This window comes from Rattus rattus, chromosome 18 (genome assembly GCF_011064425.1).
Source record: "Rattus rattus isolate New Zealand chromosome 18, Rrattus_CSIRO_v1, whole genome shotgun sequence".
NCBI lineage: Eukaryota > Metazoa > Chordata > Mammalia > Rodentia > Muridae > Rattus > Rattus rattus.
In genome coordinates this window covers 35,130,450-35,202,538 of record NC_046171.1, presented here as the reverse complement: position 1 = coordinate 35,202,538, position 72,089 = coordinate 35,130,450, and positions in this window count along the sequence as shown.

The following is a 72,089-nucleotide window of genomic DNA, read 5'->3' as shown; positions in this document are numbered from 1 at the left end:
AAGCAATATACAACAAATTCTCTGAAAATAATAAAATGAATAAGGTGAAGTAAGGTTAAGATGCATATACAAAACATAAGCATATAATATGTAAATGGTAATTATTGATCAAGGAAATGTAACTATTAATATAACTTGACATATTAAATTAAGTTACATGAAGAGAAGTATTGTACATGAGAAGAGATAAATCTATTAGAAAGAAAGTGTATCTGTTATGGTGTCTGTTGTGTAGCTGTTTCCTCTAAGATTAAAACATTCCACCTGGAACTCCTTAAGAGAGAAAGTGAACAAATCAACATAGTTTCAGGAAATCCCTGAAACTGATAAGATTCATTTGGTCCCTTCCTGAGAGTAAACAGTAAAGTCTTTTAAGTTACTCTCCTTCTCCTGTCCCCTTTCCTACCCAGGTGCTTCCTCTCCTTTGCCCCTCCCCCCTTTGTTTTCTTCTCCCTTTTAACTGGGATTGAAGCACCCTAACTTGGGCCCCTCTGCTTGTGAACTTTCTCATTTATGGGGTACGGGTAGACAGAAAAGAGGCACTGAGGGCCAGCAGAATAAATAGAAATATGCAACCTCACGGGTGTGGGAGGTTGAGGAACCCTCTAGAATGTACAAGAGACCTGGGAATGGATAGACTCTCAGTAAATGCCCAATAGTGGGGAGAGGGAACTGCTAGAGTCCACCTACAATAGAAAGACAGGGCATCAAGTTGAGGGATAGGGTTGCCATTCCTCAGTCAAAACCCAGAATTATTCTTGTGTTAAAGAACTGCAGGGACAAAAATGGAGAAGAGACCCTAGCCTGGCTATTATTCTCCAAGAGGCCCAATAAGTAGCTGAGACAGATGCAGATAATTACACCCAACCATTGGACTGAAGTTAGGGGCCCTGTGGTTGAATTAGGGAAAGGCTAGAAGAAGCTGAGGAGGATGGTGACCACTATAGGAAGACCAGCAGTCTCAACTAACCTAGACCCCTAAGATTTCTAAGATATTGAGCCACCAACCAGTCACCATACAAGAGCTGGTCAGAGGTCCCCAACTCATATTTGTCAGAGGACTGCCTGGTCTTGCCTCAGTGACTAACCAGCCTTGAAGGAAGGAATCCTTCTAAAGACAGTGGGGAGGAGGAATGGGATGAGGAATTATTGGAGGGCAGACAGAAATGGACATTGTAAAAGAAATAAAAGAAATTTTAAAAAATAGTCTTTGACAAGCCCAGCTACAGAGATTCTTAGGGAAGAGCAGTGCTGAAAATGTAGAAACAAGGCAAGCTGTCTATAGGAGGCTTAGATCAGCAAAGAGACTGCCAAAGACACTCTCCAGTCTGCTGAGCTGCCTGTAGGCTGTGATATGTACTGCAGGAGTCCAACTTTTGTGAGCTCTCACTGCAGGGTGGAGTTTGGTGTTGCTGCTATCTTTGAGTCATTTCTACTCCCATAAGTAGCCCCTTCCCCATACTCCTGTTAGTAATTTTAGTAAAACTCAATGAGTTACCAAAATGGACTTTGGTAGTATCCATACTTTGGTCTGTCATGGGCTCCTTTCCAGAGAGAGTAGACATGTGTGTTTAATCCCACAGGAAAACTGGGCCACACAACACTGGCATTACCTTTAACTTCAGCATTTGGAAGGAAGATGTCTGTGAGCTCTAAGGCAGCTTGGTCGAAATTGCAAGGTCTAGAACAGCCAGGACTATATAGACAGAATCTGTCTCCAAAAAAGAAAAGAAAGCAGAAAGAAAGTAATGACAGCCTTAAAAATGTATTCATGAAAAACAAGAAAGGGAAAAGGGATACACAATAAAAGCAAGGTGACAGGTCTTCCAGTTAAAATTTAAAAAGGATTAAATAAATTATATTTTCTTTTATTATATACAAAGTTGCAATGAAATCAACCAAGATGATGGAGGTATATTGAGGAAACCTATAGTTACAACTGCAGACAAATGTAACTCATGTTTTAATAATTTATAAAATGACCAGCCAGGGCATTGGAAAGAACACAGAACTCACCATCATCAATAAAAGAGGTAATCAATATTAATAGAATACTCTACTAAAAACCTCCACAAAGCACATTTTTTTCAAATGCTCCTGGAAGAATTACCAGTATATCTCATAGAGCCAAGAGCAATCATCAATAACTTTGGCAGAATTGCTAAATTTCTTTGCTACAGTGGAACCACACTAAATTTCAGCTACTTGATTGGCAGAAAACTCAGAAGATTTATAGACTAAAAATACATAGCTCTAAATTTGCGAATGATGGAGGAAATCATGACAAAACAGAAAATCAAATGGTTATATAAATGAATAAATAAAATCTCAGTGCTCATCAATAGAAAATGGAATAGACTATGGAGACATTTAATACCAGGGATTAAAACAGGAAGTGACAAATAAATCACACACATGAAAAGGTAAAACGTAGAAGCAATCCAAAAAGACAGACATGGGAATTCTGAATACAAATGAGATACGAAGGGAGAGGAGAAGAGAGTGTTGGGGAGATGGATATGCATTCAAGTGACTAGTTTGTTGGTTCTGTGGGCATATATGATTCCATTCTCATGTTAGCATTATATTTAAGAGAACCGTGCTTCAGTGACGATTAAACAGACAAAAAGAACAAAGTACTTTAACTCTCAATTCCTTATTGATCTTCTTTATTTTGCAGTGCAGAGGATAGGACTTGAGTCTTAGGTATGGTGAGAAACAACCCAACAGTGAATTCCATCCAAGTTCTCCACCATTATAACCCATTCCATTCACGGATGCTGTTTATGTAGCCTCTGAAAAAAACCCCAACAACTACATAGTCCACATCGATTTGATGTCTTCATATTACATTCATTTTATATTCATATTATTCATTCAAATTCTTCTGTGCGTAGTATTGTTAATGTCAAACCAATTTCCCAAAGTTTCTAAGCAATTAAGAACAGAAATAAAGGTCTCATAGACAAAATTCCAGCTCCTTAATATATAAGGAGCACCTACCTTCCCATGATATCTTACTAAATCACTTAGCACAGCTAATAAATTCCTGAACTGGGGTTTCTGTGTATTTCCTGTATTTTGTTTTCACTTTGCCTTGTTTAGTGCATGAAGCTGCTTTTCCAACTTCTATTTCGTTGCTCATATCTTACTCTTGTCATAGGATATCACTGCTTTTTAGGGTTGTACTAGGTTGCTGTAATGGATGTGTTACAAGGTCAAGAGCAGGTCTTTTCCCACAACTTTTATATAACTGGAAGGAGGCATTCACTTCTGTTTGTTTACATTCTAACTGGCTGTTTGTCACTATACTAAAACATAAATTTTCGAAGGGGCATGGCATAGATGTTGATTTATAATGATTATATCTGGAGCTTAAGTTTTACAAACACTGAAAATATCTTAACACTTTCCCCACTGATTGATTTCTTTAAAAAAATTAGTTTAAAAGGTTCACATTAATTGAGAAAACTAGCTGTTTAAGAAAATTTAAAGATATTCACTAAATACTTTTTACCAATCATTTTATTCATTTACATTGCAATTGATATTCTCCTTCCCAGTTTCTGCTCCACAAAATCCCATCTCATCCTCCTCCTTCCCACTCTTCTTGGTCTCAATGAGGGTGCTCCTGTACCCATTCACCCAGTCCTGTGGTAGCTCCAGAATTCCCCTACTCTGAGGTATCGAGCCTCCACAGGACCAAAGGGCTCCCCTCCTATTGATACTAGATAAGGCCATCCTCAGCTACATATGTATCTGGAGCCATGCATCCCTTCATGTATACTCTTTGGTTGGTGATTTAGTCCCTGGGAACTCTGGTTAGTCCAGTTAGTTGATATTGCCATTCTTCCTATGGGATTGCACCCCTCTTCAACTCCTTCAGTCCTTCCTCTAGCCCTTTCATTGGGGTCCTCAGGTTCAGTCTGATAATTGGCTGCAAGGATCTGCATCTGCATCAGTTAGGTGCTAGTAGGACCTCTCCCTGAACAGTCATACCAGGCTCCTGTCAGCCAGGGCTTCTTGGCAATATTGTCTGAGTTTGATAGCTAAAGACGGGATAAATCTTTAGGTGGGGCAGTGTCCATTCCATTTTTGGCCCTGTCTTTCCACTGGACAGGAACAATTCTGGATTAAAAATTTTTGATGGATGGGTGGCCCTCAACTGGGAGTCATGCCTATCTACTGGAGATCTTTTCAGGTTCTATCTTCCTTTTGGGACTATTTCCAGTAAAATCGTGCCCATTGAGTCTTGGGAGCTTCTTATTTCACTGGTGTCTGGAACTTTTTAGTAGCTATGCCCAGTTCCCTATCCCCCACTGCTAAATATTTCTATTCAGTTTCCTAACACTCTACTTCTCTCCTGTCCCTTCCTATACCTGTTCCTGCTTCCCCTCCCCCGTTTTCCATTCATCTCCTCTCGCCCTCCAAAGTCCCTCCATACCTCTAACTCCTGTGATTATTTTGTTCCCCTTTCTATGTAAGATTGAAGCATCCATAACTTAGTCTTCCTTCTTCTTAAGCTTCAAATGGTTTGTGAGTTGTATCATGGTTATTCTGAGCTTTGGAGCTAATGTCCATTTATCATTGAGTACATACCATTTTTGTTATTTTGTGACTGGGTTACCTCACTCAAGATGATATTTTCTATTTACATCCACTTACCTAAACATTTCATGAAGTCATTGTTTTAATGGATGAGTAGTATTCCACTGTGTAAATGTACCACATTTTCTGCATTTATTCTTTTGTTCCGGGTTGTTTCCAGCTTCTGATTATGTATAAATAAGGTTGCTATAAACATAGTGGAACATGTGTTCTTGTTGCGTGTTGGAGAATCTTTTAGGTATATGCCCAGTAATGGTATAGTTGGGTCTTCATGCAGAACTATTTTCCAGTTTTCTGAGGAACCAACAGATTGATTTCCAAAGTGGTTTTACCAGCTTGCTGTCCCATCAACAATGAAGGAGTGTTCCTCTTTCTACACATCCTCCCCAGCATCTGCTTTCACCTGAGCTTTTGATCTTGGAAAGATCAGGAATTCAAGGCATAATAAAGGCAGTATTCAGCAAACCAATAGCCAACATCAAACTAAATAGGGAAAGATTGAAGCAATCCTACTAAAATCTGGGACAAGACACTCTCCCCCTATCTATACAATAAATTACTCAAGGTTCTAGCCAGAGCAATTAGACAACAAAAACAGGTCAAATGGATACAAATTGGAAAGGAGGAAATCAAAATATCACTATTTGCAGATGATATGATAGTATACATAAGCAACCCCAACAATTGCACAGAGAACTCCTCCATTGATAAAAGCTTTCAGCAAAGTGGCTGGCTATGAAAGTAACACTGAGAAATCATTACCTTCATCTACTGAAAGGATAAACAGTCTGAGAAAGAAATTATGGAAACTACATCCTTCTAATAAGTCACAAATAATATTAAATATCTTAGTGTGACTTTAAATAAGCAAGTAAACGATCTGTATGACAAGAACATCAATCATCTGAATAAAGAAATCAAAGAAGTCCTCAGAAGATGAAAAATCTTCCATGCTCATGGATTGGCAGAATGACCATGGGGAAAATGTCCAAAAGCAATCACCAGATTAAGTACAATCCCCAAAATTCCAGGTCAATTTTTTACAGAGATAAAAAGAGCAATTCTCAAATTTATCTGAAACAAACAAAAAAAAAACAAGGATAATTAAAATCATTCTCAATAATAAAAGTACCTCTGGGACAATCACCATCCCTGACCTCAAGCTGTATTACAGAGCAATATTGATAAAACAAAACAAAACAAACAAACAAAGGACTCACAGTATTCATACAGAGACAAACAGGTGGATCAAAGGAATAGTATTGAAGACCCAGAAATAAACTCACACACCTATGGTCTCTTGATCTTTAATGAAGAAACAACTATCCACTGTAGAAAAGACAGCATTTTCAGCAAATGGTGCTGGTTCAACTGGAGGTCAGAATGTAGAAGAATGCAAACTGATCCATCATTATCCCCCTGTACAAACTCAAGTCCAAGTGGACCAGGGACTGTCACATAAAACAAGATATGCTGAATCTAATAGTAGAGAAGAGGAAAAGAATCTTGAACATATCAGCCACAGGGGAGCATTTCCTGAACAGAACTCCAATTGTTCATGCTCTAAGATCAACTATTGACAATTCAGACCTCATAAATTTGGAAAGCTTCTGGAAGGCAAGGGACACTATCAACAGTACATAGCAGCAACCCACGGATTGGGAAAAGATCTTTACCAACCCTACATCCAATATAGGGATAATATCCAAAATATATAAAGAACTCAAGAAGTTAGACTGCAGAGAATCAAATAATCCTATTAAAAATGGGGTACACCACTAAACAGAAAATTCTCAACTAAGGAATCTTGAATGGCTGAGAAGCATCTACAGAAATGGTCAACATCCTTAGGCATCAGGGAAATTGAAATCAAAACTACCCTGAGTGTCTACCTCACTAAATACTTTATTAAATATTCCTCATACTTCATAATTTATTATCATTCCATCCTAAAATCGCTCCAAACTGTGGTGATTAAAGGGTCCTTAATCACAGCAACTGGTGTTGTAATCTCAAAACATTAAACACATATAAACAGTTCAAACTTCAGGTTATTTTTTTCATATCTCCAACATTAAATATCTGTGTTAAACATTACATCTGTGTTTTCACAACTAAGTTGTTGTTAAGTTAAGACTATTAACTTGGCCACATAGATATTTTAGTCAATTACAGATTTTAACATTTTCCTAAATTCTCTATCACTTAAGGTCACTGAAATGGAATTGTCATAACCCCAATAAACTACAATTCTCTTTCTATGGTTTAAAACAAAACAATGTCAAAGTTGAACTTCAATCTTTGCATAGGCTTGAACTTGAATGAACATTTGGTAGTTTATACTTGAAAAAAAACTGTTTTTCTTGATCTTAACAAATACATTTGTTCATACAAATCATACAGGAAACCTCACTAGAAGGTTTACACTTTGAATCTTTGAATTTCAAAGCTCCATGACTGAGGAAATTGGTCTTCATGAAAGGAAGCACATTGTCTCTTGTCAATATAAGCCAGGAAACAATTTAAGAATGAATTGAATAAAACTGAAAAGACATGGCCTCAGTTCAGGAATACCTTGGCTACTCCTTTGATTCCACTAACTTTGAGCCATACTATTTTAAGGGTCAAAATCTCAATTGTTAGTGTATAATTATAGTAGAGTTTGTGTTCTTTTCCTCATTATTCTTGAATAAAAGGACCATGGAATCAGTTAGAGTGTTTTAAGTTCCAGCTATCCTCTTGCTACTGCTCCTGTGGACTCAGGTTAGATAAACAACTCAAAAGTGTTTCCCCATTGCATAAAATGATAATAATAAAGTCAATATAATACAGCTTTCGGAGTGTCTCAGAGAAAACCCAGGATCTTCAAGATGCTAACATTCAACCATTAAACAATGTCCCCCCTTTAAATAAGGATGTTTTGAAAATGTAATAAAATCCTAGTTATTTAGTAGTAGTGCTATTAATTTCTCAAGAATAAAAAACTATAGGGTAACTGTCACATAGTAATACACATTGCATTGAACATTTTAGCAGAATGCCTAGTTTAGTCAGCCCCATAACATCTCCTAGCTCTTCTCTCCCCTAGAATAACATCATTTCCATTTTAAACTTTGTCCAAACACTGGAAATTAGATTTGAACCTTACAGTGATTATGTATAACCTCCCATTACAGGACACTTTGCTGGTTTATTTGTGTTTTACAAAGTTCTCCAGGGTTTTGAGCAAAACTAGCCTTTCACCAGTGTTTATAGTTTTGCTAATGTCAAAATTGAACCAAGTTCTCCAGGTGTAAATTTTGGAGAGAAGAATATTTTGCTTTTTCTCGACATTTCTTCTTAAATATTTTCTTTCTTTTAGGGTACTGAATTTTGAAAAACAAATGTATGTGTGGTGTATGTGTATTATTCACGTGCATATATATGTCTGGATATGTAACAACACACCACAGAGTGAACCTGGTAGTCAAAGGAGAGCTTCAAATGTCAACTTTCACCTTTCATCTTGTTTGAGACAGATGTCTATGACTTTTATAATGGTAAGCAGCAGAAATTCAAGCCCACACTGTTTTCAAAATTGTCTGATGACCCTCCTGTCTCTACCTCCCATCTCCCTGTTGGAAAATTGAGATCACAGATGCATGTCACGACACATGCCTTTACATGGGTTCTGGGAATGAGAGCACAAACTTAATGTTACTATTGTGTCTACTTTACTCATGGAATTACCGTGTCAGCTCATGTTTTGTTGACCCTGAGGGAATTTAGATTATTTTAATTATCTTAATTAATGTGACTTAAGCAAAAACCCCTGCAAAAGGGATGTTAAGAAACGAAAGATTTCACACACAATTGTGAGATTTCAGCTCACAATTTAAGGATATGCTATATTGTGGTGGACATTCTTGGACACAGAATGGTGGATGACAATTCTTAGATCACTTTATCCTTTTATACAGCCAAGATCCCAGACTAGAAAACTGTGTCACTCACTGCGTACAGTTTTTTCCAGCATTACCATCTTCCAATATTCCTCAAAAACAGGAGCTCTACTTCCAGAGTGCTAACTCCCAAATAGCAATCTTTTCCACATCCAGCCAAGGAACAGTTGGTCAGCTTTTTTACAGCAATGGTGCCAGATTTCAGTACTGGATTTTGTCTTAGTTACTTTTCTTGTTGCTATAATAAAACACTGGCCAATGCAACTTTAGCAAGAAAATGATTCTCTCTGCCTGATGGCCCTCATTCTGTTTAGCAAGCCTACTTCCAATGGCATTAGAACATACTTTGAGGTTGCAACCTATAGTAAAGAAAGACTGAAATATTCAGACCCAAGGATGAACACTACTGGACACTTGGACCATCCATTCACAGGTTGTTGAAAAAAACTGGACCACAATCCATCCTAAAAAAATCTCATATATATGATATTATATATGATATGATAGTATATATTAAAAGTTCTGTTACTCTAGAGAATCCCAATACAGCAAGTAAAGTTAAAATGTTGTGAAACTACATGAATTTTTCATAGTTGTAGAATTGGCTAAATATATACTTTATTCTACAGTATCTTATTTTCAGACATTTTTAGAATATCGCTGAAATACCATTTATAGCTTTAAGATACTGAGATCATATAAGAGTGTTGAGAGTTAAAATTTACATTGTGGTAGTTTGAATAAGAGTAGCTCGCATGGGATACTAAATTTAAATGTTTGGTCACTAAGAAGGGGTAATTTAGGGGATGTGGCATTGTTGGATTAGGTATGGCCTTGTGGGAGGAAATGTGACATTGAAGGTAGGCTTTGGGGTTTCTTTTTTTAAGTAATTTTTTATTGGATATTTTATTTATTTACATTTCAAATGTTAGCACCTTTCCTTGTTTCCCCTCTGCAAACACCCTATCCCATCCCCCCTACCCCTGCTTCTATGAAAGTGTTTCCCACACCCACCCACCCAGTCCCACCTTACTGCTCTGGCATTCCCTGCACTGCAGCATCAAGCCTTCACAGAATCAGGGGCCCTCCTTCCACCTATGCCAGATAAGGCATCATCTGCAACAGATGCAGAGGGAGCCATGGGTTTCAACTCTTTGGTTGATAGGTTAGTCCCTGGGAGCTCTGGGGGTGGGGTGGGAGCTTTCTGGTTGGTTGATATTGTTATTCTTCCTATGGAGTTGCAAACCCCATCAGCTCCTTTAATCCTTTCCCTAACTCCTCCATTGTGGTCTTTGTGCTCAGTCCAATTCAGTCCAATGATTGACTGTGAGCATCCACATCTGTATTTGTCAGACTCTGCAGAAACTCTCAGGAAATAGCTATCAAGCTCCTGTCAGCAAGCACCTTTTGGCATCTGCAGTAGTGTCTGGGTTTGGTGTCTGTATATGGGATGGTTCCCCAGGTTGGGCAGTCTCTGGATGGCCTTTGCTTCAGTCTCTGCTCCACACTTGGTCCCTGTATTTCCCCTCTGAGTATTTTGTTCCCTCTTCTAAGAAGGACTGAAGCATCCACACTTCGGTCTTCCTTCTTCTTGAGCTTCATATGGTCTGTGAGCTGTACCGTGGGTATTCTGAGCCCAAGTCAAGCTCAACGTCTCTCTTTCTGCTGACTGTGAAACCAGTTGTAGAACTCTTGGCTCCTTCATCACTATGTATGCTCATATGCCACCATGTTTTCTGCCCTCTTTGATAATGGAATAAACCGCTGAAATTGTAAGCAAGGTTCAGTTAAATGCTTTATTTTTAAAAAATAATATTTTTATTATTTATTTATTTATTTATTTAACACCCAAATTGCTGATCCCCTCTCTATCCTCCCTCAAAGAGTACATCCTACCATGCCACCTTCCCTTTTCTCTGTAATGGAGGGGCCTCGCCCCTGGCTATCCCTCTACCCAGCTCATCAATCTTTGCAGCTTTAGGCTCGTCCTCTCACACTGCTGCCAGGCAAAGAAGCTCTGTTAGTAAACTGATTCCACAGACAGGCAACAACTTTAGGGACAGGCCCCACTCCAGTGGTTGGGGAACCCACATGTAGACTGAGTTGCACATCTGTAACAGATGGGCCAGGTCCTTATTCTAGCCTGTGCTTGCTCTTTAATGGGTAGTTCAATGTCTGAGAGCTCTAAGGGTCAAAATTAGTTGACACTGTTGTTCTTCCTGTGACAGTCCTATCCTTTTAAGATCCCTGAATACTTCCCCCAACTCTTTTATAAGAGTCTCCAACCTTCATCCAATTTTGGGATGAGGGTACCTGCATCTGTTTCAGTGAGCAGCTGGGTAGAGCTTCTCAGAGGGAAGTTATGCTACATTCCTCCCTGAAATCATATCAATGATGTTAGGGATTAGTGCTTGCCCATGGGATGTGTCTCAATTTGGGCAGGTTAATCATTGGCCATTCCCCTGGGCTTTGCTCCATCTCTATCCCTGCATTTCTTTTAGACAGGACAAACTTTAGTCCAAAGTTTTGTGGATGAGTTGGGGTGCTTATTTCTACAGTGGGAGTCCTACCTGGATACAGGAGGTGGCCTTTTAAGGTTCTATTTCCCCAATGTTATCACCCATGTTGACTCCTGTAAGCTTCCCCAGTGTCAGGTGTCTGAATTCTAAAGATTCCCCCCAACTCTTACCCCTGGTAGCTGCAGATCTCCATTCTTTCTTCTGGCTCTCTGACCTTTCTTTTATCCCACCTCACATCTGATCTTGACCCCCCTCCCCCATTGCCCTGCCTAAACCCAGTTTCCTCCCTCTATTTTTCTTCTATGATTATTTTATTACCCCTTACAAGAGAGATTCAAGCGTCTTCCCTTGGGCCTTCCTTCTTATTTAGCTTCTTGGGGTCTATGAGGTGTATCTTAGGTATCCATGTGTATTCATGGCTAGCATTCACTTATCATGCATGTTCTTTTGGGTCAGGGTTACCTTACTCAGGATAATACTTTCTAGTTCTATCAATCTGCCTGAGAAATTCTTGATGCCTTGTTTTTAATAGCTGACCAGTACTCTAGTGTATAAATGGACCATATTGTCTGTATCCATTCTTTGGTTGAGGGACATCTGTGTTATGTCTAGATGTTATGAACAAAGTTGCTGTGAACATAGTAAGTCACATGTCATTGTAGTATGGTGGAGTATCTTTGGGTATGTGCCAAGAAGGGGTATAGCTGGGTCTTCAGGGTGAACTATTTCCAATTTTCTGAGAAACCAACAGATTCACTTGCAGAGTTGTTGTACAAGTTTGAAATCCCACTAACAATGGAAATGTGTTCCCCTTGCTCCACGTTCTCACCAGCATGTGCTGTCACTTGAGTTTTTGATCTTAGCCATTCTAATTAGTTTAAGTTGGAATCTCATGAAACCTTTCACAATGGCCATAAAATAATATAAAACAGTTTGGTGTAACTGTAACCAAGGAAATGAAAGTTGTAAGAAAAAAACTTCAAGTCACTAAAGAAACAAATTTAAAAAGATAATGGAAATGGCTATTTTACCAACAGCAATCTACATGTTCATTGCAATTCACTTCAAAATTCCAAGACAATGTTTTATGGAGATTGCTAGGAAAATTCTCAGCTTCATACAGAGGAAAAAACAAAACAGCATAGAGGAGTCACCATTACTGATTTCAAGCTCTATCAAAGAGAATAGTAATAAAAAACTGCATGGTATTGTTATAGAAACAGAAAGGTTAATCAATGCTTTTCTTTATAAGGATGCCATAGTTATAATGTCTCTTTACAGATATAAAACACTGAATAAGACATAAGTTGGTACCAGGGAATGGACTATTGCTTTAGTATACCAGACCATACTATCTTTTGTCAGAATGTGGAGTTTGGGACTTTGAATAAGGGAAGCAGTTGAACACTTTAAGCAGGACTTAGTAGGCTATACTGTCATGGATATGGAAGACAGTGGTACTGACAGCAATGTAGATTATGATGGTGAAGGGAAAACCTAATGGTTCTTTGGAAAGTGTTAGATGGTATTTCGCTGGGGCAAACAAGTAAAAGAGTACTTTTCTGAATCAGACAGAAAAGGATGTTTTGCTAAAGAAGACACATGAATTATGTTTCACCAAAGCAGACACAGGTGAAAGGATGTTTTGTTAAAGCAAGCATGCAAAAGGACACATGATAAAAAATTCTTCACTAAGGGCACATATGTATTGGTCTGCCTTACATAGCATAGTTGAACTCCATTTGTCAGGACTCCATACAGAGAAACAAACTAAAAAATTTCTGTGGTAGACTGCAGCTTCTTGCTGCTTCTGAGAAGTTAGGCTGATTGGCAGAATGATGTCAACTGAGACAAACTCACATGCTGAGGCAAAAGCCATAAAGGACACATGATGTTTGGAAGGAGTAGGATTCAATGAACAGTAAAAAGTCCTATACTCAATGAGATAAAAGGTTTAAAGAAAAACCTGATGCTAAATGGAATAAAGGGAGTGGTGACCTCAAAGCAAGACACCACCCAGATAAACAAACTTCCAACTTATAAAAAGGAATTAAGTAAAAGCTTAAGGCAGGGCAAGTTGGTGTATGTCTTTAATTTCAACACCCTGAATGGAGAAGCTGGAGTATCTCTGAGTTTGAAGTCAGACTGAACTATGGAGTGGGTTTCAGGATAGGCAAGTTTAGGTTATAAAGCAAATCATTAAAATAAAAAAGTTGTTGAAACTCTATTTGAACAAGGAACATTTGAACAACATTCCAATCTCAGCAAACATCAGACCTTAGGGGTTTCCATTATGTGGGTCTGGTTTAGAGATATGGACACAAGAAATGTGTTAAACAATCTCCTCAGTTAAGGAAAACTTCTGAGTCCAGATTTGTGTCATAGGGGTTCTTACATAGAGGTCCAGAGAAGCTATAGTGTGAAGCCAAGAAATTCAAGAAGATCTCAGAAGATGGAAAGACCTCCTATGTGTAAGCGAAGGGTCCGGGCGTGGTACCTGGAAGAGAATGGGGGACAAGAGACATGAAGAAGGACGCCAAGACAAGAGTCTGATCAAGGTGACAATTTTATTTTTCCCCAAGGCTGAATTTATACCATAACATGGGTAACAGAGGGAGGGGGGAAGTAAGAAACATTTACACAGGCCAAGGACAAAATATTCGTGTGGTCAGGGAATCGGCTGATGTTGACAGGATGTCAGAAAGGTCACAGGTTTGTCATATCTATTAGTCAGCAGGATGTTGGTTTTTCAGAAAGGTTATAGGTCATCACATTGGGCGTCTTGATGTATCATATCATTATTCATTTTGACCACCAGATTTGTATTAGTCTTCTGCAGCTGGCTGGGGATTTTCCATGAGCCCAGTCATATTTAATTCTAACCATAATAATAACATCAACAATGAAGGGCTTCCAGGGCATCGCTCCCAACACTTATGCTCAATATAGGGAAAATGGACATTTTACCAAAAGCAATCTACAGATTCAATGCAGTTCCTATCAAAATTCCAACTCGATTATTCATAGAGATAGAAAGAGCAATTTGCAAATTCATTTGGAATAACAAAAAAAAGGATAGGGAAAAGTTTACTCAACAATAAAAGAATTTCTGGGGGAATCACCAACCCTGATGTCAAACAGTATTACAAAGCAATAGTGGTAAATTCTGTGTAGTCTTGGTACAGAGACAGGAAGATTGATCAGTGGAACCAAATTGAAGGCCCAGAAATGAGCCCACACACCTATGGTCACTTGATTATTGAAAAAGGAGCTAAAGCCATCCAATGGAAAAAAGACATTTGGACTTTTAAATAGTATTGAGACACTTATAGTTTTTGGCAAGTTTTCAGTTGAACTGAATGCATTTTTGCATTATGATATGGCTACAAGCTGATCAGATTTGCCTTGTTGGAGTAGTTCTAGCTTGCCTGAAAGAAGTGTGTCACTGGCGATGGACTTTGAGGGCTCACTGTGTCTCAGTTTGCTTTCTGCTACCTGGTAATCATATAACTCTCAGCTCCTTCTCAAGCACCATTTCTTCCTGTGTGTCACCATGCTTCCTGCCATGCTGATAATGGACTAAACCTCTGAAACTATAAACAGGTTCCAATTAATGTTTTCCTTTATAAGAATTACTGTGGACATAGTGTCTTTTCATAGTAATAGACTACTACTAAGACATCCAATAAAATAAAATATCCTTGTGCCTTTCAACAACTTTCAAATCCCTAAAATGTACCTTGTAGCATATTTAAAATCCAAATAAAAGGTTATCAGTGAAATCTGCTAGGCTGCTTTGTAATTTGAAGTTCTTAATGAGTCACAATACTCTGTCCAGGTTTTAATCTGAAATAAAAGCATGAAGTACAAAAATGAAGTATTTACCAAATGCCCCCACTGAATTCAAATTTTAATTTAAAACTTTTATTAGAAAGAGATATGTTATCCTTTTAACAAACAACAGGGGGGCATACATTAAAACACTTCATTATTCCCCTTTCTAATTTTAATCTTGAGCACCCTTGAATTGTTAATGTCAGCGGTCACTGTTACATATGCAGATTTACATGGCCACATCATTTTATAAGCATAGTTTATAAAATGATAACGGTTTTCAAGTAGAATAGCCTAGAGATATCTTAAAGGAGAGGAATTTAATACCTTCTTGCCATTCTAAAAAGGTAGATATTTCTTTGTGTGAAATGACAACAAATTCATTGTAAATTTACAAAGTAACAGCGTACAGTGTTCTCGAGTGTTACTAATATACTACTTAAACTGTTTTTCAATAGTATGTGGAACACAATACATGAGGATTTTATTTTTTCATGTTATCCATAAAAACATTATTGTATGAAATTCAAAGGAATATTAAACATCAGTGGTAGTATGAGGAGGAGGAGAACAGTACCAGCAATGGCTCTTCAGATCCTTCTGAAGATAACGCGCATGTACTTCTCGTGCTGAATTTAAAGAAGTTGTCTTGAAAACATTCCAAATCTTCTGTTTTCCTGTCTCTCTTATAGTAAAACATCCAAATAAACCGTTGGTCCATTTATTATGCTTTATTTTCCACGGTTTCAGGGAAGCTTGTCTCTTCCTCTAAATTAATTTGAATGTGCTGAGTGTTCACACTCTAGCCTTGAGGCTTAGTTATTCCACTGTTTCTTCCTGAAAATAATGTTTTTATATCATGAGGGTATATGTCTCTTCATCTTCCTCAACTGTGCTGGTAGACAAGTTATTCAGCATTGGGGGTACCTGGAGTCTTGCTATTAATGATCAAATTTCTCTTTCTTGAATGTACAATCATCTGAATATGGCAAATGGTGAGTTCCTGATACATCATTTAAACAGATTGCATAAAATGAGGTCAAGGAATCACTTAATTAAAATCACAATATGAGAGTCGGACATTTATTTTTCTTAAGAACGAAAATCTTCCTTTACACAATCATTCATGTTTAATATTATAGCATGTTGTTTAGCTTATAGTAAAAATGGTAGATTAGCCAAATCAAAAATCTGTATATCAACTCATATCATTACATTATTTTCTTCCTTTCATGAGTTTACAGGATACATGACTAGTAGCAAATTGTCATTATTCAATAAAGTATGATGGACTCTCTTGTGTCATATATTAACTCACAGGGACTTATTCTTTGTAGCTTACTACGGTTTATGTCTCCTGTATTGATCTTTCCATTGTTCCACCCCAACCCTGGTCCCTAGAAACTACATTCTCATTCCTACGTGTATTGTAGAGTATGCTTGCTTTGTACACAGCACATTTCATTTACTGTAATGGATGCCTTTTGCTTCCCCGCTGTTCCAAACAGCAGGTTATTTCTTAAGCTCATAAACAACTTTTAAGAAGTATAAGGGATGTAAAAATATCAAAAGGGTTTTTTTTATTAAAATTTGTAAAAGACATTATCAGTTCAATTTTAAAATATTTTACAAATTAAAGCACATATCATATGTGAACTACGTAAGACAAAGCACAGTTTTCCATTAATCACCTGTGATGGTTTGCATATGCTTGGCCAGGGAATGGCATTATTAGTAAGTGTGACCTTGTTGGAGGAAGTGTGTCACTGTGGGGGTAGGCTTGGAGACCCTCCTCCTAGCTGCCTGAGTCTGTTCCTGGTTTCTACATCTTCCTGAAGATGTAGAACTCAGCTCCTCCTGCCTCAGCTTCCTACAGCAAATCCTTCTGGCATGTACCACCACAACCGGCCTGGATCCTGCGATGCTGCCATGCTCCTGCCTTGATGATAATGGACTGAACCTCTGAACCTGTAAGCCAGCCCCTTTTTATGTTGTCCTTTATAATAATTATATTGGCTATGGTGTCTGTTCACAGCAATAAGACCCTAACTAAGACACCACCTTTCTGGGTTCTTTCTAAAATGTTTCATTTCAGAAGGTATATATATATATATATATATATATATATATATATATATATATATATATATATATATTTTATCTGGATGGAAATTTTGTCTGGAAATACTGGAGACGTATTTATATTCAAACTTTATTGTTAAAACCACAGTTTGAATAATATTTTAAATAAGGACACACTGTTAATAGTACTGACAATTTCATAGGTGTTGGACTGGTTAATAAAAGTTATTTTAAGAAAAAAAATTGTAAATTCCTTAACCTAACAAGTAAAGTTTTCATTTTGAGAACAAACAAACAAACACTGAGGTTCAACAACCAGTGAAAAAAAATAAATTGTATCTTAAAAGAAAATATTATTTGGCCTTAACTAAGAATGAAATAGTATATGTTACATGTTGAATAAACCTCAAACTCATTCTGCCAAACAAAAAGCAATAAGCTCTGTGTTTCCCTTTACATGAAAGGCTGCAAATATGTAAAACAAGGAATAATTTTCCCTCTGATGGCTTATGCCCGTCCTAGAACCCTTGCCATCTATTAATACTTAGTTTCTTAGGCTTTTATTGCTGTCAAGAAACACCATGATCATGGCCACCCTTACAAAGGAAAACTTTTAACTGGTGCTGGCTTACAGTTTCAGAGGTTTATTTCGGTCCATTCCAGTCAGAGGAAGAGTGGCATTGTGACATGGTGATGGAGAAGGAGCTGAGAGAGTTCCACAGACATCTGGCAAGGTATGCAGTAAGAAGTGAACTGAGGCACGCTGAGACCTCAAGCCTACCCAGCAAGACTCCTCCTCTACTAAGATCATGCCTACTCCAACAAGGCCTTACCTATAAGGAGTATCACTCCCTGGTGACTACACAAGACACATGAAACTATGGGGATGGGAGCTATTATTACTCAAACTATCGTGCTTAGTTAAAAAACAAAACAAACAAAAAGAAAGAAACAAACAAAAAAACCAAAAACATTAACAAAACACTCACCTTTTTAACTGTAATAAAAAGTTTTTTCATATGGTTTATGCTAGATATTATTTGAATGTTATGTAAATCATACAGAGAAACCTGTCACATATTCTGAAGATTTTCCACAGATAAATAAATTTGATGAGCCTTTCTTGTTTCTATTTCTAAATATAAAATCAATCTGGTAAATATTTGGTTTGCATATCACTAATCTTTTTCCATAACTAATTTACCAGCTTTGTAACCTCAAATTAAAAAATAATGGGCTGAAAAGACAGCCGAAACATGTCCTCATCCCTAACACTTGCAAATGAAAATTTAGTTTTCTTTAAGGGAGTTAGTTTCACTGGGGAACCAAACTATTTAGAAGGGTAGACTGCATGGCCAAATGTAGGTAGTCTACAGAAAGGAACTCGAGAACACTGGAGGAGGTTCTTTGTCTCATAATGTCATGTCAAGGCTTTCTCTTGTTTTTTTTTAAATTTTATATTATTGTTTTATATCATTTTAATATATATTTTTCTTTCTCTCTTTTTAACCTATAGATCTATTGCATACATATTATGACTTCTAGTGTAGTGTCTTTTATGGGATTCCTGAATGTGTGATTTAGTGGGTCTCTATTTTTTGTGTCTTTTCTTGGGCTCTTTTTCTTCTGATTTTTTTCACCTATTACAATATGTTAGTTTTGTTTTATTTTACATTCAACTTGATTATTGTCTCTTAGAAGCTTTTTTTTTTTTCTTATGACAGGAGGAGAATAGATTTGGGGGAGAATGTGAGGAGAAACCAGGAGGAGAACAAGGAGGAAAATGGTAATCAGAAAATATTATGTAAGAACAAAACCTATTTTCAATCAAAGAGAAAAACAGAAAAGGAGAGAAAATTTGATCATGAATTTTATAATATCCTGAAACTCCCTCAGTAGAACATGCTTACATAGGCACATATGAAAGCCTTGACAAACATATTATAGTTAGAACAAATACAAATTATCTTATGCTATGTGCTCTGTATCCCAAGTATGTGATACTTTTCCCAAAAATTTGTTTTAGAAATGAAAAATTAAATGAACAACAAGAGGTATGAGTTAAACTAGCCTAGTATGCTATTGAAAATAAAATCTAGTAACATTGTTAAGAGTTAGGCATAGGTTATATCAAATGTTAGAATTATTTAAACAGCAATTTTCTCTGAGATTTCCATATTCATTATATTTCACAGTGATAAAACAAAAATAATGTTAGAAATGTGCTGTGTGTATATTGTCTAACTTATAATTCACTTTCTTTGAAATTAACAAGTCTGGGCTTACGAAAATTATAGCAATAAAATTTTTCATGATGTTAATAAAAATAATGAACTACGTCTGTGTATTTTTGTGTTATACATGCATAATGTGTTTTGATCAAATCTACCCCTATTCCATATCCTATAATTCCTACCCTATCTCAACCTATGACTTTTCCCTCTACCCCCTGACACCCCCACTTTAATTCAGAGTCCACTCACTACTGCCTGTGCATATAAGGGTGTAGATCCACATGGTTCAGAGTGAGTATGGTAGTATCTGACTTTTCTTTCCTAGTACCTGTCACCAATTGCCAATAATGTGTCAGATCAGAGTAGACTTTAATATATGTTTTTCCTGTCCATGCTGGGAATTGACTGGATTGATTTTTTTCATTTTCTTATTTATTTTATTTTATTTCTTTTGTTTTACAAACCTTGTACATGCAATCACAGCCACAGCAAGTACATGTGTGCAACATCAATGATGTATACAGGAAATTCTCATTTTTTATGGCATTTGTAAAACATACTACGTTTGGGTTTTACAGTCTTCTCAAGCTTTCTTCTGTACTTGAACTTTGGTGAGGAGTTTCACAAAGGTGTCCCATTTAAAGCCAATCAACCTACAGTCTTGTATTATTTGTAAGCTTAACAGTTGTGGGTCTCTGCATAGATCTCAATCTACTACAAAAGGAAGCATCTCTGGTGATAGTCAATAAACATGTAAGTCTGTGGATACAGAGTTAATAAATTATGGTAATGATTAATACTATTGTTACTGCCTTTTATGATACTCAAAAACACATATGTGAAGATTCAAAGTTTGTCTTTCTTGGCCTGATTTATCTCAATCACCCTTGCTATTTATAAAACCAACGTATCTCAGGGAGTAATATAAGAAGCTACAGAGTGAGGCAGCAGGATGCCTACCACAATGGGTCAGAGAAGTGACAAGGCAGAAGAAATAGATTACCATTAGCATAGGAAGACACACAGCCTCGCTGATGGGTAAAGGAAAGACATTACAGTAGACCTGGAGTCTTACATGATAGAAAGGAGCAGCCCTACTTGGAGAAGCCAGAGGAGGCTGCTTGGCATTTGGAATGAGATGTACCAGACGAGTCTGACAATGGAGGCTGGCAACATATGGAAGAGAATCCTAGAAGGCCTTTGGTACAGGAAGGAAGGTCCTGGCTTACAAAATGGAGGATGATGCTTAAAATCCTTGAAGAACCTGTGAGATAGTAAAGAGTTAGTCTGTGCAGGCAATAAGAGTCCCAGAGGAACCCAGCAGTCCTATACAATGGGAAGAGGCCGACATATCTGGAGGCACCTGAAAAACCCATCTAGGAAGAGCCACAATGACTCAGGAATGGGAAGAAGCAGATTTATCTTCTAGCACTGCAGAGGAACATATTGAAGGAACCAGTCAGAAAGGTGAGTTAGGAAGAGTCACCCTGCATATTGGCACAGGGAAATGGAGTTCCATAGGACAAGGATGGGACTATGAGATGAGAAGGATGGGTACGTAACCATGTGGCAAAGGGAAATCCTGCAGAAACCAGCAGCCCTATGGGAAGGAAAGGACCTTAGAGATATGAGGAAGTGAATTCTCAGAAGACCTCAGAGGAGACCTGGAATGAAAATGAGCTGCAGGATATTCTTATTTTGAAGCCAAACATTAGTCTATAATGCCCCAATTTCTCTCTCCCTGCTTCCCTGTGCTCTGGTTTGATTATATGATTTTATCACTTGTAACTGAATCAAGGTAACATATGCAACAAGTGAGTAGGCTTTAAATATTGTTCAACCTCAAGCCTGTCTCATCTATTCTATTATTTGATGAAGTACATATCACCGAAGGACTGTTGTTTCAAGTTAGATCTTATAAAATATTGTGACACTGGATAAGGCATTAAAACAATGCAAAACTAACAGGAATTCAAAAAAGTCAATTAATAAACATTTTGAAAATGAAGTCAGCTACTTACCTACAGGATAATTATGAAAGAATAGTGTTTAGTATTCTATGTGTGGAAATGAGAGTGTGTTCGTGGCATTCACTCCAAGACATCTCTCCTTTTTTTTTTTTTTTTTTTTTTTTTTTTTTGTTGTTGTTGTTGTTGTCTTTTATGCCTGACTCTTGCATGGCAGAATATAAAAGCACAACTTACCTTTTAAATAACAAGTTCACATTTCAAAACCATCTTCACTTACATGGACTATAATCCCAGTTATGACATTAAGGCATTCTCTGTCATCTGTATCATATGCAAGCCACAAGGTCTTTAAAATACAGAACAAAATAAACTTTAAAAGAAAAAGTGCAGGAATGACTAACTAATAATAGTTTATGGTCTCTTGAAGGAGATATAAAAAGTCAAAGCAAAGTTATATTGACAATGTTTATTTTACTCCACTGTGTGTTCGTTAAGACTTTCTGTCACTTTTTATACAGATAAGTTTGAAAGAGCTTTTCTGAGATGCGTTTAGGAATTATAAAGTCTTATGATGCATCATAAAGTGGTGATTGAAAAGTCCAAATTGGTACTTTAAAATTATTACTTTTCATAGTCTTTACTGGCAATAAAATACCAAAGACCATGACTGGTTCCTCAGAAGTCTGATGTGAGATACCGGGTGGGGGATTGGCTACTGTGCTCATGTTAATGAGGCTCACACAAGGCAGATGCTCACTAACTTTGCATAAGCATCATGTTATGGAATAAGGTAGTTAATTTCATACTATAAGCATATATATATATAATCTTCGCTCCAGGCCCACGCCAGCCAACACAGTACCCTATAAAGTATGTTTCTTCAAAATATGGCAGAGGGACATGGTAGAGAGCAGCGCGGCGAAACAAAGATGGCGCCGACATCCAGCCTTGTCTGGATGTCGACAACTTACTGCGCATGTACTGGCTTGTCCCCTTGCTAGGGCGGCCATACGATAATGAGATGTAGGGCGCCCTCCAGTGATGAACAACGGTACTGCACATGTGTGGTTTTTGCACCAGGTGTCAGTTGACCATTAATATGCTAATGGGGTGATTCATTCTCCGCCAATCCCTGGAGGACAAGTAGTGGGGTGATCCATGCCCCACCAATCCCTGAGAGATAATTAGCATACTGTTGTGTATATAAGTCGAGCAACTTTGCTGCTCGGCGTCCCTGTTCAAGAGAGCTGTAACACTAAGAGAGCTGTAACACAGTAAAGGCTTGTTCGCAGAAGAATCCTGTTGCCGCGCCTCGTTCTTACTGGCGAGACGTTGGGCGCGCGACAGGACATATGGCATATGAAAATATTTTAACACTGAACTTCGTGTGTTCACGTAATTATTTTATAACTAATTATTTCAGATATTATTTCAGTTACTCAGACATAACCGATTTCAGTTTTTTTTCACAGTGTTTGTGTATTATTTTCCCCTTGCCTAGGTTTATTTTCTTTCCATTTTAAAACTATTTGAAACTGAAATTTAGAGGCTCATTTTCATATTTTAGAAATTTTCCTCTTCCTCAAGACGAGATTGATGTTTTAATGATATTCTCATCTCTCTCTCTCTCTCTCTCATTTACTTACTTACTTACATAATAGTTTTATCAGACAGTTTTTCTGTTTAATCCTGGCTATTTTAGAAGTCACTTTATAGACCAGGCTGGCCTTAAATTCAGAGATATGCCTCCCAAGTGCTGGTATTAAATGCTTGTACAATGACTTCCCAGCCTCTTAAATCATTTTTATTCTTAGGTTGTTCTCTTATTTTAATTTATACAGCAGTTAACTTATAACACTTTAGTATATTATCACAATGGAAAGTTCTAACAAGGAATTTCCAATGAATTTAGGAAAATGTCATCTTTTTAAACTGTCTGTAGGTAACTCAATGTGTGTTTATTTATTTTCAATATGGAAAAAAACTCTGGATAGAAAAAGGCTCAACCCCTTTTTTATTGCTGGGTTTAATAAATATATTGCTTGAATTCTTATTTATTGTATGAGAGGTATTATTTTATTTGATATTTTCATATGTAGCTTATATTTTTCGTATTTTATTATATTTATTTCTTTCAGTGATGTGGATTCATTCTTTGGATATGTATAAGCTAGTTAGAACTCTTCTATATAAAAAAATACCTGTTCTTTTCCTGCCCCACATTTTTAATGGGAATCATATGTTGAATTCAGGGCTATTGAATGACTTTGAAGCTTCATTTGAAAGAAATTGTGTGTAAGTAAATTTAATGTAAACCTCTGAATGTCAGCCATTTCTGGATTGATATATTCCAATGAATAGTTTGCTCTTCAGTCATGGGTATACCACTGGATTGAACAGGGCAGTCAGAAGAAGGGTGAGAGTACAGAGGTAGCACATTTTATAATATTATGACAAGGTATTAAGACATTTATTAGGCTGCTATGAATATGGCTATTTTGGTAGAAAGCACTTGATTGTATCCACTCACAAAGCCATGGATTTAATTACTAGTACCACAAAATGAATAATGATCTAACTCAATAGTAACTATGCAGATATATGAAAATTTTCAATATATACAAAGCAGTTGAAAAATATTACTTCTTCATTGTTATATTGATAGGTTTCCCTCCATGACTGTCTGTATCAACAAATAATAAAATCATAATTTTATCCTATATGGCTTTGAAATAATTGTAATTTTACAATGTATATAAAGTTAGTTTTGAGTATTTATATAGACAAGTAAGCCTTTCTCTAACTCAGCAGCTTAAAACATAATACATCTCCATGCACTTTGTTGATTATACCTTTCTCTGAGCTTAGTTCAAAATACAAGCTAGGTTATCTAGGTGTGTTCCTGTATTTATTCTGTTTTATTATTCTTCTAGAAATGGAAGTAGACAAAGTGGATGAAGAAGGAAACCTTTGCTATTTCTTTAGGATAAACTGAGAACTTCTCCTGCCAATATACCCTCCAATCATCTCTCTTTCTTCCTCCTCCATTCCTTTCATCATTCCTTCCTTTTCCCTTTCCCTCACTCTCTCTCCCTCTTTTCTCCCCCTTTTCCCTCTCTCTTGTTACCTCTGTCTGTCTGTCTGTCTGTCTGTCTGTCTGTCTGTCTCTCTCTCTCTCTCTCTCTCTCTCTCTCTCTTTGTCATGTGAGGTTTGAAATCATGGCACTTCCACCTTTTAACCTCAACCTCCAGAGATCATGGGGGAGAGGAAAACATACAGAATATATTGTAATTCTCAAAATGCTATTCTCAACAAAAATTAAAATTTCATATGCATTTTGTCTAATGAAAGATTACTATTTACTTGAACTTGAACTCATGCAAATGAGTATTTTTCTGTAGCTGATATTGGGATTCTTGATAATATTGGTGTTTTGCCAGTTGGCCATAGTGTGCTTAGAAATGGCTGTCTCTAAATATGTTCTCATTGTGGATTCTACTTATCAATTTATGTTTTATATTATTTGTGGGACAGTGAAAGACACACTCATTCACAGTTGGTCAGAGGCTTGAAACCCCTGTGACCATTAAAGAGACAGTAGGCATTTTGCCTCACATCTAGGAATCCAGGAATCCAGGCCCTCCATAGATTTGGGGCCATCAGTTATGTAAGGGCAACACCTCAAGCCCCTCCACAGGTAGAGGATGTAACCACTGGTTAAGTAGGCTCAAGACAGATCTCCATTATAATGAGGTACCTAAAGGCCTGGAGGCTTAGCCAATGAACTTTCATTTCTAGACAGTCCTCCCTGCAAAGGTATTTTATTTCTAGCCTACCTTGAGAAGTGGGGTACAGTTTTACTCATCCACTTTTCACCATAACAATAAATGCCTTAAAACCACAGACTGTCTCTTTCATCAGGATCTGCCAAGGGGAGCCGCAGAGAAGGCCTTTGCCTACAGAGCTGCCATCTAATCTCTCTTAGAAGGCCTCTCTAGCCACCATCACTAAGCCAGCCACTGCCTTCAAGCCAAGGACTTCCCTCGTGGGATGAGCCAGAGTTATGTCCTTTTTTTCCCCTTGACCCCAATCTAGATCCAGCCCTAAGGGGACCCACTCCATTCACAGCTCTTTCGAGGCATCCATGAAACACCTGGATGCCCAAGAGCCTGAGAACCTGATGACCTGGACCGACAAGGAACTTCACCCCCACTACCACCATCGCTCCAAGCCAGCTCTGGTTGTGTCCTGCACTCGGACCGGGCTTTATCTCCCTTGGCTTCCCACAATCCAACATCTGCCAGGTAACAGTGTGGGGCAAGCTTAATCAACATCCCGAGTCCTGCCTTCCAGACTGGCTGAACCCTGTGGTGGCATGGACACTGGACCCCCAGAATAAACCTATATTTATCTATTAAGAACACTTTTACTTACTTTTTAAATTTTATTTTCCTGTTAATTTTACATTGCTAAAATTTTTATCATATTCTGGAAATTTTTTGATCATTATTTTTTGACCATTGTTGAACACACCCCCACCACCAAATCTACTACATCTTTTATCATTTAGCAATGATTTTCAAACCACAAGTTGAGAACCACTCTATCTGTACTCTATAGTTTCACTAACAATCCTAATTTTTCAGGTCTTGAGGTGCTATTCTCATTCATTCTACATGTCCACCTCCCAGACTTCAGAATGTCACCTGTGTAACCATCTACACTATAATATCTCCTCAAATCTCTTGCTCTGTGATTTGGTACCATTTTTTTCAGATCATGACTGAGCCTAGAAATTTAGTCATAGTTTCAAACAGTTTAGGATCCCCAGCTCTCTAACTTTCTTGAATACTCTAGCTATCAGGAGACTGGTTTTTTGATGTTTTGGTTAGAAAACTGAAGTTTTGTCTTACTGAGCTCTTGCAAGATTTCTGTATATTGGCCTGGCTTTAGAAACGGTAAGAGAAAGGAGAGAACATGTTATGAACCTTCCATTTTAACCTCTGACCTTGGAACGTTCTCTATCCCTTCTCAGAAAGAATCACTGGAATTGCTATTGTCATGAGCATTACCACCATTGCTCAGCTGCTACAATAAGATTCTTGTATGAAACCTCCTTTGCTATAGTCATGAGAGAATGTAATATGAAGAAAAACAAAGGTTTTTAGCTATGCTCACCTAACCATCCCTCAGAGGTAGTTTTCTACAACCTCTATCCAGTGATTTTTCACTTAGAAAATCTCACCTCACACTTCTCTCCAAGGTTCTCAGCTGGATTTTATGAGTCTCTTTTCTCCACCTTTCTCTGGTGGAAATGATGGCCTATGTAATTATGAGTGCTAAAAGGAGCTTTCTTACTGTGTTTCTAGGCTGCCTCATATGTTCTCACACAGGTGTTTTTCAGATCTCACTGCTTTGAACAGTGAGGTATGTGATGAAGTGTGGTTATGGAGTGGGTGTTGGATTTTCTCCTCTTAAAATTTTATATAATGGTGCAATAGTAGCTGTGGCTGATAGAATAGTGACATCATTCTTTCCAGGTATCTACTTTGTGTTCTTTGTCTATTATGTACGTAAGAAGCATGTTTTCTACCATAATCAGTAATCTTTCTGCTTGGATTTTATATTCCTGTGGATTAGAAATTCACCATATTTGTCTCCTTTCAATACTCGTTGGCTCATACCACCTTGCTTAAATTTTATTCTAAAATATTGTATCATAGATGATTTTGTAGGTAACCTTAGTCCTCTCTGAGAAATAAGATGTAAATGAGTTCATGTTTATTAAAATTACATTTTATACCATAGCCAAAAATCCATTCATATGATTGGAACCAATAATACATGAATATATTAAAACATTTTTGAAGGAAAGGCTCTAAATGAAGTGTGGAAGCAAAACAAAGGACGGTGATGGAATTTGTGTATCATAAAAAACAGAAGGAGGGACTAATGGAGGGGTAAACGAGTAGAAGAGATACAGAAGTGGGAAGTGAGTATAGTAATGTGAGCCACAGGATATGTTATTCATCTGTGAAATTATTACAATGAAACCTATGCAAACTAATTATTTAATGCACATGTTTGAGTCTCTATTGAGTTTTATTAAGTTATAATAAGCATAAGACAATACAACATCTATATTAAGCTCATATTGCATTGCTGTGAAGATGACGTAAAATGGGAGGATTATTTTGCCTCCAAGTTGAGGGGATGCAGTCCATCACAGTGGGGAGGCTACAGGTGCGTTCCTTGGAAGGAAGCGTGTGGTTTGGAGTCCTCATCTCATTATGTTTCCTGGAAGAGGAAAATAACATGTACAAATATTTTATGCATAAAAGGGCAATGTAGTAAAGTATAATGTAACCCTTCATTTCGGATCTAAGAATCTCCTGTTTAAAAAATACATTTACACTGAGCAGACCTTGGGCACTGGTTCCTCACCCATTCTTGCAACACCCAGAGGAAGCTTGTCACCAGGTGCCCTAAAAGCCCTAGGATCACAGGTGAGGAGGGCAGAACATCTACCCAACACCCTGAGTAAATGGGTCCCTAGGAACCAGGGATGCAGGAACCCCAACCCAGTCAGTGGCACAGTTCCATTCCAGTCTGAAATTGGACCTTGAACAGACTTTAGGTGCTGGTTCCTGTACCCATTCCCACAACACCCAGAGAAAGATCATCATCACCCAGGTGTTCTGACGCCTCTAACATGCCTAGGATCACAGGAACACAGGATCAAAAGAACAAAGGATCACAAGATCACAGGGTACAGGTGCACTAACAGGACCAGCACCACAGGAATACAGGATCAAAAAGGTAACTCAGCTCCCAGGAGATCAGACAAACACAAGAGCACTGGAGCTCTGACACACTCAAGGTTACAGTTGAGGCCACACCATCATCCTCAACACCCAGAATATCTGGGATCCACATAGGAACAAGGGAAACAAAAACCTCCATGCACCCAGAGGCACGGGTTCCTTCCAGCTTGTGTCTGTCCCAATAGAAAACTCAGGGTTCTAGCATTCCTCCCAACCCATTCCTGCAACACTCAGAGAAAGCTTGACTTCCAAGAGCTCTGACACACTCAGGATTCCAGAATTACAGGATACTGGAATCACAGGATCACAAAGACACAGGAACTCTGAGGAGTTCTGACACAACCATGATCAAAAGGAGGATAGGCTCCAGGCAGAGACAGTTAGGGCAGGCATTATTGATCACCAGATGGTGAGAGGCAAAAACAAGAAAATAAGCAAGGCTATTTGGCATCATCAGAACCCAGCTTTCCCACTACAGCAATTTCTGGATACCCCATCACACCTGAAAAGCAAGATTTGGAGTTAAAATTTTATCTCATGAGGATGATAGAGGAGTTTAAGAAGGACATGAATAGCTTGTTTATAGAAATATAGGAGATTACAATAAAACAGGTAAAGAAATTGAAGAAAACTATCCAAGGTCTGAAAGTGGAAAAAAAAAAACAAAAAAGAAATCACAAAAGGAGACAACCCTGAAGATAGAAAACTGAGGAAAGAGATCAGAAATCACAAACAGAATAAGCATCACAGAAGTAAGCATCACAAACAGAATACAAGATATAGAAGAGAGAATCTCAGGGCAGAAGATACCATAGAAACCATTGACACAACTGTCAAAGAAACTGTAAAGCACAAAAAGCTTCTAACCCAAAACATCCAGGAAATCCAGTACACAATGAGAAGATCAAACCTAAGGATAATAGATATATAGAGAGTGAAGATTCCTGACTTAAAGGGCCAGTAAAGATCTTCAACAAAATTATAGAAGAAAACTTCCCTAGCCAAAAGAAAGAGATGCCCATGAACATATAAGAAGTCTACAAAATTCCAAATAGATTGGACTAGAAAAGAAATCCCTCTTGTCAAACAATAGTCAAAATACCAAATGCACAAAACAAAGAAAATTAAAAGCAGTAAGGAAAAAAGGTCAAGTAACATATAAAGATAGACCTATCAGAATTACAACAGACTTCTCATCAAAGAGTATGAAAGCCAGAAGATCCAGGGCAGATGTCATACAGACCCTAAGAGAACACAAAGACCAGCCCAGGCTACTATAACTCTCAATTAACATAGATAGAAAAACGAAGATATTCCATGACAAAACCAAATGTACACAATATCTTTCCAGAAATCCAGCCCTACAAAGAATAATAGATGGGAAAGTCCAATATAAGGAGTGAAAAACACTACAACCTAGAAAAAAAAAGCAAGAAATTAATCTTCCTGGAACAAACCCAAAAAAAGAGAGTCACACAACATAATTCCACATCTAACAACAAAAATAACAGGAAACATCAATCAGTATTCCCTAATATCGCTTAAAATCAATGGTCTCAATGCCGCAATATAAAGATATAGACTAACAGACTGAATGCATGAGGAGGACCAAGCATTTTGCTACATACAGGAAACATAGCCCAGTGACAAAGATAGACACTACCTCTGAGAAAAAGGCTGGAAAACAATTTCCCATGCAAATAGTTCCAAAAAACAAACTGGTGTAGACATTCTAATATTGAATAAAATGGACTTTCGACCAAAAGTTATAGAAAAGATAAGGAAGGAAATTTCATATTCATCAAAAGAAATATCCCCCAAGATTAACTCTCAGTTTGAATGTCTATGCTCCAAATACAAGGGTACCTACATTCATGAAATGAACTTTACTAAAGCACAAAGCATACATTGAACCACAAACAATAAATAGTGGGAGACTTCAATACCCTACTCTCAGCAATGGACAGATCATGGAAAGAGAAACTGTACAGAGCTACAGTCAAACTAACAGAAGTTATGAACCAAATGGATTTGACAGATAATTATAGGACATTTCAACCTAAATTTCAAACAATATACCTCCTTCTAAGCACTTCATCCTGCTTTCTCCACAATTGACCATATAATCAGTCATAAAAGAGACCTCAAAAGATACAAGAAGATTGAATTAGTGCCATGCATCTTATTACATCACCATGGAATGTGGCTGGTCTTCAATAACAAAAAAATAATAATAAAATAAAATAAACAACACAAAGGTCACATACATATGGAAGCTCTACTCAATGATAATTTGGTCAAGGAAAAAATAAAGAAATTAAAGACTTTTTAGAATTTAATGAAAATGAAGGCGTAATATACCAAAATTTATGGGACACAATGAAAGCAGTGCTAAGAGGAAAACTCATACCTCTGAGTGCTTCCAAAAAGAAACTGGAGAGAGGATACATCAGCATCTTGACAACACACCTGAAATCTCTAGTATAAAAAGAAGCAAATACACCCAAGAAGAGTACACGACAGGAAATAATCAAACTCAGGGATGAAGTCAACTAAGTAGAAATAAAAATAACTATACAAAAAAAATCAACAAAACAAGGAACTGGTTCTTTTAAAACTCAGTAAGATATATAAACCACCAAAGTAACCAGAGGGTACAGGGACAATGTCCAAATTAACAAAATCAGAAATGAAAATGGAGCTATAACAACGGAAACAGAGAAAATTCAAAAAACCATCATATCCTACTACAAAACCTATATTCAACAAAATTGGAAAATCTGGATGAAATGGACAATTTTCTAGACAAATACCAGGTACTAAAGTTAAATCAGGATCAAATAAACCATCTAAACAGTCCCGTACCATAACCCCTAAACTCCTAAAGAAATAGTCTCCCAAGCAAAAAAAAAAAAAAAAAAAAAAAAAAAAAAGCCCAGGTCCAGATGGGTTTAGTGCAGAATTCTATGAGACCTTCATAGAAGACCTAATACCAATACTGTCGAAACTATTCCATAAAATAGAAACAGAAGGAACACTACCCAGTTCCTTCTATGAAACCACAATTGTACTTATACCTAACCCATACATAGACCCAATATAGAAAGAGAACTTCAAATATCTTTCTTTTATGAATATCAATGCAAAAATACTCAATAAAATCATTGTCAACCGAATAAAAGAACACATAAAAATGATCATTCATCATCCCGGGCATGCGGGGATGGTTCAATATATGGAAATCCATCAATGTAATTCACTACAAATAAACTCAAAGAAAAAATGATCATCTCATTAGATGCTGAGGAATCATTTGACAAAATTCAATACCCGTTCATTTTAAAAGTCTTGGAACGATCAGGAATTCAAGGCCCATACCTAAACATAGTAGAAGCAAAATAGAGCAAACCAGTAGCCAATATCAAACTTAAGGGAGAGAAACTTGAAGAAATCCAACTAAAATCAGGAACGAGACAAGGCTTCCCACTCTCTCCCTACTTATTCAGTATAGTACTTGAAGTCCTACCCAGAGAAATTAGCCAACAAAAAGAGGTCAAATGGATACAATTTGGGAAGGACAAAGTCAAAGTATCACTATTTGCAGATGATATGATAATATACTCAAGTGACCCCAAAAATTCCACCAGAGAACTCCTAAAACTGATAAGCAACTTCAACAAAGTGGCTGGATATCAAATTAATCCAAAAAATCAGTAGGCTTCCTCTACTCAAAAGATAAATGGGCTTAGAAGGAAATTAGGGCAACAATAACCTTCACAATATTCACAATGAATATAAAATACCTTGGTATGATGCTAATCAGGCAAGTGAAAGATCTATATGATAAGAACTTCAAGTCTCTGAAGAACTAAATCAAAGAAGATTTCAGAAGATGGAAAGATCTCCCATGTTAATGGATTGGCAGGATAAATATAGTAAAAATGGCCATCTTGCTAAAAGCAATCTACTGATTCAATGCAGTCCCCATCAAAATTCCAACTGAATTCTTCATAGAGTTAGAAAAAGCAATTTGCAAATTCATTTGGAATTACAAAAGACCCAGGAAGGTGAAAGTTCTCAAGTATAAGAGAACTTCTGGGGCAATCGTGATCACCAACATTAAGTTGTATTACAATGCAATAGTGATAAAAATTGTATGGTATTGGTACAGAGACAGACAAATAAGTCAGTTGAGTAGAACTGAAGACCAAGAAATGATCCTACACACCTATGGTTATTTGATCTTTGACAAAGGAAATAAAACCATCCAGTGGAAAAAAGCATTTTCAACCAATGGTGCTGGTTCAACTGGAGGTCAGCATGTAGAAAAATGCAAATTGATCCATTCTTATCACCTTGTACAAAGCTCAAATCCAAGTGGATCAAGGACCTTCATATAAAACCAGATACACTGAAACTAGTAGAAGAGAAAGTGGGGAGAATCTTTGAACACATAGGCACAGAAGAAAATTTCCTGAACAGAACATCAATGGCATATGCTCTAAGATCAAGAATCAACAAACGGGACCTCATAAAATTGCAAAGCTTCTGTAAGGCAAAGGACATTGTCAATAGGACCAAACAGCAACCAACAGATTAGGAAAATATCTTTACCAATACTACATCTGAGAATATACAAAGAAATCAAGAAGTTAAACTCCAGAGAGCCAAATAATCCTATTAAAAAAGGGGGGACAGAGCCAAACAAAGAATTCTCATCTGAAGAATATCAAATGTCCGAGAAGCATGCAAATAAATATTAAAAGTCCTTAGTCATCAGGGGAATGCAAGTCAAAACAACCCTGAGATTCCACCTCACACCAATCAGAATGGCTAAGATCAAAAACTCAGGTGGCAATGAATGCTGGTGAGAATGTGAAGAAAGAGGAACAATCCTCCATTGTTGTTGGGATTGCAGACTGGTACAACTATTCTGGAAATCTTTCTGGAGGTTCCTCAGAAAATTTGACATTGTATTACCTGAAGATCCAGCTGTAACACTCCTGGGCATATACCCAAATGATACTCCAACATACAATTAAAACACATGCTCCTCTATGTTCACAGCAGCCTTATTTATAATATCCAGAAGCTGGAAAGAACCCAGATGTCCTTCAACAAAGGCAAGGATACAGAAAATATGGTACATTTATACAGTGGAGTACTATTCAGCTATTAAAAACAATGACTTGATGGAATTCTTAGGCAAATGGACAGAACTAGAAAAGATCATCCTGAGTGTGTTAACCCAACCACAAAAAAACACAGATGGTGTGCACTCACTGATAATTGCAAATTGACCCAGAACCTCAGAATACCCAAGTTACAAACCACAGACCACATGAAGCTCAAGATGTTGGAAGACCAAAGAGTGGATGCTTCAGTCCTTCTTAGAAGGGAAAACAAAATATTCACAGGAGGAAATAACAGAGACAAAATGTGCAGCAGAGACTGAGGGAAAGGTCATCCAGAGTGGACCTCACCTGGGAATCTATCCCATATACTGTCACCAAATCTAGACAATATTTTGAAGCCAAGAAGTGAATGCTGACAAGAGCCTGATATAGCTGTCTCCTTCCAATGTCTAAGGAATACAAAGTCCAATGCTCTCAATCAACCATTGGACTGAAAACGGGGACACCAACAGAAGAGTTAGAAAAAGGACTGAAGGAGTTGAAGGGGTTTTCAACCTCATAGGAAGAACAACAATATTAACCAACCAGACCCCCTAGAGCTCCCAGAGACTAAACCACCAACCAGAGAGTACACATTGGAGGGACTGATGGCTCTAGCCACATAATTAGCAGAGAATGGCCTAATTGAGCATCAATGAGAGGAGAGGCCCTTGGCCCTGTGAAGGCTCAATGCCCTCATGTAGGGGAATTTAAGTGTGGGGAGATGGGAATTTTGTGGGTGGGTGCATGGGGAACACTTTTGTGGGGCAGGAGGAGGGGGAAAATAAATACATTGGGCTAGATAAACTGATCATATTAGTTAGGTTTTATGTATAATACAAGAGGTGGTAATGACGGTAATACTGTAACATAAGAAGAAACTATGATTCTAAGAATACCAGACACTGCACATGTGAACTAAAAAGTAGAATGTTTCCCATCTCTTGCAACAACTAAAGTATATGGTGGATGGAAAAAACAACTCAGTCATTTCCACCTAAATTGGATATTATTTTAATATCATTTGAGCTATGAATTCACAGTGTAATCGTTAGAGAGTTGCTTTCGGTACATGTGTCATTGAAGATATTGTTTGTGGAATATGGTGTGTGTGTGCATGTTCATGTGTGTGTGTGTGTGTGTTTGTGTGTGTGTGTGTGTGTGCTAGAGAGAGAGAGAGAGAGAGAGAGAGACAGAGACAGAGACAGAGACAGAGAGAGGCGTATGTGTGATGTCTCAGGTATGATTGAAGGAAATGAAATATAATTGCTTCCTGCATTGATTGAAGGAAATGAAATATAATTACTTCCTGAATTTCATTTCATCTCCCATGGAAAAAGTCTGTGGAGCCTATGTGCCCAGAGGGCTTCTTTTAATTAACCTTATAGTTTATAAGAAATAAGAAATCCTTGGCTTTTTTTTTTTTCAGTTTTGATGATTGTGCCAGAAACACAGCACATTGAATTGTCTCTCCTGCCATATCATTAGGTGTATGACTCAGTATAAATGCCACACTGAAATATACATATTGTATATTTTTATGATGTCTTTTAAATCACTGGTAGATAATTAATAGGTTATAAACCATTGGTACATGTCAGTCACCATTTAAATGTATGTTACCATGACCAGTCACATTACTTTTTAAGATTAATATATGATTGGCTTTGATCCTTACTTCATAATTATAGATAATTCTAATCTCTTCCTAAGATTGCTAGCAATTATTGTTCAAGTGAAACTCTTAGGGATTGGCTTTGAAATGATTAGGTTACCTGCACTCTATTTCCTTGACCACAGCTCCTACATCCCTGAAGGCATCCTGCTTCAAGGGCCATCCAGTTGAGTTACCAATCTCCAAAATCCTGCCTGCTGGGTTTCAGGCAAGCTCCAACAGCCCTGAGGTCAGCTCTGACTCCTGGGTGCTCCATCCTCTATTCCAAATTCAGCAATGGCTGAATGGAACTCGACTGTGCCCATTCTGCACTCCATTTCTGGGGCCACAACTTGACTTACATTTCTGGAGGTCTGCTGCTGCCCAGAAAAAAAAAACAGAAGTCTGCCACCATCAGGAGCCACCAGCTCCAACTTCCCCCACCCAGGACAACTAGCAGTTTGAAGCCATCTGGGTCTGCCAACTCTGCCTACTTCCCCAGAAGCCTTCTACCACTATGGACAAGCAGTTCTACCTGCAATCCCAGAGCCTTATGTACATAAGAACTACCAGGCCTGCCAATACATTGATAACCAGATGACTAAAGGTCAGTGTAAGAACACAATCAATATAAGCTAGGGCAATATGGCACCACCATATCCCAGGTATTATACCTGAATTAAATGAAAATAACCTTAAATCTAATAGTATGAAGATGATTAAGACTTTTAAATAGTAATGAATAAACCCCTTGAAGAAATACAGAAAAATACAATGATATCAGCAGAGACCCTTAAAGAGGAAGCAAATAAATGTTAAAAATACCACAGGAAAGTACAATCACACAGGTAAAAGTGCTGAATAAAACTGTTCAAGGACTGAAAGTGGAAACAAAAAAAAAAGAAAAAGAAAATAAAAAAAAAGACAATCTGAGACAATTTGGAGATGAAAAACCTAGCAAAGGAAAGAGGAAACACAGACACAAGTATTGTCAACAGAATAGGAGTAATGGAAGAATCAATCTCTGGAATACATGATATCATAGAATAAATGATAAATTGTCAAAGAAAATGCAAGAGCTATAAAGTTTCTAACAAACATAACAGAATTTTTGAACACAATGAAAAGACCAAACCTAAGAATTACAGGAATAGAAGAAAGAGAAGGCTACCACCTTAAAGGCCCAGAAAATATCTTCAGCAAAATCACAGAAGAAAGATTCCCTAAACTAAAGAAATATCTATAAACATACGAGAAGCTTAGAGAACACCAAATAGAGAAAATCTTCCTCCAACATAATACCCAAAACACTAAATATACAGACTTCCAAGATACAATCCACAGACCACATGAAGGATACCTGAAGTACAGATTCTTCTGTCCTTAGAAGAGGGAACAAAAATATTCACAGGAGGAAATACAGAGACAAAGTTTGGAGTAGAGACTGAGCCACCTGGGGGTCCATCTTATATACAGCCACCAAATCCAGTCAATATTGCTGATGTCAAGAAGTGCAAGCTGTCTCCTGAGAGGCTCTGCCAGAGCCTGACAAATACAGAGGCAGATACTCAAAGCCAACCATTGAATTGAGAACAGGGTCTCCAGTGGAGGAGTTAGAGGAAGGATTTAAGGAACTAAAAGGGTTTGCAACCCCATAAGCACAATAATACAAACCAACCAGAGCTCCCAAAGACTAAACCAACCAAAAGGTACATATGGAGAGACCTATTGCTCCAGCTGCATATGTAGCAGAAGATGGCCTTGTTGGGCATCAATGAGGAGAAGCTCTTGGTCCTGCCAAGGCTTGATGCCTCAATGTAGGTGAATGTCAGGGCAAGGAGGCAGGAAGTGGTGGATGGGTGGGTTGGGTAACATTCTCATAGAAGCATGAAGAAGGAGGATGGACCAGGAGGAGGTTATGGATGCGAAGCAAGGAAAGGGGATAACATTTGAAATGTAAACAAAAATATCAAATAAAAAAGAATATTTGGCCTCAAGTGACAAAGGCCAAATAACATATAAAGGCAACCCTCTTAGTATTACACCAGACTTCTCAAAAGAGACTTAAAAGATAGAATAGCCTGAACAGATATCTTAAGGCGCCAAAGAGATCATAGATGTCATACCAGACTTCTATATCTAGCAAAACTTTCAATCACCGTAGACTGAGAAAACAAGGTATTATATGGCAAAACCGAATTTAACAGTACCTTCCTACTAATCCAGCTTTACAGAGCTCACTAGAAAGAACACTACAACACAAGGGGAATAACTGAATTCAAATTACACAATAAATAAATAATAGCACACCAGCAAATTCCCCTCTCTCTCCCCTGCTCCCTCTCACTTCCCCTCCTCTCTCCCTCTGTCTCTCTCTCACACGTACACACACACACACACACACACACACACACACACACACACACATACTACCTTCACCCACATTAAAATAACATTAACTAATCATTAGTTGTTAATATCTCTCAACATCAATAATCTTTCAATGGTTCCCCAATGAAAAGACACAGGGTAACAAAGTTGATGGATAAATATGATCCATCATTCTCCTGCATACAAGAAACAGATCTCCACAAAAAAGATAGACCTTACCTCAGAGTAAAGGGATGGAAAAGAGTTTTCTAAGCCTCAAGAAATAAGCTTAGTATCTAATAATATAGACTTTCAGCCAAAACTAATCAAAAGAGATACTGAATGACACTTTAACTATCTACCAAGATGGTGCCTCAATTCTGAACAACTGTGCTCCAAGTGTAAACCACCAACATTTGTAAAGGAAACATTACTGAAACTTAAATCACACATCAAACCCCACACATTAATACTGGGAGACTTCATCACCGTACTCTCAAGAATAGACATGTCATTGAGACAGAAACTAAACATAAAACAAAAAAAAATGAGAGGCTATGTGTCAAATGTTCCTAACATTTCACCCAAACACATAAAAATATTTCTACTCAGCCTCATGTACCTCCTTAAAATGGACAAGATACATAGTCACAAAGCAAGCCTCAACAGATAAATGAACATTGAAATAACCTCTTGTGTCCTGTCAGACCTCCAGGGATTAAAGATGTACTTCCATAGCAATAGAAACAATCATGGAAACAATCATGGAAACTGAACAATACACACTGATCACTGGGTCAGGACTTATTCAATGAAAATGCAGACCCAACATACCCAAACTGAGATGCAAATGAATGCCTACATAAAAAATTGGAGAGTTCTCATGCTAACAATTTAAAAGTACACCTGAAAGTTCTAAGAAAAAAAAAGAAAAGGAAGAAGGAGGAAGAGGAGGGGGAGGGAGTAGGGAGGAGGAAATGAAAAATTAAGAGGAGGAGGGGGAAGAAGGAGGAGAAGAAACAAACACACCCAAGAGGAGTAGGTGGCAGGAAAAAAATTATTACTCAGGTGTTGTTGTAAAAATATAAAAATAAAAAAAGTACTGTTGTCTTTTTCCCCCCCACTAGGTCCACACCTCGGTGCCCCAAGACATCTGCTAGAGTGGCCTAGAGTCTCCTGCGGCCGCACACTTTCCTACACTCAAACCATCACATAAAAGAACACACAACACAATAATCTTTGGCCCAATTGATAAGATATAATTGCCCACTTAAATATACAAAGCCCGGTACCATCCATCCCGTAGGAACATTAATAACAACCTGTAAATACACAAGCAGAATCTTAACATCACCTGCCATGGCTCCTCACCCTCTCCCCATCTCCCTCTCTGTTCTAGTCTCCTCCTTCAAACTTCTCTCCTGCCCACCTTCCTTTTCCTCCAATGATGGGCCTCATTCTATCCTGTACCTGCCCCTTACCTTTACTTTACAAATTCAATGGGGAGGTGGTTCTGGTGAAGTCACCTGAGTTCTGAGTGCAAGACTAGGCAGCTGTCTTTGGGGCAGTGGAATTAGCATCAAAATACAGATAACTTCTGGGCAAACCATAACACTCAGGGCTGAAATCAATCAATCAGAAACAAGGAAAACAATACAAAGAATAAACAAAACAAGAAGCAGGTGCCTTGAGAAAATCAAAAAGATAGGTAAATAACTAGCAAAAGTAAAAGACAGAGACAGAACTCAAATTAACAAAATATGATATGAAAAGGGAAATATAAGAAATGACACGGAAGAAATAAAAATGGATCACCAGGTCTTACATCAAAAGCCTGTACTCAAGAAAAAAATGTAAAATATATAATAAATGGATGAATTTTCTTGCTAGTTTTCACTTCTAAAGTTAAATCAAGATCAGGTAAACTATGTAGATGGTCATCATTCCTAAGTAAATAGAAGCAGTCATAATGCCTTACAGTGAGGCGAGGGAACTTGTGGAGTCCACCTCCAGTAAAATAGACAGGGCATCAAGTAGAGAAATGGGGTTGCCATTCCACAGTCAAAAACTCTGACCCAGAATTGTTCCTGTCTGAAAGAACTGCAGGAACAACAATGGAGAAGAGCCTGAGGAAAAAGAGGTCCAGTGACAGACCTAATTTGAGATCTATTTCAGGGGGATGTCCAAGGCCCAAAACTATTAATGATTCTGTGTGTGCTTACAAATTGGATCCTATTAAAACTGCCATCTGAAAGGCCCAATAAGCAGCTGAAAGAGTCAAATGCAGATGTTTGCACCCAACCACATGAACAGAAGCTGGTGACCCCTGTGGTTGAATTAGGGAAAAGCTGGAAGAAGCTGAGGAGGAGGGCAATCCCATTGGAAGACCAGCAGCCTCAACCTACCTGGAGCCCTGAGATCTCTCAGACACTGAGCCACCAACAAGGCAGCATACAACCAGCTGATATGAGGCCCCCAACCCATGTACAGCAGAGAGCTGCCGGGTCTGAACTCAGTCAGAGAAGATGCACCTAACCCTCAAGAGAAATAGGGCCTCAGGGAGTGGGTAGGCCTGGCAGGGTGGGGATGCGGTGGGGGCATCCTCTTGGAGATGGGATTGGGGTGGGGAGAGGAGGTGTAGGATAAGGAACAGTCAGATGGGAGACCAGGAGAGATATATAGTCTGGAGTGTAAAAAAAAGAATAAAGAATAGAAAACCAAACTAAACAAACGAATCGCAACCACAAAAAGAAAAAGGAAAATCCAGGACCAGATTGTTTTAGTACAGAATTCTACAGGACTTCAAAGAAAAGCTAATACCAATATTCTTCAAATTATTTCACAAAATAGAGACAGAAGGAACATTCCCAAACTCATTCCATAATACTACAGTCACATGGATACCTAAACCACACAAAGAATCAACAAATAAAGAGATCTTCAGACCCATTTCTCTTATGAACATTGTGGGACCATAAACATACCCTGTTTTCCAGTTAAGGTGATTTGAAACCCTTGTGACATTGAAAGGAAAAGTTGGCATTTCGCTTGACTCCCAGGAAACCAGGTCTGTCACTAGCCCACAGTCCTCCATAGATTTGTGGCCATCAGTCATGTAAAGGCAATGCCCCAAGCCCCTTCACAGGTAGAGGACATGACCACAGGTCCAGTAGGCGCAAGACAGATCTCCATTATAATGAGGTATGCAAAGGCTTGTACGCTTAGCAAATAACCTTTCCTTCCCAGACACTCCTCCTTGCAAAAGTTATTTAATCTCAGGCCCACTCTGAGAAATGGGATATGGTTCTATTCATCCACTTTCTTCCACAACGATAAATGCCTTAAAATCACAGAATATCTCTTTTCATCAGGACCTGCTGTGGGGAGCCACAGAAAATACCTTCACCTATAGAGTTGCTGTATAATTTCCCAATGAAAGCCTCCCTGCCTTCGCTCCTAGCCACAGCACAGGATCAGCCTGATTTCCCTTATTCCCCTGGTCCCAGGGCTAGAGCCATCCCAGTGGGCCTTTACTCCATTCACAGCTCTTCCCTCAGCATCCCAGTGGTGCCTGGATGACCAAGAGCCTGAGAAGCAGACGGTCTCGGACTCCTTGTATACCCAGGGACCCCTGATCCAGCTCTGACTGGGTCCTGCCTCTCACACTGAGCTTTCCCATCCCTGGAGCGGTGTTCCACAGCTTTCCATATCCCAACACCCACCCTGTGACAGCATGGGATAAGTATGGTCAACTTCCCCCCACCCTACCTAGTCAAGAGGCCAGAGCCCTGTGGCAGAGCCCCACAATAACAAAACTGACAACTGGTACCAGTTATAACACTACAAACATTGATGCAAAAAATACTCAGTAAAATACAAACCAAATCCAGGAACATATCAAAGACATCATCCAACAAGATCAAGTAGCCTTCTTCCCAGAAATGCAATAATGGTTCAATAAATGGAAATCCATCAATGTAATCCACCACATAAAAAAAAAACTGAAAAAAAATCACATAAGATCTCATTAGATGTTGACGAAGTCTTTGACAAAATCCAACACCCATTCATGTTAAAAGTCTTGGAGAGGTCAGGGATATACACGGCACATACCTAAACACAATAAAGGCAATATCCAGAAAAGTAATAGGTAATCAAATTAAATGGAGGTGAAACAAAGCAATTCCATTAAAATCAGGGACACTAAAAGACTTTCTACTCCCTACACATCTCTTTAGTATACTACTTTAAATCCTAGCTAGAGCAATAAGACAGCTAAGGAAGAGCAAAAAGGTACAAACCGGAAATGAAGAAATCACCATATTGCTACTTGCAGATAGGATAGTATGTGTGACCAACTCCAAAAATTCTCTCACAGAACCCTTGCAGCTGATTAACACCTTCAGGAAAGAGACTGGATACAAAATTTAGTCAAAGAAATCAGTACCACTGCTTTACACGAGAGATAAATGATCTGAGAAAGAAATTAGGGAGGCAATGCCACAAACAATATAACTGCGACTAGTAGAAAATATCTTGATGGAATTCTAATCGAGCAAAAAAAGACCTGTATGACAAGAAATTCAAAAAGTCTCTGAAGAAAGAAAAAGAAGAAGATATTGGAAGATGAAAAGATCTCCATTATCTTGGATAGGTAGGATTAAGATAGTAAAAAAACGAACATCTTGCTGAAAACAATCTACATATTTAATGCAATTCCCATCCAAACTGCATCATATTTCTTTAGTCATTGAAAGAACAATTCTCAACTTTATAAAAAACAAACAACAAAATAAAACACAAACAAGAACAAGAAACAAGAGTAGTTAAAATAGTCCTGTATCATAAAAGACCTTCTGAAGATATCACCATTTCTGACTACAAGCTGTACTACAGAGTAATAACAGAGTATTACAGAGTAATAGTAATAAGAACTGCTTGGTATTGGTCTAGAAACAGACAGTTTGATCAATGGAATTGAATTGAGGGTCCAGAAATTAATGGACACTAGATTTTTGCCAAAGAATCCAAAATCATAAAATATAAAAGGGAGAGCATATTTAAAAAATACAACTGGTCTTGTTTGATGTCTGCTTGTAGAAGAATGCAAATAGGTCCTGATTTATCTCCCTGAACAACACTCATGTCCAAGTGGATCACAAACCTTAAAGTAAAACCAGAAATATGAAATCTAATCGAACAGAAAGTGGAGAGTAGCTTTGAATTCATTAGTACAGGAGACAAATACCTGAACAGAATAGCAATGGTTTAGGCATAAAGATCAACATTTAATAAATGGGACCTCATAAAACTTAAAAGTTTCTATAAGTCAAAGGGCACCATCAATAGGACATAAAGACAGCATACAGATTGCAAAAACATCTTCATCAACCCTGCATCTGAGAGAGGGCTAATATCCAAAATGTATAAAGAACTCAAGATGTTATATACCAACAACCCAAATAACTCTATTAAAAATGAGTAGAGAGTTAAATGGAGAATTCACAACAAAGGAATCTTTATTGCTCAAACAACATGTAAAGCAATGTTCCACTTCCTTTGACATCAGGAAAATGCAAATCAAAACAACTCAGAGATTCCACCTCACACCAATTAGAAAAGCTTAGGCCAAAACCTCAAGGGACAGCACATGCTAGGGAGCATATAGAACAAGGGAGATTACTTCTCCATTGCTGGTGGTAGTAAAAAGTTGTAAAACCACTCTGGAAATAAAATGGCAATTTCTCAGAAAATTGTAAATTGTTCTATCTGAAGACCCATCTATGCCATTCCTGGGCTTATATCCAAAAGATGTTCCACCACCCCACAATTACATTTGTTCATTATGTCCAGAGCACCTTTTTTTTTCTTATAATAATCAGAAACTGGAGATATCCCTCAACTGAAGAATTGATAAACAAAACATGATTCATTTACACAATGGAATTCTACTCATTTATTGAAAACTAGGATATCATAAATTTTGAAGTCAAATAGATGGACAGAGAAAATGTCATCTGGTAGTGAGGTAACACATACCCAAAAGGTATCAACAGATTGTATGTTGGCCATGAAATGCATGATAACCATGATACAATCCACAGACCTAAAGATGCTAAATAGCAAAAAGGAACCATGAGGGTTGAATCTTTCTCAGAATGGAAAATAAAATATATATCAGAGGTACATGGAGGGAGGTAATTGGGTAGGAGAGGAGCAAGTGAGAGGCTGGGGTGGTCAGATGTAGGGAGAACAGGTGAGAGAGAAAGAATGGAAATCTGCATTGGGAGAGGGAGTGCCATCTCCAGGACTTGCCAGAAATCTGGGGCAGAGACAGGCACCAGAATGGCTATGAGGTGACTCTAGCTGAAACTCCTAGCATTGAGGGATGTGGTGTCGGGAAGTGTCCACTTCCTGTTTTCAGACAGAACTCCCAATGCAGGGATAATGAGAGCAACCCATCCATAAAACCTTAGACCCAAAATGTGTCCTGCATACAAAATGTACAAGGAAAAAGACAGAGCAGAGACAAAGGGAATGGCCAACCAATGACTGATTCAAATTGAGACCCATACCATGATCAAGCATCACTCCCTGACACTATTAATGGCACTTTGTTATGCTTACAGACAGAATCCTAAAATAGCTGTCTTCTGAGAGGTTCTACCCAAAATAGATGCAGAGGTGCCAATAGCCAAACAGACATAGCTGTAGTTGAAAAGTCTGGGGAAGCATCGAAGGGTCTGAAAAAGATAAGTACTCCACAGGAGGACTAACACAGTCTAACTAGCGTGGACCTCTGGTGGCTCTCAAGGACTGAACAACCAACCTGAGAGCAATCGTGGGGTGGATTTGGACCCCTGCACACATGCAGCAGCAGCTTGGTCTTCCTGCAGGTGCCACAACAACGAGAGTGCAGGCTGTCCATGACATTTTTGCCTTCCTGTGAATCCCCTTCCCTTCATTGGGCCTCCTTGTTGGGCCTTAATGGAAAAGGATGTACCAAATGCTGTAGTGACTGAGCTGTGGGGTGTGAGTGGGGGATCTTAAGGGGAGGAGTGTGTCCTTCTCAGAGGGGAGGGGTTATTGGAAGGAGGAGCTTCCAGAGGGAAGAACTGGGAGAGGGAGGTCTGATGTTGGAACGTAAAATGAATTAAAATATACAACAATTTTTTAAAAGTATGATAGAATAACATCAAATTATATCAATATAAGTGGATTGCAAATGAATAAGGATTCCTGATTTGACTCCTGGGAGAGGAAAGAAAAAAGACTTTACCTTCTTTTCTGCCTTTTGTTTTTATTGTATTCAAACCCATTCTCTTTTTGATATTTTGTGATATGTGCCAAAATAATTGTACAAAATAATAGGTTTTACCATGACATTCTCATCCATGTTTTTTACACACTTAATCATTCACCAACCTTTTGAATTTTCATAGCTCTCTTTCTCCCAGTTCATTTCTTCCTCTCAGAGTCCTATTTCTACTTTTATGACTTATACAAAACATTAAGAGTTCTACATTTGAGAGAAGATACTGCCTTCTATTTTCAAAATGATTTCTATCTCAGCAACTTGGATGTTAGATACTGGATGTCATTCACTTACCTATTATCCCCCTTCTTTTTTTCACCAACATTTCTTTTTTTTTTTTGATTTAATCCTTTTAAGACAAAAACAATCACCCGTGGTTCTTTGTCAATTCATCCACTCATTAATCCAAGCCCCTAATCATTCTATCTGTGAATAGATCATTTATCCACAGTTTACTTAACTTACCTATCTAATTCTAGGAAGTTATTAAAGATTGACTCACACATCAGACAGCCAAGTCTAAAAATGTGCAGTGTAGGAGACCAGGCTATAAACACTAAGTGGTTGATAGTGTAATCTTGAGACTCGGTTCTCTGCAAATTTTAGTTTATCAGCTTCTAGTTAATCAAATAAAGATCACCTCCACTATACAGAGTAATATATCTTATTTAAAGTTGACTAATCAATGGTGTGTAGGAGTTAATCATGTCTATAACATATTTTCATGAAAACAATGAGATTCTTGTTTACTTAAATAACAGAGGACTCTATCCTCACCAAGTTGGCATCCAATGCAAACTATCACACTTCTTTCTTCTAATAATAACTAATGTACCTTTCCATCCAATATTCCAACATCATAGATGGTCACATCTATGGTTATATTTAGATGAATGAGTGAATAAATTGACAAAGAATCATGGGCTTGTTTTGAAAGGATTGTCAAAGAATGTTAAATTCTATAAGGCAATTTATAAAGACATATTGACTAATTTATTTAATGACAGTTCCCTCTACTATCTGAGTGAAGATATACTCCATAATTTTTATGAACATTTTTATAGAAACTTATAATATTCACCAATATACACTTTGTTTGTTGTCAATGCATTGATACTAAAATCATTTTATCACTAAAGCTCTTTGATAAGTTATATGAAAACCAAATACCATAAAAATTTCTTAAAATCTCTGCATACCCATATAAACACAGTTTAAATGGAGTTAATCTACAATGGAGCAAGAATAAACCACCAGACATCATAAGCTAACAATTGCCTATGTTACAGTGTCAAATACAGCAGACTTCTTTTGCTGTATGTTAGTGATGTCTTATAGAACCTCAACCATTACCAGATATTGACAATGACCATGGCATGCTTGAGAACTTTATAATGTAAAGCTTATTTCTAAAGATAGCACATGCTGGGTTCATAGAATATGGAGAAATATAACCAGTACTGACCTAGAAGCTTCATCCCTCCTGGATAGCTTTCATGATCCAGAAATGTGCTATCCACATTACTAGAGAATAAAAGTAATCATCCACCTTACTAGGATGTGATTTCTGTGAGAGCAATAGTGACAAGCAGCCTGACAAAATATGACCCCTGGTATAATAGTGCCATGAATGTCATCAGAGTAACTAAATTTTCTTATTAGTTCATTATTTTCAGAAAACAATTTTATGGAATAATTTTATATACAAATATTCATGTACAGAGAGGAAGAATTATTGTCACTTTTGCAGATTCTGGAATAGCTCAGTATTTGCTTCATGGATTATGTAGTTATTAGTGTATATATATATATATAGTAATCGATATAAATTTATTGAGCAATAATTTCTTTAATAGAATTCCACCATAGGAAGACAAATTTAACAATGAAAGTCTAAGTCCCTACAAATACACCATGCTTATTTCTTTGTAAACTTATTTACATATGTATTTATTAACGCAGTTTCTGATATGTATTCCAGGATGCTCTGCAACTCATAACAAAGCATAGGTGGTAGAAAGCAACAGTATTCCTCCTATGGACAACCACCCTTGACTTTTATGCTTCTAAACTACAATCATTCTTCCTTCTTTCCCAGTGAACTGGTCTCTTCAATCTAATTTGTTAGAATACTTGAATTTCTCTTTAATTATTTATTTATCTCCATATGTGTGCCTTATGTGAAATAATTAAAATTTTAGTTTAAAATATTTAATCAAAAAATAATTTTGCACTTACTTGATAATCTTGGTGCCATAGAATACACCTGGGCAGAATTTTCTATGGGATAACATCCATACACCATAATCTGTCTCATTCATGAATACCATGTAGCATCCAGAAGTGACTTCAGGAAAGAAATACAACATTTTGAGTATATTTAAAATCATCATTACCACAATTATTGCTATTACTATTACTATTTGACCATGAGGGCACTATAACCTTATTTTTTTAAAATGTAAATAGAAAGAAGTATGCATTGATGTGAAATGGAAATTGTGTTGAGAAATCTTAATTAGGGGTTATAGAAAAATACATTTTTTTTTTTTTGGTTATTGTCAGTAGAGAGCCGAAGGAAGGAATTGCAACAATGTAGCTCGCTGGTACTTTTTATAATATCAAAAAGCAAGTACAAGCCTCATTGTACTTTGGTGTCAATAAACTATGACATTCTTAGCTTTTAGTGACCCTAAACATATGCTTTGAGTCAGTATCTAGGTAATTTACCTCAGTTGAATTGCCCTGGTGCTCTGTGGTTTGGTTTTCTTCCTCCTCTCTCCTTACATGGACTTTGTGGTACAGATGGCTCACATGCATTTCCTTTGTCCTGCTCACCAGAACCTACTGGTTTTCTGCACAGTTTGATTCATAGGTATCCCCATTCCTCTCCTCTAAAATGGTTAGTGAATAGAATCAAGCTCTATTATACTAAAATGTTACTGATTTGTTTCTAAGGTCCAAATAAACTATTTATGAAATTAAAAATTCCAGTAGATATTAAGTTGCAAAAAAAAATGATAGAGAAAAAGGTTAATACCCTGAAGTATCTAATTAGCTCAGAATTGAATATCATGTTGTCACATTAACCTAGAGAGTAATAATGAGAACTTTCCACTCAGCCTGGTACAGTATTTGCTTATAGAAAGGACATAGACCTAAACACTGTCTCTATGATGCTTCTGCATCGTTGCTCTTTTGTTTTCTCAGCTACTAATTTCTGAAGCCTACATTTATAACTAATTTGTAGTAGTCCATTCATAGAAAATATACTACTGTAATTTGACCCCTTCTCTTTTTTTTTCTAGGTATTACTTGATAGCTACCTTCCCTTAAGATGAAAACAAACAAAAACAATAACAACAACAAAAACTGTGATCCAGTAGAAACTAATTTTTGTTAATTGGAAGAAGTCAGTGCTTTTTCACAAGTAAATTTAAATTGGTATGTGACAAGTAGTTACTTACTTCGATGACTAACTTCTGAAGTATAAGCTTTATTATTTTTAGCTGTCATTTTAAATACAAAATACTGTCACTTCATGTCATATTTGATGCATATTGGCAAATGCTTATGATTGTGTAATCACTACTACATTCAAAATAGAAAATACTAATTAATCACGATGATCTATCATGTCACTTTGTAATAACTTCAGCAAGAGAACTGTGCTACTAAAAGTTTCAAAAAGTTCATTAGTAATTTAAACCTAACTTTTCTTGAGTTATGAGTTATTTTCAGGCTATCCTATAATATCGAATACCTAGTTAATTACTGGTCCTTAAATGTATACCAAAATATTTTATAATGAATCGATTCATATATATATATATATATATATATATATAAGTATATATATATATATATAGTCAATATTGAATAAGTTCCTGAACAATTTTTCAATTTTTCCCTCTTGGGAATGAGTCATTTAATTATTTATATTTAAATAATTTTGTTTCCTCTACCTGTCAGACATATTTCAAGTACTAAGGCAATAAGGAATACCTTAAATTATCCATCAAAGTTACAGCCAATGAGTATTAAGAGTTGTTCAGAGTTTCCTCTCAAGGAGAAATAGTGAATATTTAGAATACCAAGAGTATAATTGCTTTTATTTTTTTATTTTTATTTTTATTAACTTGAGTATTTCTTATTTACATTTCGAATGTTATTCCCTTTCCCGGTTTCCGGGCAAACATCCCCCTAACCCCTCCCCCTCCCCCTCTATATGGGTGTTCCCCTCCCCATCCTCACCCCGTTACCGCCCTCCCCCCAACAATTACGTTCACTCGGGGTTCAGTCTTGGCAGGACCAAGGGCTTCCCCTTCCACTGGTGCTCTTACTAGGCCATTCATTGCTATGAGTTTGGAGCCCAGGGTCAGTCCATGTATAGTCTTTGGGTAGTGGCTTAGTCCCTGGAAGCTCTGGTTGGTTGGCATTGTTGTTCGTATGGGGTCTCGAACCCCTTCAAGCTGTTTCAGTCCTTTCTCTGATTCCTTCAACGGGGGTCCCATTCTCAGTTCAGTGGTTTGCTGCTGGCATTCGCCTATGTATTTGCTGTATTCTGGCTGTGTCTCTCAGGAGAGATCTACATCCGGTTCCTGTTGGCCTGCACTTCTTTGCTTCATCCATCTTGTCTAATTGGGTGGCTGTATATGTATGGGCCACATGTGGGACAGGTCCTGAATGGGTGTTCCTTCTGCCTCTGTTTTAATCTTTGCCTCCCTATTCCTTGCCAAGGGTATTCTTGTTCCCCTTCTAAAGAAGGAGTGAAGCATTCACATTTTGATCATCCGTCTTCAGTTTCATGTGTTCTGTGCATCTAGGGCAATTCAAGCATTTGGGCTAATAGCCACTTATCAAATGGAAATATCGGTGTGGAGATATTCTTGACTTCTCACTGCTTCAGACATCATCAAGAATGTCAGAGTTATTAAATAGTCATCTCAATGTACTTACCTTTTCAAATTTATCTTTAGTTTTTGCTCTAAGGAGCAGAACACCTACTCTTAATTCAACAAATAAGACTTCTTATAAAACACAGAAGTCTTTTAAATGTATTGGGTTAAGTTACTGTACTTAGCTTTATTCAGTGTTTATAGCTTAATTACAGTTTTATTGTAATATGTGTTGTGGCCTGGCCTGACTGGTCATTTGTATTTTATGATACTTGACAGGGAAAACATGTTTTGTGTGTGAATGTTCAACAACATTTTTCTCAATCTGTGCTTTTCTTCAAATTCTTTCCCCTAAGGATTAAAAACTACTTTTAGAACATTTCTTAAATCAGCAAAGAGCTAGAAGTGTTGGATTTTCTTACATTCACTTTATCAGAAATGTCCATATTCTATCTATAGAAGATAGTTAAATGGTAGCAGGGTTCTAGTTTAAAAATGTTTTCTCTTGTAACTCTTTAAATGCTATTTCTTTCTCCCGAACGCTGCTTTCCATTAATATTCTATAAGCATTTACATTGTGTTTGTCCATTATAACAGTGACAATTGACATTTTCCTTTTTCCTGGGATTTCATTGATCTTATAATATAAGGTGTAACTTGAATTTTATTTACCGTGCTTGGGTAAATTGAAATCTCCAAACTATACACTTAAAACCTTTCGAAATTGTCAAATATATTTGAAATGATTGTTCAAAATGCTTTTTGGTACCAAATTATTTTTCTAAAAATTAAAATTACTCATATGTCAGATGTGTTGATATAGTTGGTTTTTCAGGAGATGAGAAAATTTTCTTCTTAATGCTCCCCTTTTTCAGTTTAGTAGAAGTGGATACAGACATTAGAAAAGTCTATGTGGAATCCAAGATATTTATATGGTGAAACTGTGAGAAAGCACAATCAGAGCAGAAATACCTTACTTCTTTAGTAACACATCCATCTATACTAGAGCATTAAGATTTTGTGACAGATATAAAAATATTGAGCATGATGAAGAAATATCTATATCTCTGTTGCCATGGTTTCCTTACTTAAGTCTATTATGTAATAATAGAGTGCCCAAATAATGTAGCTACTGCCTGTATATCCTTTTTCATATTTGCTTATCCATGGAATTCATGGCTATTTCTAGATTCGAACTAATTAACTATTTATCAATGATTTAGGTGTTCATTAAGCTCTATTTTATATGTTTATTTTGTTTAAGTTGCTTTCTTATTACTATCCTAAAATCTTCTATAAAAAACAACTTCAAAGAAAGAGAGGGTTTATTTTGGCTTCCTGTTCTAGAGGGACAATGTACAGTAGACATGGAAAACATACCTGCAGGCAGAAAGAACAAAGTGGCAAAAGCACATTGTGACCACAATCAGGATGTAAACAAACAGCAGAAGTGGGGCCAAGCTTTAAAGCTGCAAGATCTATCTACAGTGACCTATATCTTCCAGGATGGTCCATCTCATAAAATTCCCACAAACTTTCTCCGAAACACTACCCCTGAGGTGTAAGCATTAACACATGATTGGAGGTGAGACAGTTTACATTAAAAGTGCAACATAATTGTCTTCTTTTAATAAGGTACATTGTAGTCACAAATGCAACAGAACTGATTTTAAAATAAAATAATTACCACTCCTGGAACACCTGGTCTATTTTCTAAAAGTAATAGATTTCTATTTTGACTTTACACCAAGAGTTAATAAAGATAGTCCATGAACTCAAGTTTTACCACAGGTATCTTTAGCATATTTTGATATTTTGGGTTATAAATATTTTCTGAGTGGGCAGCAGGCATCATATCTTAATGTGTGAGAATTTTTGACTGTGGGATAGCAACTACATCCTGACACTCTGTATTTCTATTAGAGGTGGACTCTACAAGTTCCCTCTCCCCAGTGTAGGGCATTTCATCTAAGGTCCTGAGAGACTCTCACCACCCAGGTCTCTGGTACAGTCTAGAGTGTTCTCCCACCTCCTCCCTCCCTCCCTGGGTTGCCTGTTTCTATTCTTTCTGCTGGCCCTCAAGGCTTCAGTCCTGTTTCCCCCACCTAATACCTGATCACCTTCCCTTCTTCTACTCTCTTTCCCCTTTTCCATCCAGGTTCTTCCCTCCCTCTCCCCTCCTGTGATTACTTTCTTCTCCCTCCTAACTGGGATTGAAACATCCTTACTTTTGCCCTTCCTCTTGCTAATCTTCTTGAGTTCTGTGGATTGTATCTTAGGCACATTCTGTGCTCTTTTGGCTAATACCCACTTATTGTTGAGTACATACCATGAATGTCCTTTTGGGTCTGAGTTAACGCACTCAGGATGATATTTTTTAGTTCCATCTATTTGTCTACAAAACTCATGATGAATACAGAAAATGTGGTTCATTTTCAGTCCTTCTTAGAATGGGGAACAAAATACTCAAGGAAAGAAATACAGAGACAAAAAGTGCAGAAGAAACTGAAGAAAAGGCCATCTTATAGACTCCCCAACCTGGGGATCCACCCCATATACAGACACTAAACCCAGACATTATTGCGATGCCAAGAAGTACTTGCTGGCAGGAGCCTGATATAGCTGTCTCCTGAGAGACAGCTTTGCCAGAGCATAACAAAAAAAAGAGGCGAATGCTCAAAGCCATCCATAGGACTGGCATGGGGTCCCCAATAGAGAAGTTAGAGAAAGAACTAAAGGAGTTGAAGGGTTTGCAATGCATACGAAGAACCACAGTATCAATCAAGAACTCTCAGAGCTCCCAGGGACGAAAAAAACAACAAAAGCGTACACATGGATGGATCCATGGCTCCATTCACACATGTAGCAGAGGATGGCCTTTTTGGGCATCAGTGGGAGAAGAGGCCCTTGTTTCTGTGAAGGCTTGATGCCCCAGTGTAAGGGAATGCCAGGGCAGGGAGGTGGGAGGGAGTGGGTGGGTGGGTGGGGAAGCACCCTCCTAGAAGCAGTGGCAGGGGGGATATAATGGGGGGTTCTGGAGAAGAAACCAGGAAAGGGATAACATTTGAAAAGTAAATAAAGAAAATATTCAATAAAAGGAAAAGAAGAACAAAAAGAAAGAAGAAGAACAAAAAGGAACATGGACATCATGATATTCTTTCTCTTTCCTTCCCTGTTTTTATTTCTTCCTCATCTTCTTCCTTCTCCTTTTTCTCCTATCCCTCCTCCTCCTCTTCTTCCTCCTCTTTTTTGTATCAAGTCATTACAAATAGCTCAAATAATTTCTCATAAAGATAGGAGCAAAGTAAAGGGTTGTGTAATACTATATAATTTTGGAAATATAATCCTAGGAAAATGAGTGAGAAGAAAATTAGAGTATAAGAATGAAGCAGGGTCCCTTTATAATTAGGCTATCACCTAGAATTATTTAAGTTTGTTTAATATTTTAGGACACCTTATTTAAGGTTGAGACAAACTTTTGATAGACCATATAATGTCTACATGTGATTGCACTTGTGGGCCATACATGTAAGGAGAGAATAGAGGATAAGCCCACTAAACTTCTATCTACAGGATCCTGTACCATTGTGCATTTTTTCCTATATAAGGTATTAAACTTTTGCATATGAAATTTCCTTAAATGAGTTTGTATGGCATCTCAGGTGTTTCTATCATTAAAAATTCTCTAAGTAGAGGAGACGGAGGTCCACTTTGGCATTAGATAGGGCCCCTTTAGGTACTGTCTGTGAGTTCTGTTGGAGCCCATATTGTAGTTTTTTGACCAATACTGAAAAGATGAAGTGTAAAATAAGAAATGTCCTCTTTTCACAGTGAGGTATAAATAACTTACTCACAGAAAAAGTGGGGTAGTGGTGGACAGAAAAACCAAAATATTAGGGAGTTTGCTGTTGAATTGTGCCTTCTGGAACCAATCAGAAGATTCACCCATAAAGTGTTAACAACATGACTGCATAAACATAAGTTGAACAAGGACACCAATACAGGAAAAGCAGGAATGAGAAAGAAATGTAGTCCTTCCAAGGAAAGAACACACAATTGCTTGTCCAGTGCCTAATGGTAAGCCCAGACAATATACATACAACTACCATTACAAAGATCATGAGGATCTATAAGAAAGATCATATGTGAATATACAAACAAATACAATTATGCATTCAATAACAATTATTGAAGAAAGACAGCTTGCAAGCCCACCAACAATGGAGGAGTGTTCCTCTTTCTCCATATCCTCACCAGTATCTTTTGACATCTGAGTTTCTGATCTTAGCCATTCTGACTGGTATGAGGTGAAGTCTTGGGGTTGTTTTGATTTGCATTTTCCTGATGACTAAAGATGTTGAATATTTCTTTAGGTGCTTCTCAGCCATTTGATATTCCTCAACTGAGCATTCTTTGCTTGCCTCTGTACTCGCATTTTTAATGGGATTCATGGATTCTCTGGGATCTACCTTCTTGAATTCTTTGTATACATTGGATATTAGCCATCTATCAGATGCACAATTGCTAAAGGTCTTTTCCCAATCTGTTGGTTGCTGGTTTGTCCTAAGGACAGTGTTGTTTGCCTTATAGTAGCTTTGCAGTTTCATGAGGTCCCATTTGTCAATTCTTGATCTTAGAGCATAAACCATTGGTGTTTTGTTCAGGAAATGTTCCCTAGTGCTCATGTGTTCCAGGCTCTTCCCTATTTTTTTCTTCTATTAGTTTCAGTGTATCTGTTTTTATGTGGAGGTCCACTTGGTGTTAAGCTATGTACAGAGTGATAAAAACAGATCAATTTGCATTCTTCTACATGCTGACCTTCAGTTGAACTTGCACCACTTGTTGAAAATGCCATCTTTTGTCCATTGGGTGGTTTTTAGCTCCTTTGTCAAAGATCAAGTGACCATAGGGGTGTGGGTTCATTTCTGGGTCTTCAATTCTATTCCGTTGATCTATCTGCTTGTTTCTGTACCAATACCTTACAGTTTTTATGACTATCCCTCTGTAATACTGCTTGAAATCAGGGATGGTGATTCCTCCAGAAGTTCTTTTACTGTTAAGGATAGTTTTCTCTATCCTGGGCTTTTTGATATTCCAAATGAATTTGCCAATTGCTCTTTCCAACTCTATGAAAAATTGAGTTGGAACTTTGATGGGGATTACATTGAATCTGTAGATTGCTGTTGGCAAAATGGCCATTTTTCCATTATCCTATATTAATCCTGCCAATCCTTGAGCATCGGAGGTCTTTCCATCTTCTGAGATTTTCAATTTCTTTCCTCAGAGACTTGAAGTCCTTGTCCTACAGATCTTTTACTTGCTTGGTTAGAGTCACACCAAGTTATTTTATATTATTAGTGACTATTGTAAATGGTGTCGTTTCTTCATTTTTTTTCACCCTATTCGTCCATTGAGTAAAGGAAAGCTACTGATTTTTTTTTTTGAGGTAATTTAATATCTAGCCTTTTTTCTGAAGTTGTTTTTCAAGTTTAGGAGTTCCCTGGTGGAACTTTTGGGGTCACTTAAGTATACTATCATATCATCTGCAAATAGTGATATTTTGACTTCTTCATTTCCAGTTTGTATCCTTTGACCTCCATTTGTTGTCTAATTTTATTAGCTATGATTTCAAGTACTATATGGAATAAATAGGGATAGAGTGGGCAGCCTTGTCTAGTCCCTTATTTTTATGGGATTGCTCTCCATTAACTTTGATGTTGGATTAGATTTAGTTTAGATTTTGTTTGTTGCTGTATATTGCTTTTACTACGTTTAGGTATAGTCCTTGAATTCCTGATCTTTCCATGACTTTTATTATGAAGGGTTGTTGACTTTTGTCAAATGCTTACTTGGCATCTAAGGATATGATCATGTGTATTTTTTCTTTGAGTTTCTTTATATTGTAGGTTACATTGTTGGGTTTCTGTATATTAAATGATCCCTGCATCACTGGTATGAATCAAACTTGATCATGTTGGATGGCCATTTTGATGTGTTATTGTATTCAGTTTGCGAGAATTTTATTGAGTATTTTTGCATGGATATTCCTAAGGGAAATTGGTCTGAAGTTCTCTTTCTTTGTTGGGTCTTTGTGTGCTTTAGTTATAAGCATAATTAATAGAGGGAATTGGGTAGTGTTCCATTTGTCTCTATTTTATGGAATACTTTTGGCAGTATTGGTATGAGGTCTTCTATGAAGGTGATAGAATTCTCCACTAAATTCATCTGATCCTGGACTTTTCTTTTTTTTGGTTGGGAGACTTGTAACAACTCTTTTAATTTCTTTATTTATTTAGGAATTATAGCACTGTTTAAATGGTTTATCTGATCCTGACTTACCTTTGTTAACTGGTATCTGTCTAGAAAATTGTCCATTTCCTCCAGATTTTCCACTTTTGTTGAGGCTTTGTAGTAGGATCTGATGAGTTTTGGGATTTTCTCTGTTTCTGTTGTTATGTCTCCCTTTTAATTTTTGATTTTGTTAATTTGGATAAACTCTCTGTGCCCTCTGATTAGTCTGGCTAAGGGTTTATCTATCTTGCTGATTTTCTCAAAGAACCATCTCCTGGTTTTATTGATTCTTTGTATAGTACTTTTTGTTTCTACTTGATTCTAGACCTAAGTTTGATTATTTCCTGCCATCCACTCCTCTTTGGTATATTTGCTTCTTTTTCACTTTAGAACGTTTAGGTGGGCTTTCAGGTGTATTTTCCCATCCAGTTCCTTTGTTTGGCACACAGAGCTATGAGTTTTCCTCTTAGCACTGCTTTCATTGTGTCCCATAAGTTTGGGTATGTTGTGCCTTCATTTACATTAAATTCTAAAAAATCTTTAATTTCTTTCTTTATTTTCTTCTTTACAAAGTAATCATTGTGTGGAACATTGTTCAGCTTCCATGTGTGTGTGGACTTTCTGCCTGAGTCCATGGTGATCCGTTTGATGAATGGGATTATTCAATCTTCTTGTATCTGTTGAGGCCTGTTTTGTGACTGATCATATGGCCAGTTTTGGAGAAGGTACAATGAGGTGATGAGAAGAAGATATATTCTTTTGTTTTAGGATGAAGTGTTTTATAGATATCTGTTAAATCCACTTCATTGATAACTTCTGTTAGTTTCTTTGTGTCTCTGTTTAGTTTCTGTTTCCATGATCTGTTCAGTGTTGAGAGTAGGGTGTTGAAATCTACCACTATTATTGTGTGAGGTGCAATGGGTGCTTTGAGCTTTAGTAAGGTTTCTTTAATGAAAGTAGGTATTCTTGCACTTGGAGCATGGATATTCAGGATTAAGAGTCCATCTTGGTGGATTGTTCCTTTAATGAAAATGAAATGTCCTTCCTGGGTTGGGGATTTAGCTCAGTGGTAGAGCACTTGCCTAGCAAGCACAAGGCCCTGGGTTCGGTCCCCAGCTCTGAAAAAAAGAAAAGAAAAGAAAAAAAAAAAAAGAAATGCCCTTCCTTATATTTTTGATAACTTTTGGTTGAAAGTCGATTTAATCTTTAGAATTACTACTCCAGCTTGTTCCTTGGGACGATTACTCGGAAAATTGTTTTCCAGCCTTTTACTCTAAGGTAGTGTCTGTCTTTGTCACCGCAGTATGTTTCTTGTATGCAGGAAAATGCTGGGTCCTCTTTCCATATCCAGTATGTTAGTTTATGTGTTTTGATTGAGGAATTGATTTCATTCATGTTAAGAAATTTTGAGGAGTAGTGATTGTTGTTCATTGTTATTTTTTTTTATAGAGGTGAAATTATGTTTGCATGGCTCTCTTTTTTTATGTTAGCTGCAAGGAGATTACTTTCTTGCTTTTTCTAGGATGTTGTATTGTAGATTTCCATCTATTATCCTTTGTAGAGCTGCATTTGTGAAAATATATTTTGTAAATTTGTTTTTGTCATTGAATATCATAGATTGTACATCTATGTTAACTGAGAGTTTTGTTGGATATAGTAGCCTGGGCTGGCATTTCTCTTTTCTTAGGGTCTGAATGACATCTGCCCAAAATCTTCTGGCTTTCATAGTCTCTGGTGAGGAATCTGGAGTAATTCTGATAGGTCTGCCTTTATATGCTATTTGACTTTTTTTCTCTTACTGCTTTTAATATTCTTTCTTTGTTTTGTGTGTTTGTTGTTCTGACTATTATGTGACACATGGAATTTCTTTTCTGTTCCAATCTATTGGAGTTCTGTAAGCTTCTTGTATGTTTATGGGTATCTCTTCCTTTAGGTTAGGAAAGTTTACTTCTATAATTTTGTTGAAGATATTTACCGGTCCTTTAAGTTGGAATCCTTTGCTCCCTTCTATACCTATTATCCTTAGGTTTGATCTTCTCATTGTGTCCTCGATTTCCTGGATGTTTTGGGTTAGGAGGTTTTTCTTTTTTTTACCGTTTTCCATTTTCTTTGATGGTTGTGTTTTCTATGGTATCTTCTGCCCCTGAGATTCTCTCTTCTGTCTCTTGTATTCTCTTAATAATGCTTGCATCTATGGCTCCTGATCTCTTTCCTAGACTTTCTATCTCCAGGGTTGTCTCCTTTTATGAATTCTTTATTGTTTCTCTTTCCATTTTTAGATCCCAGATGATTTTTTCAATTCCTTCACCTTTGTGGTTGTGTTTTGTTGTAATTCTTTAAGGGATTTTTATGTTTCCTCCTTAATGGCTTGCACTTGTTTACTTGTGTTGCCCTGTATTTCTTTAAAGGAGTTATTTATGTCCTTCTTAAAGTCTTCTATCATCATCATTAGATGTGTTCCTTTAAATCCAAACTTTGCTTTTCAGGTGTGTTGGGATATTCATTATTTTCTTTGATGGAAGAACTGAATTCTGATGATGCCAAGTAGTCTTGGTTTCTGCTGCTTAAGTTCCTTATCTCTTGCCATCTGTTTATCTCTGCCATTAGCTGTTCCTGCTATCTCTGACAGTGGTTTGACCCTCCTGTACACCTGTGTGTCAGCACTCATGGAGACATGCTTTCTCCAAGCAGGTTATGGGTACAGAGAGCTTTGTCACGGGATCGGCCCTGGGCATTCTGTCCCTGACTGTTCCTAGGTTCCTATGTCCAGAGGACTTCAGATGGTTCCTCTTGGGCCAGGAACTAGAACACAAGTATTGGTCTTCCCTGTTTTCTCATGATTGTCTAGACTTCTGAGAGTCCTGCTCTCTCCCCATTGGGTATTGGTACAGAAGGCAGTGTGACCGTTCATGTCCGGGTATAGGCGGAAATTGAAAGCTATTTATTTATTTTTGTACTCCAGATTTTATTCACCTCCAAGTACACCCTCTCCCTGGACAGTTCCAAATCGGATACAGCCTCCCTGCCCTGTCCGCTGTGTTTCCACAAGAATGTTCCCACCCCACCAGATCTCTGAACTTCTAGGGACTTCCAGTCTCTTGAGGGTTTGGTGCATCTTCTCTGACTGAACCCTGATCTGATCGGGTAGTCCTCTGCTGTACGTGTCTTGAAGGCCTCACTGCAGATGGTGTATGCTTCCTGGTTGGTGATCCAGTATCTCAGCGATCAGGGTCCAGGTTTATTGAGACTGCTGGACCTCATACGGGTTTGCTTTACTACTCAGCTTCCTCCAGTTATTCCCTTATTCAACCAGAGGTGTCAGCAGCTTTTGCTCATTGGCTGGGTGCACATATCTGCATCTGACTCTCTCAGTTGCTTGTTGGATCTTTTGGAGAGCAGTCATGATAGGTCCCTTTTGTGAATGCCCCATGGCCTCAGTAATGGTGTCAGGTTTTGGGGCCTCCCCTTGAGCTGGATCCCCCTTTGGGCCTGTCTCTGGACCTTCTTTTCCTCAGGCTCTCTCCATTTCCATCCCTGCATTTCTTTCTGATAGGAAGAATTATGGGTCAGAGCTTTGACTGTGGGATAGCAAGCCCTTCCTCACTTGATGTCCTGTCTTTCTATTGGAGATGGGCTCAACAAGTTCCCTCTCCCCACTGTAGGGCATTTCATCTAGGGTCCTTCCCTTTGAGTCCTGACAGTCTTTCAACTCTCAGGCCTCTGGTAAATTCTGCAGGGTCTCCCCATCTTCTACCTCTCAAGGTTGCCTGTTTCCATTCTTTCTGCTGGCGCTCATGGCTTCAGTCCTTTCCCTCCACCCAATACCAGATCATGTCCCCTCTCTACCTATCCCTATCCCCTTTCCTTTTCCTGTTCCTCCCCTTGTGGATGCTTTCTTCTCCCTCCCATGTTAAACTGAGGCATCATCACTTAGGCCCTTCAGCTTTTTGACCCTTTGAGTTCTATGAACTGTATCTTGGATATTCTGTACTTTTTTTGCTGATAGCCACTTATCAGTGAGAACATACTGTACATGTCCTTTTGGATCCTCACTCAGTATAATATTTTCTGGTTCCATTCGTTTCCCTGAAAAACTTACGATGACTTTGTTCTTAATAGCTGAGTAGTATTCCATTGTGTAAATGAGCCACATTTTCTGTATCCATTCCACTGTTGAAGGGCATCTGGGTTCTTTCCAGGTTCTGGCTATTGCAAATAAAGCTGCTATGAACATAATGGAACACTTGCCCCTGTGGCATGGTAGGGCATGTTTTGGGTATGTTCCCAAGAGTGGTATTGCTGTGTCTTTAGGTAGGTCTATTTCCAATTCCTGAGGTACCACTACATTGATTTCCAGAGTTGTTGTACCAGTTTGCAACCCACCAGCAATGAAGGAGTGTTCCTTTTTCTTCACATCCTTGCCAATATTTGTTGTCACCTGAAGTTTTGATCTTATCCATTCTCACTGATGTAAGGTGAATCTCAGAGTCATTTTGATTTGCATTTCTCTGATCACTAAGAACTTTGAGCATTTCTTTATGTGCTTCTCAACCAATCCAGCTTCCTGCTTTCTTAACAGTTTGTCTCTTCCAGTCTGTTCTCAGAATATGCTCTCTAGTCCAGGCAGCATTTCCTTTAATTGTTCTTAAGACCTCCATCATCTTTCCCAGGAACTCTTCCTGCTGTTTCCCTCCCTGCACAACAGCTCTTATTATTTTCTCCCTCTCCTGTTGTCCAGGTAAGACATCATACTCTACTGCCTTGTTTTTAATAATACCATCATAAAAATATCTGGCTTAGAATGTGATTTCTAGTCAATGAAATACAGACATCTATAAAACTCAAATGCGTTTTTAAAAGGAAAATTAATTTCCTGTTCAGTCCTGCACACTGTGGTGTGTAACTTCACAAAGCTATAGCTTTTTGAGTAAAACTCCCTTATTCTGGACATCCTGAGTTCCCCATTTTCATCCCTAGCATTTTATGGAAAAGGATGGTTCTCACACTGTAATTAATTTTGCTGCCCTCATGTAGAATTAGAAAAAGTTAATATTTACTTTGACTGAAATTCTGAATTTTATAATAAACCATCTGCTTCTAGTTTTAAGTATCTTCTTTTGGACTTATTTAGGTACATGTGGCTCTGTGTGCATATGTTCCATTTGTGTGACCATGGATACAAAGGCCAAAAAAGGGTACTGGTTTCCTTGGAGCTGGAATTTCCATTAGTTGTGATGTGACCCATAAAGCTGTGCCCTCAACTGAGAAATATCCCTAACCATTGAGATAGCTACCACTCTAGCCTCACAGTCACATGTTCAAATACATCATGACCTCTGTAATTTTACTACACACACACGCACACACACACACACACACACACACACACACACACGTCATATAATCACTATCTCTAATATATCATATACCATTACTCTACTGGTTTATAGTACCTCACTTAAAATATAAATATTTTAATGTTTTAGGATTTATTAAATTGTTTGCCTGGGTGGGACTATGTCCACAGAAATCAGTATCCTAGGAAGCCAGAGGTATCAGATCCCTCATGAAATCAGAGTGACAGGTACTTGTGAGCCACCTGTTGTGGGCTGGGTATTGATCTCTGGCCTTCAGCAAGAGCAGTGTACACTTGTATGCATTGAACCATCTTTGAACACATCCCTGCATCTCTCAGTTTTATAAGACATGTCCTTCCATCAGCCTTTGTAATTTGAGACCATTACTCTGCTACTGAATTGTTTTCACCAACTGTTATAAAAATATAAATTTAAATTTATTGTTATAGTTTCTGTTAAATATATCTTTTTTCATTTTGTTACTGAGATTAAGTCCTAACACATTTGACATATGATAAAGTTCAGACAATATTTTAAATATCTGACTCAAAAGTAGGTTTAATCCAGGAGAAGAGTGATATTGATAAATTTCCTCCATTGCGTAAAGCAGAAATCTAGTGCTGGAATGTTAGATCAGAAGGTAATAACACTTGTTGCACTTGTAGAAGAACTAGGTTCCATTCACTGTACCCAAATGACAGCTCATAGCCATCTGCAACTCTTGTCCCAGAGGATCTGACACTCTGTTTCAACCTGATAGGTTCCATAAATGCTTGTGGTATACACCACACACACACACACACACACACACACACACACACACACACACACACACTGGCAAAGCACTCTGTCAAATCATATATATATATATGGGATTTTTTTCCTACCACATCAATAGTTGTTGCTATGACTAATAAATGTCAGGTTTCCTACGTGAGAATAAGCAGTGATAAACAGACAATGTATGACATGAAGTAAAGGCAACAGCAGTGGTGGTACTGCTGTAGAAAACTGCACTAAAAAGTCCTGCAGGTGACCATGGTGACAGAAAATAAAGAGGTTATTCGCATAGCTTGAGGATCTGCTGTTAGAATAAAAATTCTTATTTTCAGTTGTGAGCCTAGCCTTTAAAGGCTGAGCCATCTCTCCAGCCCTTGGCCCTGCCAAGGCTGGTCCTCCAGTGAAAGGGATTGTTGAGGGGAGGGTGGTAATGGGGGTGGGGAGGATGGGGAGGGGAACACCCACATAGAAGGGGAGGAGGAGGGGTTGGGGGATGTTGGCCTGGAAACCAGAAAAGGGAATAGCATTTGAAATGTAAATAAGAAATACCCAATTTAATAAAGATGGAGAAAAAATTTAAAAAATCTTATATTCTCAAAGCAATTTTATCTAAATTCATTTTTTTAAAAATATCTTAAGAATCACCTTATGGATATTCTCAGTATAAAATTCATGTTTGGTTTGTTTCCTTTGTTTTTATTTTAGCTTAGTCATTTAGATTTAAGACACTTCATATTATTGATATACAAGGTTCTAAATTATAAAGCACAATACTAGTTAATGTCTTATTTCCTGTCATGGAAAAGAAATTTCTTTGAATTTTGATATATCTTAGCTTCCAACTTGAATGTACAAAGCATTGTAAGGATATTTTATTTATTTACTTTGCCACTGACTTTGATATAGAACCATGAGTACATTCAGAAAAGTCCAAGTAAAAGACATAAATGGGTTTCCTAATGATTAAAGCATTCATTATAAAGTTGGCTCTCTAGGAAAGAGAGAGAAAGAGAAAATTACACTTAAGCCTTCATACTTCCCAGAAACAAAGATCCTAAATCATGTTGCCTTGGCTTGACAGCAAATGCCAATATTGTTCAGAAGATGAGTTTGCTGAGGTGATAATAAATCTCTTTCCTTTAAGTAAAAACACTGTCCTTCATATAGTACTAGAAAACAAACACATATGTCCCCACACTCTTGCAGTAACCTGTGCTCAGGTCTGATGGAAACCACTGCTTGTAAATATTTTTAGAGGCTATCACTGAGCACGAACACAGAGTGTTCAATGTCTGCACATGTTCCTTTGAAGTTTGCAAAAATTAGGGCTCCCTTTCTGCCTACTTCATATGGCACAGACAAGAGGGATTAAGCTGCTCTTGGTGGGTGGTCTCTGTCTGTAAACATCCAGGAAGAAGCTGTTGTACAAGTGTTCTTTACACTCTGTCATCACTCATACTCAAATCAGAAGAAGGCTGTGCCAATTTTCCTGAATCAGATTCAAGAAAAACTTTGCCTTTCTCATGGCTTCAGGCATTGGCATTCTTGACATCCCTGTGACCATGTCAACAATACACATTCCCTCAGGACCTGATTTGTGCTTTGCATCAAACTATATTAAATATTACATTTTGTTTGCATCTATGAGTTACTACTGGAAGGTTGCTTATTGTTTCTTGCCAGACTAACCAAAGAGTTATTGCTTTTGCTCATTTTGTGGTATTATAGCTTAATGTGGAACAGAATCTCTTTCAGTTTAAAATCTAGTTGGCTGTTCTGAGTGAAGCATCTGTTTAGTTAGGTGTCGGAAGTCACCAGCTAAGTCTCCCTGAGATATGTTTACAGTTTTCCTTCTTCTGTTTTGAGAGGATCAACATTAGTGCAGACTTGAGAACAGGAAACTGCCCTTCACCAACTGCCCAATGACATTAGATTTTAAGCATGTTTCTTTTTAATTCAATGAGTCTTTATTAGTGACTTGAATCTATTCTATCTACAGAAGAGGATAATGGATGTTCAAGGACTACTCAGACAACTACCAGAGTTGACACCAAACAATATTCATTTTGGACCTAACAACCACAGCAACTAGAGTGCTGCTTTGTCCTTGTAGAACAAGGGAAGTTAGCTTGCAAGAGAAGGTTTAATGTGTGACCTACACACTAGTTCTCGTCTTCAGCTATAAAAACAAAAGTCAAAATACGTGCCAGACGTTTTACCATATGCCAGTAATCACTGAGATTTCATTTTAAGTATTTTTTCTTGAATAACACTTGACAATCAGTTTTCTTCCCTTTTCACACATATCATATTACACTGAAACGAAGATGCTTGAGATGTATTCTTTATATTTAAGAGTCTTGCAGCCTTAGAAACTTGTTTACAATACAAATCACAAGAAATCAGTTATCATCTGTTTGTGCCAGGTACTCTGCCTGGAATTATCTACATGAAGCTTAATAAAAGGGTAGTGTACATAATCAGTAGACAATCTAATTACCTTTCTGTGAGTATGCTATTTTTAACACCCTTAAGGCTAAAGATGACACCAAGTTTTGTAGGTAACCTTCACCAGTATCACCTGCCCTTTAATTCATTAAATATGGAAAGGCTCTAGAATCATGTTATAGATATGTTATGGATATCTTCTGTACAGATACAGCTGAAACATGATAGAGTTGATTTTATAATTCATGTTTCAGAACTGAACCAGAACCAATTAATTTTATAATAAGATATTAATTTTGAAGTTAATGATCACATCTTTTTTTTTAATTAACTTGAGTATTTCTTATATACATTTCGAGTGTTATTCCCTTTCCCGGTTTCCAGGCAAACATTCCCCCTCCCCCCTCCCCTCCCTCCCCCCATTGCCGCCCTCCCGCCAACAGTCTAGTTCACTGGGGTTTCAGTCTTAGCAGGACCAAGGCTTCCCCTTCCACTGGTGCTCTTACTAGGATATTCAATGCTACCTATGAGGTCAGAGTCCAGGGTCAGTCCATGTATAGTCTTTAGGTAGTGGCTTAGTCCCTGGAAGCTCTGGTTGCTTGGCATTGTTGTACATATAGGGTCTCAAGCCCCTTCAAGCTCTTACAGTTCTTTCTCTGATTCCTTCAATGGGGTCCTATTCTCAGTTCAGTGGTTTGCTGCTGGCATTCGCCTCTGTATTTGCTGTATTCTGGCTGTGTCTCTCAGGAGCGATCTACATCCGGCTCCTGTCGGTCTGCACTTTTTGCTTCATCCATCTTGTCTAATTGGGTGGCTGTATATGTATGGGCCACATGTGGGGCAGGCTCTGAATGGGTGTTCCTTCAGTCTCTGTTTTAATCTTTGCCTCTCTCTTCCCTGCCCAGGGTATTCTTGTTCCCCTTTTAAAGAAGGAGTGAAGCATTCACATTTTGATCATCCGTCTTGAGTTTCATTTGTTCTAGGCATCTAGGGTGATCACATCTTATATTGAGAGTTACTGCTTTGTTTTTTCCTTCTCTTTTTATACATCCAACTCTTTCTATGTCCCTTCCTCAGAACTACTCCTTCACAAACCCCTAGCTTTTGAAATTATAATATATAAATATATAAATGCAACAAGGTGAACCAATTTAGTGTTGTTCTTACATCTAGGTTTTGGGTTATGGAAGGGCTTGTGAATGATGTCCCTCTCTGTAATGGGAAAATCTATGTATAGTATTTTTTAGTTCTCTCAAAAGCTTTGAATTTATATCTTAAATTTGAACTTTTGACCTTGTTTTTAAATAATGGAAACAAGAATAAAGCACATTGGTTTTGGTTAAACACTTTCTTTTATTTACCAACGTTCCAAGAAATGGTACTTCTATAACCCCAAATGTGATTGGCAGGTTTTAATATATGTTTCCATTGACTCATGGATTGATATGTCTGATTTATTTAAATGGTATTTAGCATCCTTATTATCCACAGAAAATACATCTAAAGGCCCCTAGTGCTTTTCTGCCACCATAAAGAACAGTGGTTCCAATGCAAATTACATTTTCTTGGTTTGTTTGTTGCTACTATTTTTAAAGACTTTATAGAATATATTTTCCCATTCCCAGCTTCTCCCACATGCTTTTCCCTTCTGCAACCAATCAGCTACATACTTTCTCTCTTTCTTCCCCTCTTTCTCTCTCCCTCCCCCATCTCCCCTCTTCTCAAAACTCATCTCAAACAATACAGCATAAAGATAAAAAATACTAAAGCATACATAAAGCACAGAGATTTAACACGTATAATATGATGAATATCTACATATCATGGGTGATATTGAAATAAAGTAGAGTCAAATGGAGAGTTCCAGATACATGAACACACACACAATCCTGATAGCTCAGTGGGTTTCAAAACTGCCACCACCAACAAAATTGAAGATGAAAATCATAATATAAATCTATGGTGATTTTTACCTAAGGTCTAGTGGTTTGTAAAAGTGTTCTCTATAAAACCTCTCCCAGTTTAAATAATATATCTAAAGTATTCCCACTTTATTGAACTATAACCTGTGAAATATAAACACCTGAAAAAATATTGAGGACATGGGCTGGAGAGATGGCTCAGAGGTTAAGAGCTCTTCCAGAGGCCCTGAGTTCAATTCTCAGCAACCACATGATAGCTCATAACAACCTATAATGAGATACAGTGCCCTGTTTCGACCTGCAATCATACATTGAGGTAGAATGATGCATACATAATAAATAAAACTTTAAAAAATATTCAGAATTGAAGCCTCCCATTATTATTGTGGGGTTCACTATGTGTTTTGAGCTTTAGTAAAGTTTCTTTTATAAATGTGAATGCCCTTGCATTGAGGACATTGATGTTCAGAAATGAAACTTTCTCTTGGTGTATTTTCCCTTTGAGGAATATGAAGTGTCTTTGCTCATCACACTTGATAACTTTTGGTTGAAAGTTTATTTTATTGGATATTAGAATGGCAACTCCAGGTTTTCTTGGAACCATTTGCTTGGAAGACCTTTTTCCATCTTTTTCCCCTGAGATAGTGTTTGTCTTTGTTATTGAGGTGTCTTTCATGTATGCAGCAAAATGCTGGATCTTGTTTGCATATTGTTACTTTATGTCTTTTTATAGATGTGTTCAGTCCGTTGATATGGAGAGATATTAAAGACATGACTTTTGGTTCCTGTTATATTTGCTTTTGTAGGTAGGTTTATGGGCTTGTGGTTTTCTCTTTTTGGCTTTGCTCTGAGATTCTTTTTTTTTTTTTCAGAGCTGGGGATCGAACCCAGGGCCTTGCGCTTGCTAGGCAAGCGCTCTACCACTGAGCTAAATCCCCAAACCCCTGTTCTGAGATTCTTAATGTCTTGTCTTTTCTTTGCTGTAAGTATATTCCTTGTATTGAAGTTTTCCTTCCAGGATCCTCTGTAGGGCTGGATTGGTAGATAGGTACTGCTTGAAATTGGGTTTGTCCTGGAATATTCTGGTTTCTCCATCTATGTTGATTGAGAGTTTTGCTGGGTATAGTAAGCTGGGCTGTCATTTATGTTCTCTTAGAGTTTTCAGGACCTCTGAGCAGGCTCTTCTGGCTTTCATAGCACTGCATGTTCTCACTAATAAGTGGATATTAGTCAAAAAGAAAAAAGAAAAGTAGAGAATTGCCAAGATATAGTCCACAGGACACAAAAAGGTCAACAAGCTGAAGGACCCAAGTGAGAATGCCTCAGTCCCAGTTGGGAGGGAGAAGTAAGCAACCACAAGGGGAGGGGAGGGAAGAAAAGGGAAGGGAAAGAGAATGGGGTGGGCTGAGAAGGGAACATGATCTAATATTGGGTGGGGGAAAAGAATTGAAGGCCTGAGAAGAAGACTGGCAACCTTGAGAGGAAGGAGGTTGCGAGGACCCTCCAGAAGGTACATGAGACCTGGGAAATGAGAGTTTCTCAGGACTCAAAGGGGCTGAGACCCCTAGATGAAATGCCCTACAGTGGGGATAGGGAGCTTATTGAGCCCACCTCCAGCAGAAAGACAGGGAATCAAGGTGAGGGTTGCTATCCCATGGTCAAAACTCTGACCCATAAATCTTCCTGTCTGAAAGAAATGCAGGAATGGAAATGGAGAAGAGCCCGAGGAAAAGAAGATCTAATGACAGGCCCAAAGCAGGATCCAGCTCAAAGGGAGGCCCCAAGACCTTGCACCATCACTGAGGCTATGGGGCATTCCCAAAAAGCAACCTATCATGACTGCCCTCCAAAAGTCCCAATGAACAGCTGAAATAGTCCGATGTAGATATGTGCATCCAACCAATGAGCAAAAGCTGCTAAACCCTCTGGCTGAATTAAGGAAAAGCCGAAGGAAGCTGATGAGGTGTGCAACCCTGTATGAGGACCAGCTGTCTCAATTAACCTGGACCGGCAAGTTCTCTCAAACACTGGACCACCAACCAGGCAGAATACAACAGCTGAGATGAGGCCCCTAACACATGTACAGCAGAGGACTGCCAGGTCTCGGTTCAGTCTCAGAAGATGCACCTAGCCCTCAAGAGAGTGGAGGCCCAGGTAGTTTAGAGGTCTGGTGGGGTAGGTGGGATGGGGACATCCTTATGGAGATGAGGGTTGGGACAGGAAAAGAGGTATGGGATGTGGAAAAATCAGAAGGTGGACTTGGAGGGGAATAAAATCTGGAGTGTAAAAATACAGAGGTGGACGCTCACAGCCAACCATTGAACTGAGAGCAGGGTCCACATTGAAGGAGTTAGAGAAAGAATTGAAGGAGCAGATGGGGTTGGCCACCCCACGAGAGCAATACCAACCAACCAGAGCTCCGAGGGACTAAACCACCATCCAAAGTGGTTTAGATGTGTATGGATGGACCCAGGGTTCCAGCTACATATGTAGCAGAGGATAGCCTTGTTGGGCACCGATGGGAGAAGAAGTCCTTGGTCCTGCCAACGCAGGATGCCCCGGTATAGGGTAATCTCAGGGTTGGAGGCAGGAAGGGGTAGGTGGATGGGTGAGGAACACCTTCATAGAAAAGGGGGAGGGAGGATGGGATAGGTTTATGAACAGGAAACCGGGAAGAGGTAACATTTGAAATGTAAATTTAAAAAAATCCAATAAAAAGAGTAAAAATATGGAGGGTAAAAATAAATAAATGAAACTTTAAAAGTCAATTAAAAATATTCAGAATTGACACTTCCCCAAGCACATATGTCTCAATTAAATATATAGTTGGGTTACATGCAGTCTAAGTTTTTGAAATGAAAAACAAATACCCAGATGATCTCACACACACACACACACACACACACACACACACACACACACACACACACACCACAGACACACACACACACAGATGAATTTCTAAGGACAATAAAAAGCAAAAGCCTGGCGAAACAAACAAAAAGAAAAAGACATGTTTATGGGAAAGATACTTATAGGAGGAGGAATGATAGGCTAAGAAGGAGACTTTATGTGGCAAGCATCTCTCACTTAATGTACTTAATGCACTTATTAATGTAGATTGATTTAGCTGATAACTGATAAATTTGTATACACTTGCTATTCTCATAAACAAAATCAATAAAAGCTATTTTTAAATGTTAATTCTTACCAGAAGAAAAATTTCACCGAAACATGTAAGTTTTTTTTTTGTTTTTTGTTTTTTTGTTTTTTTTTTTTTTTTTTTATCGTGACTATGAAATGTTTCTTATATTGAGAATTGTGATGAAACTTACCGATATAAAAATATCTTCATATTCATCTTCTGGTAATAATCCCACAGTTTACTTATTTATTTAGGAACACGTTGCTGGTAAAGATTTCCTGAATCTCTTGATTAAAATGAAGGTTTCATCTAAGAATTTCATTGTTATTGTCCAACTATTTCAAGGCTAGGAGATACTGAACTACAAGGGTTTATAGAGTATTTTGCAAAGTACCCATAAAAGTATATTAAGAATACATTTTAATTCTAATCACCAGAATACTGCAGTTAAAATATTTGGGGTAAACAAATTCTCTGATAGTCTGAATTAGCTTTAAATGTTACAGAATTCCAGAAGTTAGCCTTCCTTTTACAGTTGATTCTTGGGAGGACTACTATTGCTGAACTATGCTAAGAGATGTGCCACCATTGTAGCTAAAATCATCGAGGGAGATCAACATCCTTAGTGCCTTTCTGTGTTCCCCAAATTACCCTTTAAGAATTATCTGTTGGATATTTTACTCTTAATGCTGTAATGCATGTAAATTTTATTCACTCTGTTTTATAGACAGACCCACTCATTCATTCAGCAGATATGGGAATGCACATTATATGCCTCTACTATAAGAAATTAAAAATTAAAAATGTTATAAACATTAAACTTATATAACTATATTTGCTCAGTTGTCAAAATATATAACTACAACTCTTAGACAAAGATTACTTTTTTCACAGTTTCAGAATATATTAACTTAATACAAAAATAATACAAAAATTATTGACATAATGAAGAGACTGAAGATAAATGGTTATGGTTTAATAAGTGTTGGTATAGGCTACAAAAAAACACACACATTACACAAAGTATTAATATTTTAATACTTTACTTTTTATAGTAGCAGCACAAAAATACATCTCTTTACTTACATCTTGGCCAATTAGGACTCACAGAAAATATCTGGATGTTTGCTATTCAACTTTGTGCTATGTTTACAAATTCTGGGACACCAGCTATATGACTCCTGGGCATATACCCAAATGATGCTCCAAAATATTACAAGGACACGTGCTCCATTAAGTTTATAAGTCCATAGCACCCTTATTTGTAATAGCCAGAAGCTGGAAAGAACCCACATGCCCTTCAACAAAGGAATGGATACAGAAAATGTGGTACATCTACACAATGGAGAACTACTCAGCTATCAAAAACAATGACTTGATGAACTTCTTAGGAAATGGATGGAACTAGAAAATGTCATCCTATTCGAGGTAACCCAATCACACACACACACAAAAAAAAAACCACCAAAAACAAACAAACAAAAAAACAGAACAAACAACAACAACAACAACAACAACAACAAAAAAAAAAACCACACATGGTATGCATTAACTGACAAGTGGATATTAGCCCACAAGCTGGGATTACCCAAGATACAAACAACAGGCCACATGAAACTCAAGAAGGACAACCAAAGTTCAAATGCTTCAGTCGTTCTTAAAAGGGGAAATGAAAATATTTCTAGTGCCCCAAATTGGGCGGATCTCATCCTCTTGTAGCTCTACCTCCAGAGATCCAATGCTTGTTCTGATATAAGCTCACCTGCATGATCAAGTGTGTGCAACACATGCATTCAGGTTCGTATACACAGACGACAACGACGACGACGACGACGACGACGACGACGACGACGACGACGACGACGACGACGACGACGACGATGATGGAGGAAACGTCTTAATTTTTAATTTCTGAAAACTAAAGAGAAGAGATGTATCAAAGTGCTGTCTTCACATGTTACTTTAAAATTATCAGAAAAGAAAAGTATTTGTGTATATCTCATCCTAGACCAGTTACTTTACGACAGTTGGACAAACACACTTTTAGTGCTGAAAGAAAAGACTGAAAAGCCACCTAACTAACGATGCTCAATTACAAAACTGAAAATTACATTTGAATAAAGACTTTAGAATGGGAGGCTAAGGAATTCATTTTTATGATACTTACATTTTACATGTACTTTTTCTAGGATTAATTTGGGACCTTGTAATAATTCTTAATGTCTTCAAAATGAAGAATGGTTTACATAAGAACACAAGTAATAATGGTCAACATGTACTGGCAGTTTCCACGGATGAGAAATCCCTGGACATGTTTTATCACATTTGATGCTCATGAGGATAGCGTTAATTAAACACTTAATTCTTTGTACACAGAAGACCCTCACCAATAGAGAAATCAAGTACAGGGTTGGGGATTTAGCTCAATGGAAGAGTGTTTGCCTAGCAAGCACAAGGCCCGGGGTTCGGGCCCCAGCCCCGGAAAAAAAAAAAAAAAAAAAAAAAAAAAGGAGAGAGAGAGAAATCAAATACGTTGTTTGCATTCATGGGGACAAAAGAATACTAAAACGGAGGTTAGACAAAAATGATAAGCTTTGAAGTCCTGATTCCTGAAGACACAGGATGTATTCTAACATTCTATAATTCATTATCACAGAAGGGGGTCAGCCTGCCTACAGTGCTCATTTAACTGTTTCCCCATTTGTGCTCCAGTGGGTCCCAT